The sequence below is a fragment of the Xenopus laevis genome, chromosome 9_10S (assembly GCF_017654675.1).
Source record: "Xenopus laevis strain J_2021 chromosome 9_10S, Xenopus_laevis_v10.1, whole genome shotgun sequence".
Lineage (NCBI taxonomy): Eukaryota > Metazoa > Chordata > Amphibia > Anura > Pipidae > Xenopus > Xenopus laevis.
The window spans coordinates 31,995,450-32,067,538 of record NC_054388.1 but is presented as its reverse complement, the minus strand read 5'-3'; the positions used below and the strand labels follow the sequence as shown (position 1 = coordinate 32,067,538).

The 72,089-nt window shown below is 40.6% G+C and overlaps 3 protein-coding genes across 5 annotated transcripts in view; 1 reads left to right on the top strand and 2 right to left on the bottom strand.

Annotated features, from left to right (window-relative positions):
* pcif1.S (phosphorylated CTD interacting factor 1 S homeolog) overlaps nucleotides 1-6,802 on the bottom strand; it is a gene marked incomplete at its 5' end in the record, with an annotated part of 19,209 nt that extends 12,407 nt beyond the window's left edge. Inside the window, 4 exon segments of the mRNA NM_001095735.1 lie at nucleotides 395-519; nucleotides 593-716; nucleotides 2,364-2,422; nucleotides 6,698-6,802. Of these exon segments, the coding sequence (NP_001089204.1) occupies nucleotides 395-519; nucleotides 593-701 (234 nt within the window).
* Nucleotides 6,803-24,955: 18,153 nt separating this feature from the next.
* pltp.S (phospholipid transfer protein S homeolog) lies at nucleotides 24,956-39,970 on the top strand. The gene is given in 16 exon segments (NM_001094298.1): nucleotides 24,956-25,017; nucleotides 30,001-30,121; nucleotides 31,309-31,408; nucleotides 31,495-31,623; nucleotides 31,819-31,974; nucleotides 32,519-32,582; nucleotides 34,613-34,676; nucleotides 34,791-34,882; nucleotides 34,957-35,133; nucleotides 36,874-36,933; nucleotides 38,176-38,340; nucleotides 38,472-38,539; nucleotides 38,797-38,839; nucleotides 38,918-38,981; nucleotides 39,056-39,132; nucleotides 39,220-39,970. Coding segments are annotated over 15 exon segments (1,494 nt in total). The 5' UTR covers nucleotides 24,956-25,017; nucleotides 30,001-30,009; the 3' UTR covers nucleotides 39,343-39,970.
* An 18,545-nt stretch (nucleotides 39,971-58,515) lies between these two features.
* zswim1.S (zinc finger SWIM-type containing 1 S homeolog) lies at nucleotides 58,516-65,119 on the bottom strand. 3 transcript variants are annotated; one of them, XM_041577725.1, is made up of 2 exons: nucleotides 65,028-65,119; nucleotides 58,516-63,799 (listed from the first exon to the last, which is right to left on the bottom strand). In XM_041577725.1, the coding sequence occupies exon 2, from the start codon at nucleotides 63,797-63,799 to the stop codon at nucleotides 62,252-62,254; it is 1,548 nt and encodes a 515-aa protein (XP_041433659.1). In that variant the 5' UTR covers nucleotides 65,028-65,119; the 3' UTR covers nucleotides 58,516-62,251.
* Nucleotides 65,120-72,089: the final 6,970 nt, after the last annotated feature.

Here is a 72,089-nt window from a genome sequence, read left to right as displayed (position 1 = left end):
GATATAAACTAAGTGATCTAAACTTAGTGTACCGCTAAGAAATGTTGCAATTTACATACATGCTGTGTTGCTTCCGAGATATTTGCACTTCCTATGTTCAGTTATCCTAGGGTTTCTCATTTAAGATAAAATCCTACACAAGCTTTCAGACCCCCTTCTACACCTTGTAAATGCAAACATCGCAACAGGTAAATATTTCACAAAGGAACAGCATAGCTTTAAACAGTGCTGCATATTTGTCTGGCAGACAATCAGATCAATGTTACAGACTGACACTAGCTAAGCAAATTTTTAACAGGTAAATATTATGGGAATGACCGATTTGTTAACAATTGCAATACAAAAAGGACTTTGAAACATTGATTTTAAACTGTGTCACTGGTATCATACTCACAATGACATCATGCTGGCCAAGGACAGGCATCTCCCACAGAGACTGATTAGTGAATCGGTTGAAGTAATAAGGACGGCTCTCTCTTTTACTCCAGCATTTCTCCCATCCAGCTTGCACAAGCTCATCTGAGGAAGTGAAGTAAGACATGAGTACCCTACATTACAGCTTTATCCACTTCTCTGCGAGGCATGGTGTTACCTGGGAGATCACTGGGAGCACGGGGTGGGCAAGGTGAATGAGATGTGCTTGGTGATAAGCTTATCAAGGCGGCATCCTCTTGGGGACTTCCATGATTGTCACGAGCCATCTCAGCTGACACGCTCTGGGCAAAAGAAATGAAAGATTAAATGTTGATAATATATTAAGTATGGAGTGGTGATTCCAGTGAGATGATGAATATGTGTGTGTGTATATATATATATATATATATATATATATATATATATATATAGTTAATGCCAGTGTCCCTTATCATCATGACTATAACAGGAGGCATTCTAAACATCATAAGTGCACCTTCACGCTTCCTTTATCATAATTAAGCAGACCTGAAGTAATCCCTATTCTTTGTAGATAACACAATGTCTAATTCTGGGCAGTGTCATTCTGTGGCTACTAAAGCAAATAAAGTTCTGTCTTGCATAAAAAGGGCATTAACTCAAGGGATGAAAACATAATTATGCCTGTTTATAGGTCCCTGGTAAGGCCTCATATGGAGTATGCAGTGCAGTTTTGGACTCCAGTCCTTAAGAGGGATATAAATGAGCTGGAGAGAGTGCAACTAAATTGGTTAGAGGGATGGAAGACTTAAATTATGAGGGTAGACTGTCAAGGTTGGAGTTGTTTTCTCTGGAAAAAAGGCGCTTGCGAGGGCACATGATTAGACTTTACAAGTACATTAGAGGACATTATAGACAAATAGCAGGGGACCTTTTTACCCATAAAGTGGATCACCGTACCAGAGGCCACACCTTCAGACTAGAAGAAAAGAACTTTCATTTGAAGCAACGTAGGGGGTTCTTCACAGTCAGGACAGTGAGGTTGTGGAATGCACTGCCGGGTGATGTTGTGATGGCTGATTCAGTTAATGACTATAATAGTGGCTTGGATGATTTTTTGGACAGACATACAAAGGCTTTTGTGATACTAAGCTCTTTAGTTAGTATGGGTATATAGAATTTAATTAAAAGTAGGGAGGGGTGTATGTATGGATGCTGGGTTTTCATTTGGAGGGGTTGAACTTGATGGACTTTGTCTTTTTTCAACCCAATTTAACTATGTAACTATTCTCAAATATAACGAATACAGTGGCTAAAGCCCTGCTGGCTCCCAAACAGCCTGCTTTATTCCACTTCTGTGCAAATTTGATTTAATTTTTTTTATATTTGTTCTAAAACGGCTTTCCATTGTGGTTTATATATGCTTGGTTTGCAACCAAGCAATACAGTAAACGCCTGATTTTTCATTCTCTTTCCTTTCACTAAAGAAAAATCCTCTGTGGGCCCATGAAAAATGTGTGTTAGTTCAGAAAAAGCTAAATAAAGAGCTTTTCTACAAATTTTTCTATGTGCCCAGTCTTTGCCTGTTATTTTCCAATTCCCTGGTTGACCAAAAAACTTACCAATAATATAGAGAAAAATGTTTTAGCAACATCTCCTCCTCCTGTAGTAACTGCTAATAACGTTTTACCTACTGAAGTTCACATCACCTCATCTGCTAGAATCTTAAGGTGGCCATACCTGATACAATTAAGATCTTTATGAGGCCCATTGGTCATTTTCAAGATCTTTTGTCCATTTTACTAAAATTAAGAGCTGAATCATCAGATAAGCAGGTAAAAACAAAAATAATTCTTTAGCTCTATCTGATGATTCAGCATTAACGTTATGATGTTCGGGAACACAATCAGGTGCACGGTCTAAATATTCAGTCCTGCTATATATACACACACATGATTATAAGTACTCACACAATGAAGATTTTAAATCGTAAGCTCTTCTCCAAGGTGGATTCTTGTCATTTTAATAGCTGTTTGAAGAAAAACAAACATATATTAAGACATTCATAGCAGTTTGAAAGCTATTGCTTGGTAAAACTGAACAAACCTTCTGCCATTCTTCGGAATTCAGACACTGAATAATACTATTGCTACTATTTCTGTTTGATCTTCATAACAAATAATTCCAACAAACGCTCACAAACACCAAACAATTAAAGGGGTTTCTATAAATTTAAAGAGGCAGTTCATCTTTAAATTAAATTGTATGATTGTGATGGTGATATTTTAAATGATTATTGTTCAGCAACTCTCCAGCTTGAAAATGTCAGGCAATTTACTGGGGGAGACCATCCTCTCCTTTAAAATACCACAAGGACTCTGAATTCAAGAGAAGACAGGATTCAATACACAAATGGGGAACACAGGTTACAATAGTATGTCCCATGAGTCTTTCAATCTTACATTATTTCTGGCTTATTTTTATAGTCACTCATGTTACCCCCAGTCCAATATGTCTTTGTTGAGTGTTTTTTGTTTATATCAGTTTATATCTCCTTTGATGCACATTGGATCACTATGGTCCAAACATTTCATCACATGTTGGTGGGTGATATATGACATGCTGGTGGCTTACATGTTCTTTGAACTGGTAGTCTTTTTGGAGATCAGTGACTCAGCATACATTTAGGTGTAAACAACAACTTTCAGCTACAAAAACAAGTATGGCTAAATGAGACCTATAATTTATGTAAGACTAGACTAGGCCCAAACCCTAAACTTATACTCTCAGAATTTTATGGTTGCTGGGGTCAGTTTAACTAGCAACAAAGAAGTGGCTTGTATAAGAGACAAACATGAATACTTGTGGCCTGAACAAGCAAGAGAAGTGATAAACAAGTAACAATAACAATAGACCTGTAACCTCACACAGTAATAGGTTTTTGACAACTGAGCTCAGTGACCATGGTCTGAAAACTGGAAAAGTGCAGGAAGGAATAAAATTATTCAAAATCAATAAAAGACTGGTTCAAATTGTGACTTTGCTACAGTGGTTCAAATACGGGTTATAGGCTACTGTGTAGCCATGGGGCAACCAGTGAAGTTTATACAGGGCAAGATGGCACACGTTTACATAGCAAATAACAGATAAGCTCTATTCACTACAATGTTTGTACTACTTAATCGGGGTGATAAAAAGGGATTAAATGTCATTCATGACTCTCTACAGAAATATAACGTGAAAGCCCTTCTCATAACATAGGACAATTGTTGCCAACAAATCTATAGTAAGTGAGACAAATAAGTGATTGAATGAGGGAAGCTTATGGTGTAAAGGGGTTTAAAGGGTTAGCTCAACTTCATGTTAACTTCTAATTCGTCATAGAAACAACTATTAACAACTTTCCAATTGTCTTTGTATATATTATATATATCTAGCTTGCAAATGGAGAGCCACTGAACTATTGCTTGCAAGGCTAGTATTTTACTAGCCAATGTCCGGTTACTAGCGTAAATCCAAGCCTAGCAACCGAAAAAGCTGCTGAACATAAACATAAAGACTACACAATATTAAAGGACATCAACCCCAAAAATATGTTTTGCCTAATAAAAGAAAACACAATTCTAGGCAACTTTGCAATATACATTCATTACAAATTTTCTGTGGTTTTTAAGTTATTTGTATTGCTACTGAAAGCAGCGTTTGTCCCTTTCTATTCTCTGCCCTGACGGCTCAGACTGTTGAAACAATGTAACACAACACAAAGTTTAATATTCCTGTCTCTGGTTTTTCAGTCTGGCAACTCAGTGATCCAGGAGCCTCTGAACTGTTACAATTTGCTGCATTTAGTTGATAAATTTAGTTGATACATATCTTAGCAGTATCGGTGGACTATTAGCAACTACTGTATCAATTGTAACAGCTGCCTTTAATGAAACTCAGGGATTCTGCTCAAAAGGGACAAAAAATAACATATATCAACTAAATGTATAAATTTAAAGAGTTGGCACCCATCTCTAGAAGGTGAAACGTAACTTTAGACTTCAATATTAGAAAAACGTTCACAAATAGAAAGTGACTGCAAAAAGTCTTTATTTCTGGTGAACGTTCTAAAAAATGGAGTATAGTTTTCCTTTAAAGTGGACCTGTCACCCATAAAAAGCTGTATAATAAAAGTCCTTTTCAAATGAAACATGAATTCCAAATTCTTTTTTTATTAAAGCATTCATAGCTGTTGTAAACGCATTTAAAATTCACAGCTGTCAATCAAATATTGCCTGCCCCTCCTCTATGTCTTACACAAAGAGGCGGGGCAGGTAATTACTTTCACTTTTCATTCAGCACTTTCTAGATGTCACTGCTCTCCCCACATTCCCCCTCTCTCTTTGCCATTTAATTGTGCAGCCAGGGCATGGGGATGGACATCGGGTCCCCCGTTCTGGTGCACAAACAAGATTTTGAGATATGCAAGGCTTGCCTTAATAACAGTGTCCACAAAATGGCTCCTGCCTGCTTGTTATAATTATGAATTCCCAGACCAAAAGAAATAAGATTCAAATAATTTATACAGTGTAATCAAAGTTTATTTTGCTTGACTAACGTGATAAAATAGGATATGGAAACAATTGTTCAGGTGACAGGTCCCCTTTAAAAGGGTGGTTCACCTTTAAGTTAACTTTTAGCTACAGAATGGGCAATTCTAAGCAACTTTTCAGTTGGTCTTCTTTATTTTGATTTTTTTATAGTTTTTAAATTATTTGCCTTTTTTCTTCTGACTCTATCCAGCTTTCAAATGGGGGGGTATCACTGACCCCGTCTAAAAACCAAATACTCTCTAAAGGTGGCCATACACGGGCAGATAAAGCTGCCGATATTTGTCGTTTAGACCAATTTGACAGCCCATTGCGCCAACGGGTCTTTCCGATTGATATCTGGACACGATATTGATCGGGAAGGTATGATTTTTTTTCCCGACCGACGCGTCGGAGCCCATTGCGCTCGTCGTAATCTGACCATAGGGCCAACGTTCAGATTACCCCCGATATAGCCCTGGCGTTAGTGGCCTATCGGGGAAAAGATCTGCTCGTTTGGCGATGTCGCCAAATGAGCGGATCTTATAGTGTATGGCCACCTTAAGGCTGAATGTATTGTCATTGCTACTTTATATTACACATCTTTCTATTGAGGCCCTTTCCTATTCATAATCCAGTCTTTTCTGCAGATCAATGCATGGTTGCTAGGCTAATTTGGACCCTAGCAACCAGATGGCTGAAAATGTAAACTGGAGAGCTGCTAACTAAAAAAAAAACAAGAAAAAAAAACCAATGCAAATAATACAAAAATTAAAACCAATTGCAAATTGTCTCAGAATATCAGTACATCATACTAAAAGTTAACTCAAAGGTGAACATCCCCTTTAAGACCAACTGGAAATGATGTGAGCAGATCAGTGTCTACATAGCACTAAAGGGTAAAGTAAAGGTGAATAAAGGCAAATATACAAATGAAGAAGGCGTTCTGTTCACGATAACTGTTGCAGCAAACAACTGCAGGAAATGAAAGTGAAAGTAAGATCTGGTAGATGAGGCTAGGATTTCCCCTAGAATATGGATACATTTATTCTAAACTACCTTAGTATATGGCAATGCTTCATAGATAAAGAACCCAGGGCGTACACAATGGCAAAAACATAACAAATAGAAAGGGAATAATCAGGATAAACGCACTACAATTCTGTCTGTAGGTTTTACTTGTTTACTAACATTGGAGATAAATATCTGGAGAGGATTCTGGAGATGTTCTAACTTATAGGGGGCTGTTTACATCTGATTGTTGATTGGTCGCTGATTGGTTGCCATGGGCAACATCTCCAGATATTAATCTGCAATGTTAGTAAACAGAGAGGCAAATGGGCACTAACATTATACATGACACTTGCGCCCCACTGATATTCCCCCCACAGAAATACAGGAATACGAATTATACCATTGGCTTAGTGAGAACTGCTGTATACAGTAAATATGTGGCTAATTACAAGTATTGGGACTGAAGTGTTGTGTGTTTTGACAGTTGTGAGGGGAAGCCTACGAGACATACAGCTCTACAGGGGCCTGGGCAAAAAAAAGGCGCCAATTGGAGGGAGGGAGCGCCTGACTGAAAAGCTGCTGTCTCCATGGTGATGTCACGGTGACAGAAATCATATAAAGGTGGTCTATTAGATAACGTACGCGTATAAACACACCTATATATATATACATATGCATCAGTATAGAAGTATACATATTGTGTATCCAATTCCACGTACCGCCCAACGCTCCCGCCACCGCGATAGCCGATTAAATATCCCGCAACGGTGTTTACATGTCCAGCTCGTCGGCTCCCGCAGGCCATCTAATTCAGACGTCACCAGTCTCATCTCGCGAACTGTGACGTCACGACAACCAAGTATATAAGCGCGGTGACGCGGCACGCAGCCGCCTTTGTGGGCGTGACGGAATTGGAATCGTTTTGTGTGGAACAGAAACTGCTATTATTAGCAGAGCGCGGGAATCAGCGCACGACTAACTGTTCTCCGTTTACTCACAGCCTTGTTAGGCAATGAAAAGGGATAAATAAACGTATTTCAGCCGTTCCCAATTTTTAACCCTAACTGCAGTAATTCATTGCTTGTTGCAATTGACTAGTTTGGGGATAAAAAAAGCAGGCACTGCCAGTCTGCTATTGGAGTCTGTCCCCATTATATTGGTATATGAAATTGAGGAGAAAATCCCGCAACTACCAGAGTCTCTGCTTCTGTCATTCACTAAAAATGAATGTTTTTTTTATTTATCTTTCCAATTTGTACCAGGCAACTAAAAAAAACAAAAATAGTGTCCTGGTTTTCGATAAGTACTGCCCAAAGAGTCTTCCAATTTGATAAAAAAAAAAAGTAAAGAGTTGTGTAAATTGGTGCTGGTGACCAGGGCTGCCATTACAAATCACGGGACCCTGTACAACAACGTTTTTGGGGCCCCATGGACCCCGCCTACTCCACACTACAGTTAAAAGACCACACAGACATCATTGCTAAAAAAGGCAACTCCCCCCCCCCCACACACACACAAGTAAAGCTGGCCATAGATGCAAAGAAACGATCGGACGAATCATCGTACGATCGGACTTCCCCATCTCCCGACCTGTAACTAACCATTCAAATCAAAGTCTTACCAGTCAGATCCAATAAAGTAGTTAGCCGGATGAAAAATGTCGGGACTCTCCACACACAGTCTGAAAATCGTATGAATCCTCGATTCATACGATCGGATCTTTGAGTCTACGTCCATCTTAAAGCTGGCCATAGTTTCAAAGATCCGATCGTTCGAATCCTTGAACGATCGGACATCTCCCGACCTGCCACTAACCATTCAGATCAAATAAAGTAGTAAAAGAACAGATCAGCAGATGTACTGCCCCTGACAGCAATCTTACGACCAAAGCTAGTGCTAGTCTCCCTCTGAAAATCGTAAGATCGGCAATACATGCAGAGATATTATCGGCAGCTGACACAAATCTTTTAACCTGTCCGATCGACCAAACGACCGATCTCCGCCGGACGAAAAATGTCGGGACTCTCCACACACGGTCCGAAAATCGTACGAATCCTCGATTCGTGTGATCGGATCTTTGTGTCTATGGCCAGCTTTATAAAAAGCTATTGATAGTCAGGGCCCCCTTATACGTTAAAAAAAAACTGTGCTGCCAGGGCCCCCATAAAAGTTTTTTTAAAAAAATTGGTGGTCAGGGCCCCCCTACAAGTTAAGAAATATAATTGGTTACCAGGGCCCCCCTATAAGTTAAAAAAAAAACATTGTCTCCATGGCCCCCCTTACAAGTAAAAAAAAAATTGGGGCCCCAGGTAGAGTTGCCAATTTTTCTTGAAAAAAATACCGGCCTTCCTATATATTTATTTTCTATCTCTATTAATAACACTGGAATCAACCATCAACCATACCTGCCAGATGGCAACCCTAGCCCCCCCCAAAAAAAACACTGGTGCCAGGGCCCCCTTACAAGTTAAAAAACATTGGGGCCCAGAAAATATTTTTTAAAAACATTGGTGGCAGGGGCCTATAGAGTATTAAAATAATACATTGGTGGCCGGGGATTAAAAAAAAAAAAAAAAAACACACACACATTGTCGTGCAGTAGAATTAAACTTGTGGCTTCAGAACTTCAACTTCGCCTCCTTTCGTGACTTCAGGTCTTTTCCCACTTCAGGACTTCAATTTCGGCTTTTTATGTGGGTCTTTTTGGCGCTTCTGGACTTCGCTGTTCGGCACGTGGACTTTTCAGGAGAGGCGAGGCGGCACAGCTTTGGCATTGTCAAGGAGGGCCCAGGTATTTCTACAGTGCAGCACAGCTTAATTCGAATTTAAAACCAGCAACTTGAACTTGACCCTGGAGACAGTTCAATTCGATACTTCGACACCTAAAACCTGCCAAATTAATTTACAAGTCAATGGCAAAGGTCAGTCGAACAATTTGAAGATATTAAAGGGATACTGTCATGGGAAAACATGTTTTATTTCAAAACGCATCACTTAGCTGTGCTGCTCCAGCTGAATTCTGCACTGAAATCCGTTTCCCAATAGAGCAAACAGATATTTTTATATATAAAGGAACTGTAACTCTAAAAATTTTTAAAGGGGTGGTTCGCCTTTAAGGTAACTTTTATTATGTTATAGAAAAGCCAATTCTAAGCAACTTTTCAATTGGTTTTCATATTTTTTATAGTTTTATAGGTATTTGCCTTTTTCTTCTGACTCTTTGCAGCTTTCAAATGGGCGTCGCTGACTCCCTTCTAAATAACAAATGCTCTGTAAGGCTACAAATGTATTGTTAGTGTTACTTTTTATTACTAATCCTTCTATTCAGGCCTCTCTTATTCAGGTCAATTAATGGTTGTTAGGGTAATTTGGACCCTAGTTACCAGATTGGTTAAGATGCAAATTGAAGAGCTGCTGAATAAAAAGCTAAATAATTTGAAAACCACAAATAATAAAACATGAAAACAAATTGCAAATTGTCACAGAATAACATCTCTCAAAGATGAACAACCCCTTTAAGTGAAAATCCATTCTACCATCCTCCAGTAATAGTTTTATCCTGGACCAAGTTAATTATAATTGTTAATATTTTATTAAAAATACCATGCTTAAAAATTGCTTTCAGTCTTCTCAAAAAAGGCAACAGAGCGACATTCACTCTGCAAAATCCAACTTGTGGTAATCAGTTTCTCCTCCTAGCTTGCAGGCGCGTTTCAGGCATCAACGCCGCCTGAGGCGGCGTTCGCAATGCCGCCCCCAGGCTTACCATAAGATCTCCGACGGGATATCCGGTGAGGGGCGCATTGCTAGCGCAGAGTGCGAAATATCGCTCTCAGCACTAGAAAAGCCGAATTTCCGGTTTAATAACCGGAAATTCGGCTCTTAAAGTTACCAGGAGCGGCTTTTTGCTCACCTTGCCTCATGGCAGAAACGCCCCTGCTAGCTTGACTCCTGCAAAATCAGAAGTCAACGGTCAGCCGCTGTACAGAGGATTTTTCATGCTGCTGTGTGTAATGCGTCAGATTGATTTATGTCTGGCCCAGGAGCAGTATGCAGCACGCTGGTGAGCCATAAATCTAAGGACCGCAGAAGATCCCAAGCCAGCATGCTCTTCACTGCTTTCAGCTATCACAGAAAAAAACACTCTCTCCCAAAACCTAAACTAAAGACAGAGAACTATTACAGGGCAGTTATAACATTGTCTGTACAGTGGCAACAATTGACTTCCGGTTTTCCAGTGTCAAGGATTAGGTAGGGGGCGCTGTGGAGGCAGATTAGGGAAGGGTGAGTCCTCGAGGCAGGAGTTGTATGTGCCTGAGGGGACAAGGTAAGGAACAGGGGGACGAGGGCGTAGAGTCACAACAGGATGGAGAGCATACTGAACAGGAACAAGGACGGAGTGGGCATAGGTCAGATCAGGAGACAGGAGCAGACTAGAAGGATAGGATAGGATGGTGCGGGCATAGATCAGATTAGATGGGGGATAGGGGAGCAGAAGGAGAGGACTGAATAGCAGGAGAGGAATGGATAGCAGGAAAGGGAAACAATAGGATCAGGCTAGACAGACGAGATTCAGACAGGAGAAGGAAAGAAACGTGCAAGGTAAGGTCAAGGCAAGGTCAGGTTTGGAGCAAAAAGCGGAGCAAGATTCAGAATAGCAAAGAAAGTGAGGCAGGGCATGGTCAAGGCAAGATAAAATCATGGTCAAGGCAGGACTGGAACTGGAGACAAGGCAGGGATTAAAGCAAGATTGGAGCAGAACCGGGAGGGGAAGGAAAGGCAGATCAAGGTCAGAACAAGGCAAGGAAAGGAGGCTAGAGCAGGAACCTTTAGCTAGGGACAATGTTGCACTGCTAGTATAGGAAACAATGCTCCGGCAAGAAGTGTTTGGATGGCTGGCCTTAAATAGGGCTGATTAGCTGACTGCAAACCAGTCAGGCTGCTGCTGGGCTAGAGCTGCAAAGGCCAGGTAACATAGTGAGCACCTGGCCCAGTGGTTAAAGCACTGCGCCAAAAAACCCAAAGGGCCCCGGCTCAAATCCCAGCAGAGCCTTACATGTAGGATTCGGGCTAGGAGGAGAAATGGGGTACCGCAAGTTGGATTTTGTTGAATGTTGCCCTGAAGCAGAGCTTTAACATGGTATTTTTTATAAAATATTAACAATTATAAACTTTGTCCAAGATAGAAATATAATTGGAAGATTATAGAATGGATTTTCACTTAAACAGTTTTAGTGTTACAGGTACTTTAATTTTGAAATCTGACATGGGGCTAGACATATTGTCAGTTTCCCAGCTGCCCACAGTCATGTGATTGGTGCTCTAATAAACATCAGTCACTCTTTACTGCTGCACTGCAAGTTGTAGTGATCACCCCTCCCTCCCCCCCTCCCAGCAGCCTAACAACAGAACAAAGGGAAGACAACAAGATAACAGCTCCCTAACACAAGTTAACAGCACCCCTGGTTGATCGAAGAACAGCACTCAATAGTAAAAAGCCAAGTCCCTCTGCGACACGTTCAGTTACATTGAGTAGGTGAAATCCCTTTAAAGGGGTTGATCATCTTTAAAACTTATAGTATGCTATAGAGCCGGAGTGCCCATACTTTTCTAATGTGGGGTCTTCTTTTAGTGATGTTGTCCCATTATGATTTACATCCATAAACACACTAGTATTCTGTTCCATGGAAAATATTACTTAAATATTTATTTATGAGAAAATATATATTGCTATATTTAATAAACAACTATTCCTTATGTAATCTTAACGTAATAATTATCTGAATGAAAAGCATGAAACAGGAGAGTGATTTAGACAAGCTGTTTGTTGACAGTGTCTTGAGATCTACTGATCACCAGCTAACGGTCTACTGGTAGATCCCAATCTATCTATTGGGCACCCCTACTATAGAGAGTGATATTCTGAAACAATTTGCAATTGGTTTTTCACTTTATTTGTGTTTTTTTTTTAGTTACTTAGCTTTTCATTTAGCAGCTCTCCAGTTCCAATTTCAGCAATCTGGTTGCTAGGGTCCTAATTATCCTAGCAACCATGTATTGCTTTGAATAAGAGACTGGAATATCAATAGGAGAGGGCCTGAATACAAAGATGAGTGATAAAAATGAGTAATAAAAATAAATCTGTGGCCTTATAGAGCATTGGTTTTAGATGGGGTCAGTGACCCCCATTTGAAAGCTGGAGAGAGTCAGAAGAAGAAAGCAAATAAGCAAAAAACTATAGAATATAAATGATGAAGACCAAATGAAAAGTTGCTTAGAATTGGCCATTCTATAACATACTAAAAGTTAACTTAAAGGTGAACTACCCCTTTAATAGCCTTCCTGACATTCAAGTTTTTTTTCAGAGGAAAACTCAATTCAATTTCGTTTTGATTCTAATTTTCGGGCCTCGTTCCTATTCGATCAAATGTTAGAGGTTCAAGTTGTTTCATAAATAACCTCCCATTCGAGTTGTGAGTACATTCAATTTTATTACAGTTCAAAAAAATTCACATACTGTAACTTCAAAATTTGACCTTTGATAAATAACCCCCTAAGTTTTTAAATGGAAAAAAATCATTTTTAGAGTTAAAAAAACCCCAATTTTTTTCGAGATTTATTATGCATTGAAGCTGCTAAAAATTCGAATCTCTAGCTAAAACCTGTTGAAGTCATATACAAATCAATGGCAGATGGTCCCTTTAAAAATACTATGGGTATTTACCCTGCCCCCATACTTCCATCCCTCCTCCACAGAAAACAATAAAGGACCCAGCCCCTCCTTACTCACTTGTCTTTTTTGCTTAGTCCTCATTCAGGTTAGCAGGTGACATTTTGGGCGGCTGTTTTGATAATAATCCAACTCTTTAGAAAGCTGGCATTTTGAGGGCTATTCATTCAGTGAAACTGTCGCATGAAGTCCCCTCAGCAGGAAACATATTCCTTGAAAGAGGCTTCCCCAGGTTAGTGATCAAAAAGGTCACTGTGGCTTGTAGGACCATGCAGATACAGGGAACCCATGTGGAAGTTTAGTGGCGTCTTTGGGTGACTTATTTTTGTACCCTGAGGACACCAGTGTTTGTGCAAACAAGGGCGAGATTTTTTTACAATCTAGGGACAAAACAATGGCTAATTTAGGAGAAGACAAATGATATTGACCAAAGTTTATCTTTTTTTAGGATGTTCTGTTGCCTAGTGGGTCCCAATGCTTTATGTACAAGGGCCTGATTTTGTCTAATTTTTGTTTAATTCAGGGATAGCTCAAGAGCTAATTTGGCAGAAGACTGGGTGAAATTGAATTTAAATAATCTTTGACTCTTCTTTTACTCTGGTTCTATCTCCAAAGTGTTCAGGTTCCCTGTCAGTTCCGCAGCAGAAAGTTTCAGGGCCCCAAAACTGCGTCAGCGAAGATTGGTGCTGGCAGGGGTTTCCCCCATTTCATAGAGGAGTTAGACAACAACAGCTTTTATTCCCATCATTACCCATAAACAGGCAGTTATTTTGAGTTCTGGCCCAGTGTGTGTTATGCAAAAACTAGGGCCATATTTTAATAATATGAGGACACAAGAAGGGAGAATTTAGTGGACTATTATGGGTGAATAGTGACTAAAAGTTATCATGAGTTTTTTAAGGTTTTGTTTTTTTTCTTTGGCATCAGAGGGTCCAACTAGGGCCAGAGTTTCACTTTTTAAGGACAATTAAAGGGCTAAATCTGGCAAAGATGATGGGTGCACTTGACCAAAGGTAATCATGTTTAGTCTCTCAAGGCTTTTTTTTTATACCCTGTCCATAGGGTTGCCACCTTACTGAGCGGCAGACAGATATGGTAGCGCTCCTATATTTGTGCCAGTCGGTCTACATGTCTGGGTCCCCCAATCATGCCCACTGTGACAAGGCATGTGTCTCGCTTGCAGATTGGATTGCAAGTGCGATAGATTTTTGTTCCATAGACTTTGAAATGATCACTGTTGCCCTGAGCCTTGCCCTGAGACATGGCTCTGGTGGCTTCTAGCTGTGGCGAGGTATTCTTCTTCAAGTTATACCCTTGTATCAATAGGAATTGTAGGGGTTTTTAGTATTTTAGTTTTAAACCCCCTTTGAGGGCCATCAATTTATCAGTCCCCTATTAGTGCATAACAAGGTTAAAAACATAGAAACAGTATTCTATTAGTAATTCAATCAGTGCAAGATTATCTAGGACAACAATTAAGTCTTTATGATAAATCTCCCCCTGATTATCCATCAACCGTGGCTTCCAGAACTATCAAGGAGAGTGAATAGGCCTTCTCCCTAAATTTCACCCTAATTGGTTTCCCTTGGCAGGGCCAGTCTCATGTTTTGACAATCATTGTATTAGAGAGACTTCCATAGAAACCTGTGTTTATCAGAAAAATTCAGTTCAGCTTGGCACAATAGTGACTTATTTACCACAATAGTAGAGAGAAATCTGTGTAATAAAGACTTCACAGGAGCTAACCATTCATAAGAGACGGTGGCACATTTCCAAAGTCAGAGAAACTCAGAATTACTCTATTTGAGATTAGAAAACCTTAAGTGCCTCTTCTCCAGAGTAAACATTCCAGACTTGGCCTGCCATCAGGGGTGCTTCGCCAATGAGGCAAGTTGAGCTTGTCGCCTCAGGTGGCAGCACCCCACTAGGTACCAGGGGCAGCAAAAATGCTGTTCCTGGTACTTTAAGAGCGAGTTTCAGGGGGAGGGGGGGCAGCAGAAACTGCTGCTGCCTCAGGTGGCGGAGGGGCCAGGATCGCCCCTGCCTGCCATGGACAGTCAGGTGCACAGTATGCTTAGTATATGTCATGTAGAGATCCTAAAATGAAAAAGTGCATACAAATTATTATGGCTGACAATTTTGCTCATTATCTTTAAGTGCTACTAATCTTAGAATCAGTGGATAAAGGGACCAAAGCATCACCAGGGATGCACCGAATCCAGGATTCGGTTCCGGATTCTGCCTTTTTCAGCAGGATTCAGCCGTATATTAGCGGTAAGGCTGTGCAATATGAAGACAGACTGGGGTGCTCCCTCTTTTTACTACCCATAATTTATAATGGCAGCATTGGTTTATTAACACATATAGAATCATGGTTTGTAAAATTAACTATAGAGGAAAGTATCAATATTACTGATAACATTGCACTTATAGGGGTTTACTGATGTGTGATGTGGTCAAGCAGATATAACAGCACACACGCACACAGTTTTAAAGAAAAGAGGAACAGTCATTGTTCGTTTGTAACCTATATCTCTTGGGGGGTATGGAAGGCCTCTACTTGGCATTAATTCTGATACTGAGTGTTTAGCCCCAGCTTAGTCCTGCTATGCGCTCTGAATTCAGATGGTGGCTGCACACAGAGAGCTTTCATGTGAAGTCTACAATAAGACTTTGTGTGGGCAAGTAGTGTGGACTATCGCCAGCCATTAACTCCTGCTTGCCTGCCTGGGCTCTCATGGAAGCAAACAGTCCATTGACCTTTAAAAGGTCATATTGTGATTCTAGTGGTCTTTGATTTGCCATAAGGTATTAATGAAGGATTTTCTTGCCAACCATTTTGAAGGAGGGGACTATAGAATATTACAATTTTTTTATTACAATGTTCTACAGTCATCTGGTTGAAAGCTCATTTAGTTTCCAGAATTGTGTTTGCCACAGTTGCCAATGATGCATCAAATTTGATGTACCAGTATTGCATGTTTTTGTGAAACAGGTGAATGGCATCACGTCTAATAAACAAGTTTGGCCGGAAAAGTCATATTTTAATCTTAAAGGATATGTTAATCCAGAAAATTATTTTTTTTTGCCTAATAAAAGAAAACATAATTCTAAGCAACCTTGCAATATACATTCATTACACATTTTCTATGGTTTTAAGTTATTTGTATTTGTTTTGCTTATCGAAAGCAGTGTCTCTTCCTATACTCCCTGCTGACTCTGGCATTTGAAACAATGTAACCTAAACCAATGGATTAACAGACTTGTCTTGCTGGAGGAGACTGACTTTTACAACAATGTTTAAAAAACAAAAAACAAAGAGTTAAAGGATCAGTAACATCAATTTTTTTTATTAATTTATTAGTGTAGAACAAAATAAAAACACAAAGACATATTAAACTTTTAAATCGATAAGTCTTTACTAAGAAATACTTACCGAAACTCCACTTGCGCTCCTGTTCAGAAATGGTGACACAGCGACTATCCATCATGCGGCCCTCGATTTCTCCTCCCTGGCTATCTTCTATAAGGAAAGCAGGGAGGTGAAATCGAGCACTGCACGATGGATCGCCGGACCGCCGGACCGCCTTTTCTGAAGAGGAGCGCAAAAGGAGTTTCGGTAAGTTATTTTTTAATAAAGACTTAGCGATTTAAAAGTTTAATATGTCTTTGTGGGTTTTTTTCATTCTACACTAACGAATTTTTTAATAAAAACAATTGATGTTACTGGTCCTTTAAGCAAATGCTATAAATAGCAATTACATTTACAAATAACTTTTAAAGCACTAAGGGGCAGATTTATCAAGGGTCGAATTTCGAAGTGAAAAAAACAAAGTCGAAGTCAAAGGATTTAATCATACGATTGTACGATTTTACAAAAAAGTCTTCTCAAAAAGTCTTCTCAAAAGTCTTCTCAAAACGTAGCCAAATACTGGCTATAGGTTCTAGGAGGTCCCCATAGGCTAACATAGCAATTTGGCAGGTTAAGGTCAATTCTAATCGAAGTCGAATTTGGCCTATTCGATGGTCGAATACCCAAAAATTACTTTGAAATTCGAAGTTTTTAAATTCTAAAATTCACTTCGACCTTAAATCTGCCCCTGCCTGTTTTCAGTAGATTCATATTGGAAAGTTGCTTATAATTGGGAAAATATAAGGGAAAAGGACAGGAATTCCAGTTCAGAGTTTCATATATGCAACAATACAAAGAAGAATATGCCACTGAGAATAAATGCACATAAGGAATTCTGATTGTCTGTGATTGCTGAGTTTTTGTTTGTAAACACTCTGGGTCTGTAGCTGGGCTGCTGTATCTCGCTAACAACCTTGGCTGTTCCACACAGCCTCTTTCAGCCACCCATCCAATATTTATATGGCTGCTCCATGCATATGGAATTTAATTCTGTCCCATACCTGGTGTATGCGTAAAGTTACTTACATCAAGAAGAAGCTGTTCTGTTCAACTGACCATTCAGACTAAAGTAGTCAGGGATCCTGTCTGAAACCCAGTGTTTACATCACCGCAGGAACAATGACCATACTGATTGATGAAGGTTCTTTAGGAAGACCAAGAAAATCATTTGACTGTGGTTTTAGAAGTATCATTTATGGGGGAAAAATCCATAAACTTATGAAAATAGTGATATTTTGAGATTTCAGGTCTGGACTGGGAGTCAAAATAGGCCCTGGCATTTTAAGTACAGGGAGGCCCAATCAGCTCCCCACCAGCACACTAAATAGTGACTTTCTATGGCAGCCCCTCTGGCATTTGCAAGAACCCACATATTGCCAGTCCGGGCCTGGTCAATTTCAACATTCCTTAGAGACCCACATTTCCCAAGATGGGACATCATTTCTTAGCCAAAGTCTAAACCATTACTTGTCGCATAAATAACTCCATTCCTAATATATCATGCGTTTTATGAGATTTGGGGAAACCTGACCAACTGCCCCATGGGAAAGGGCCCACCAAAGCAGCATTTGTAAGCAGAGAGACAAGAGGCAGTCGGTACAGAATTCCAAAATAGAGAGCTCCTGAACAAAAAGCTACACAATTAAACAATTGCACATAATAACATCTGCAGATCAGTTGCAGATTGACTCAGAATCCCACTCACCTTATCATACTAAAAGTTTGAAGGTGAACAACCCCTTAAGGGGTTAAAGCATTTTTCACATAACTGCACAACCCAAGGGCGACTTTATGTTAGGAATCCAATGCTACTGTCTGTCCTCCTCTTGAAAACATGAGCAGCCGCAAGGAAAAATAAATCAGAGGAAAAGCGAATGCAACATAAAAGCTGCTCCTGGGCAAAAATCCAGAGAATTCCAGCATTGCTGCAATTGCCAAAGGGAGTTGCACCTAATTTGGTCGCAGGCGGATATACAAATGACACAGTTGTGCTTGCACTTTTGTGCAAATTGGGTGCATATGCTGCAAAATATTTTCTAAGTACGGTAAATGTCATTTCCAGCATTTTATAATGATGTGAGCTGTATTAAAAGGGGCATAGAGTCAAGGGAGGAGGGGGTCATTCTTCCACTGTATAGAGCACTGATAAGGCCCCATCTAGAATATGACGTACAGTTTTGGTCTCCATCTCTCAAACAGGACATTATTGTATTAGAGAGGGTACAGAGAAGGGCAACTAAGCTGGTAAAAGGTATGGAAAAACTTACCTATGAACAGTGTCGGACTGGCCCACAGGGATACCAGGAAAACTCCCGGTGGGCCCAGGTGTCAGTGGGCCTCTTGCTTCTAACCATTTATGGTAAAAAAGAGGATTAATAATGGAAGAATAAAGTATAGTAGATATAGTAAAGTAAAGTATAGTAGATTAATATAGTAAGTAGATATAAAAGACTAGGAGAATAAGAGGTTGACTGAGGAGAGGAGGAATAATAGTTTGGAAAGTGGGCTCACCGTCTAAGTTTTTCTGGTGGGCCCCTGGCATCACAGTCCGACACTGGCTATGAAAAACTGGACTTGCTGAGTAATCAATGAAGACGTTTCACTACTCATCCGAGCAGCTTCTTCAGCTGCTCGGATGAGTAGTGAAACACCTTCATTGATTACTCAGCATGTCCAGTTGTTTTTGGATTTACCTATACTAGATATACCATGACCTGGATGAATGAAAATCTTTATAGTCTTAGCTATGAAGAAAGACTGGCCAAATTGGGGATGTTCACGCTGGAGAAGAGGCATTTAAGTTGTGTTATGATAACTATGTATAAATATATAAGGGGATCATATAATAATCTTTCTAAAGTTTTATTTACCAGTAGGTCTTTCCAGCTGACACAAGGTCACCCATTCCGATTAGAAGAAAAGAGGTTCTGCCTAAATATTCGGAAGGGGTTTTTTTTACAGTGAGAGCTGTGAAGATGTGGAATTCTCTCCCTGAATCATTTGTACAGGCCGATACATTAGATAGCTTTTTAGCAAGTGAGGGAATACAGGGTTTTGAACGATAGCTCATAGTACAAGTTGATACAGGCACTAGTCCGATTGCCATTTTGGAGTCAGGAAGGAATTTTTTCTCCCTTTGAGGCAAATTTGAGAGGCTTCAGATGGGGTTTTTTGCCTTCATCTGGATCAACTGGCAGTTAGGCAGGTTAAAAAAAAAAGTTAAGGGGTTGAACTTGATGGATGTGTGTCTTTTTTCAACCTAACTTACTATGTATGTATGTTACTATATATGTGTGTGACAAATTCTTTTGGAGCATCAGGGTGGGTTATTCATTTGCTTCATATGCTTGATAGATGTATTCAGGAGACATTGGTCCATGAGCTTGCGCCTATCCACTCAGCACTGTTATTAAGCATTGTTGAAGTATAAGGTCATTGGAAATATTTGTCCTTAGTAAGGTATAGGGCATAGAGAACATCCCTGCTCTGTATAGTTTCCATAGTTTCTTGCGTTGTTATCCCTGTCGTACTGCTCATCTTAATGGTTATATTCACCCACAATAGTTTTAAGGCTGTTTTTAATAGGTTTGAGGTTACCTTAAGGCAGTTATTTCTTAGGGGCAGATTTATCAAAGGTCGAAGTGAATTTCGAAGTAATTTTTGGGTACTTTGACTAAGGAATAGTCCAACTTCAATTAGAATTTGAAAAAACTTCTAAATTCGAAGATCGAATTTTTTTAAGTACTGTCTCTTTAAAACTTTGACTTCGACCATTCGCCACCTAAAAGCTGCCGATGTGCTGTTTTAGCCTATGGGGGACCTCCTAGAACCTGTATGGAGGCAATTGGGGGAGTTTGGGAGATCGAAGTTCGAAGTTAAAAAAAAGTTTGAATCGTAGTAGTAGATCGAAGTAGCACTACTTCGAATTGTACAATACGAAGTAGGCAGAATTCGGCCCACTTCGACCCCAAAAAACTTAGACCTCCATTCGGTTGGTCTTTGTGAATTCGAAGTTCGAAGTTTTTTTAACTTTGACCTAAATATGCCCTTTAAAGTCTGTTTTTTTCTGGTCTGAGTTTTAAAGGGGAAAACCATTTTTTCGAAGAAAAAAAAAACTAAAATTTTTCTTGATTTAGTAAACCCCCGAGGCTGCTAAAAATCCAGATAAAAAATACTCCATCTCAAACCTGCCGAGGTCATGTAGAAGTCAGTGGCAGATGTACTGTTTACAATTGACAGATATCATTATCTGTGCTGGGTTTCGTATGAAAATCGGAAAAAATCGTGGTTTTCAGGCAATAATCCGAAAATTGTACGATTTGGAGTTTTTCACAATTTGATCGTGTCTTTTCCCACACCCACAGATTTTTTTTTAGTTAAAAGAAAATAATGAGAAATTTTCAGATTTTAGTAAATAATCCCCTGTAAGCACAGTACTTGCTATTTACTGAAAGCAGTTTTCATTATTAAAAAAGCTTACTTGGGGTGGCTTACCCACTTTAAAGGAGATGTTCTGCAAATAAAGATAAGAACAAGCTATATTTGACTATTAAATGGTGTTGTCCTGTATGGCTAGCTCATAATGGTAATTATTATGATCAGCAAAAATTATGTTGCTTAATATTAGTATAATCTTTCTGTTTATGTTGTCTTCTGTGCTGTGTTTCTGTATACTATACAGTAGCGTTGTGAACTGAAACAACATACTTTATTAATCAATGACAGGTTGAAAAGTGACCGCATTTAACCTGCATTTAAGTGGCAAGGTTTCCTATATTTATAGGAGAGTGTATCATTCCCCAGGGCACACTTGCACCCTGGAAACGGGTAAATGACCTCTGTAGGCTTATATTCTAAGGGGAACATAACCCCTAAATTAATGAACACTAAGAATGAACACATTTCCAAGTGTGTCCATCTGACATCATTTATCTGCCTTAAGCAAAATATTTCCCATTCGAGCAACAGCTGCAGGTGGAGGACTGCCTATCCACTTTTGAGATTCTCTCAGAGAGAGGTAGCTTTAGTCGTCATCATCATTATTGTATTGACAATGACCATTGTTTTAAACGAAGGCTGGTTTGCCCTAGTCCCACCACTAATACAGATGGGTCAGCGTTCCGTCTCATTCTCTAAATATATCTTGCACTGTTACTTTAAACTTCTGAACAGGAATTCTAGTGTGAGGCTTATCCTCTCTCCAAAATGCAGCAGCTGGGCTTATCCCCCTGCCTCACATCTGCTCAACCATGTTACAAATCCCTTTGCTGGCTTCCAACAAAGCCTGCCGCAGCACATCCACTGCACAATGCCTCTACCTTCTATACATTGTCCCTGTCTCACCTGCCCCATAACCCCCTACTTTCCCTCACTGTAACACTAACTGTTAACTCCTGAGAGGCTTCATTACAAAAGAAGTGGATATTTAATGACAAAATATATCTTTTATATAAATTGCTTGAATAAGTAACTGGTATTATATATAGCTAAGACTCCGATTTTCTACTTTTATTCCCCAAGGCCTAAGAGGCTCCATATAGTCATTGGCCATGCTGTAATTAATAACCATCAATGGTACAAATTTGCTCAGAGTTAGTAAATGAGCCAGTCTTCCAAAACTGAGAAGCTGATCTATTGATGCCTTTCTGTGGGGGGGTAGATTGGCATCTACAGTCACATTTCATATCTATTCATAATGGCAACTGACCTAACTGCACAATATCTGACTGCTGTTATTAGGCCCCTCTAGGCACTGGACCTAAATACTTCCCTGCCCAGGGGGGCCCAGTTATCACACCAGTCACCCTGGGAGTTGAGCCATGCCAGTTAGCTGAATGTAAAAAAAAATACACACACAAGGTAATGCCCCATATCAACTACAGCTTTGCCCCATTATTCTAAAACAACAATCCACTATCTACCCCAAACCCACCCACTACCCTGAAAGCCCAGAACACTCAACAGCTGCCCTTATATACAGGTGTAACAATTTAAGATAAGCAAACATACAAATTCAACAATTTAATATAAACATTTCTCTTTCGCAAAACCAGCGGATCTCTCCCTGATATGCCCATATTAAGGTGGGCGATATCAGCTGATCCAATCGTGGGCCCTAGGGTGGTCGGATCGCGGGACCGCATCAAAGAACAGATATGGCAGTGATCAGACTGGATTTTAAACCCTGCTGATTGACATATGGCTGACTTTTGACCAGATCGGGGAAGCCCGTCGGAGGGCCCCACGCACAGGCCGATAAGCTGCCTATTCATTTTCTCTGCAGCTTTTATAGGCCCACCTTAACCACTCCACATCCTGAAGGCTGTCCTAACCCAGGCTCCTTAGGGTGCCAGCCCCAGAGTTTGGGAGCCTCTGTTAAATTATGTTCTTTAAAAAAAATGTTTGTAATTTCATTAAATTGGCGTAGTCAAGTCATTTTTACTCGCCACACATTTTTTGTCCCTCTTTTGTTTTCTTCGAATATCAGGAGGTATGCATAATTCAAATGTAAAAACAATCTTTGCACTTTATGGCATTACAGGTATGGGACCTTTAATCCAGAATGCTTGAGACCTGGGGTTTTCCAGATAAGGGATGCGTAATTTGGATCTACAGACTATTAATCTACTATAAAATCATATAAACATTAAATAAACCCATTAAAGATTAATTATATTTTAGTTTGGAGGTAATGGGTTTTTTTTACAGAGAAAATCGTTTTTTAACATATGAAATATTTGATTAAAATGGGGTCTATGGGAGATGGCCTTTCCATAGTTTGGAGCTTTCTGGATAACAGGTTTCTAGATAATGCATAACATACCTGTACTTGAAAAAAGCCATACAAGTAAGTTTACTGTAACTTTACTGGCTTTAGACTAAAGGTGGCCATAAACATAGAGATCCGCTTGTTTGGCGATTTGCCAAACAAGCAGATCTGTCCCCGATATACCCACATTGAGGTGGGCGATATCGGGCTGATCCGATTGTGGGCCCTAGGGCCCAAAGATCAGATCATATTCCTGCCAATACGGGCGGTTAGATTGCTGGAACGCATCTACGAACAGGGATTTTTAACCCTACTAGATTGAAATCTGGATGACTTTTGGCCAGATATCGATCAGGGAAGCCCTTAGGATGGCCACATGCATGGGCCAAAGGGCTGCCGACTCTGTCTGTCGGCAGCTTTTATTGGCCCGTGTATGGCCAGCTTTAGCGATCCTCAAGGTTGTCCTTAGCCCCTTAGGGTGCCAGCCCCAGAGTTTGGGAGTCTCTGGTAAATTATGTTCTTTAAAAAAAATATTTGTAATTTGTTACAAATTCTTCACAGTTTCAATGGTAAGGTTTTTAAATGAAGGCGTGACCTGGCAGCTCTACAGCAGTGGCTAAACCATAGGCTGCTAATGATCATGAGATCTGAACCTAGAGAGCACATGCCTGGCTCTGCCTGTACTATCCATCATTATGTCTCATAGTGATTAATCAGTGTAAATCTCTATTCACTCCATTTCTTGTCTTGTGCCCAGATCTGTACAGACCGATTGTGCTTTTTGTGTTTGTTAGTGGAATTAGTGTGTGTGTTGCCTTGAGTGATATGCCAGACATTAGTGTAGGCCAGTGCTGTCCAACTTCTGTGGTACTGAGGGCCGGAATTTTTCTGGCCTTCATGGTGGAGGGCCGATAATGGAAGCCAGTGTTGACCACTGCCTGTTTTTAAACCACACCCACTTTAAACCACACCCATGTTACCACAAGACCGTGTCTACATTAATGTTGGTAGCATCAGTGACTTGATGGGGGGCCACATGGGTCATAACTGTTGCTTTTGAATCTGAGCTGAATGCTAAGGATTAATTTCAAACTCACTGAACAGTTAAGTATATCCCATGTGGCCCCCCTTCAAGTGGGTCACTAACTCAGAGTTAGAGAGCTGAAAAGCAGGAAGTAGTATTCTGTTCTATTTTGTTAGACATCCAGTGACTCCAGCCTTTATACATTATGTTTATGCCTAACTAAATATATTAGAAAAAAAAATTTATTTTGCAGAACCTATTTACCCAGTTTTTATTTTTACATTGAACTGTTCTTTTAAGACCTACCCTTACACACCTTAAGAGCCTCTAATAATAATTTTCAAATGCTAACAAACCCCCAAAACAAATACCAGGTGTATGTTTCACAGGCAGAGCGGGGCACACACAGGGAGCATAGTGAAGACAGAACAGAGCAGGAGACAGTTTCCACTGATCAGGACCACTCTTAGATGTACTACATACGGTGCCCCATTAGCATTTTGTATAAGGTGTGAACAGGTGAACAATGTGGGCAGTTTCAGCCTGGGTCTCATGTGAACAATAGAGGTGTCACAAGTGTGAACAATGCAGGGGGGATTACTAACTGGCAGTTAGGCAGGTTAAAAAACTTAAAAGGTTGAATTTGATGGACGTGTGTCTTTTTTCAACCTAATTTACTATGTACATGTGTGAACAATACAGGGGATTACAGTCTGAATTTGAATAAACAATGCAGGGGCTGTTACTCTTATACATATAAATTTTATACATGGTAAACAGACACGGCAGGCATACTTTCATGTGGGGGCCACAAAAGTGGGGTTGTGGGCTGCCAGTTGGACAGCCCTGGTGTAGGCTGTATGTACAGTTGTGTACTCTTCAGTACTAATTGCTGTGTGCAGCCCAGGAGCAGTTCCTCAGCCAGTTGTGTGGTCTCTGGGCAGGAGGAGGGGCTGCACACGGTGGTGTGAGTGTATGTGCTCTGTATATAAAGCTCTGCTGCTGCTGATCTCTAATGCTTGGCTTTGTGCTGCTGTGACAGCTGCGTGAGATTTAAGCTGCACCAAGACACAGGTCTTCTCTGCAACATCTGAAGTGGAGCAGGTATTTCTATTATTATTTTTTATGAGTGCATGAGGAGCAGGGAGTGGGTGGCAAGAAGAGAATGATTAGGAGAATGTGGGCATGAATGGGAAGGGGGGTCTTTGTATCTAGAATGGGGAAAGTTAATTTGCCCATAGGGAATGGCTGAGTGGATGTCACATTGACAGATCTCTGTGCAGTGTCTGTGTTGTCTCTCACGCTCACCCAAATCCATCGTTACCACCTATGATTGGTGCCTGTCGACCCACTGATAATGACTTTACTCTAGGTGGACTAGAGGGAGAGTGACTGCATGTAGCATGTTAAAGGGAATCTGTCATGATTTTTATGATGCAGTTTTTATTTCTAAATTACACGGTTTACACTGCAAATAATTCACTCTACAATATAAAATGTAATTCCTGAACCAGCATGTGTATTTTTTTCTAGTTTTAATATTGGGGTGTAGGAAGCCATCTCAGGTCATTTTGCCTGGTCATGTGCTTTCAGAAAGAGCCAGCACTTTAGGATGGAACTGCTTTCTGGCAGGCTGTTGTTTCTCCTACTCAATTTAGCTGAATGTGTCGCAGTGGGACCTGGATTTTACTATTGAGTGTTGTTCTTAGATCTACCAGGCATCTGTTAACTTGTGTTAGGGAGCTGCTATCTGGTTACCTTCCCATTGTTCTGTTGTTAGGCTGTGGTGGGGGGGAAGGGGAGGGGGTGATATCACTCCAACTTGCAGTACAGCAGTAAAGAGTGACTGACAATTATCACAGTCACATGAATGGGGCAGCTGGGAAACTGACAATATGTCTAGCCCCATGTCAGATTTCAAAATTAAAAATAAAAAAAAATCTGTTTGCTCCTTTGAGAAATGGATTTCAGTGCAGAATCCTACTGGAGCAGCACTTTTAACTGATTCTGATGCATTTAAATAAAAAACAGTTTGCCCACAACAGTATCTCTTTAATGATAACTACTAAAAGCTCCAATCCCAGAATGATTTGCCCCAACTGAAAGGACTAATCCCTATCTTTCACATCAAAGTGATTATCCTCAATCCAAGAGATTAATCACATACATGAAAGCCAGAGAGGTTATACGACAATAAACATAAGTGCAAACATACAGCCTAACCATGAACTGTACAGCCTCACATGTGCCCCACCATGAACTGTACAGCCTCACCTGTGCCCCATCATGAATCATACAGCCTCACCATAATCTGCCTGATAATTTGGAACTCCAGGAGATACATTTTCTGACTTTTTATAGTTCATCACTTGCACAAGACGCCATTTAACTCTGCACTCTGATTAAATTAAACCAGAGGGTTTGCTCAGTCAGATATACATCTGCTATATAGTAATACCAATCTATGAAATCTTTACTCTCTCTTCCTCTCCCAATTATTATCAATATCTCTCAGATTTAAAAAATTCATTACTTCAGACAAGTAGAGCCTCCATTTGTTTATTCCATTTCAACTATGTTTTCTTTATATAACCAGTATGAGCTAAGGGGGGCTCTGACTAAATGTCTCCCACCTACATCCACCAAACATATAACCACAGATAAACCTGTAGCACAGAATTTATAATAACATATATGTATATGGGCACCTTTTACATGTATACCAGTTATTATCTTTTCTAAGATTCTTAAGGTTTGTTGCTGTTACTTTAAAATATGAGATTGTATTTCTATTTTCTATGTATATTGGGAGATTCGTAATACTAACACGTCTTATGGCATGGCATAATTATGTGCAGACCTTTATAAATACTACTTTCATGCAGACTTCAGAGCCTCAGGGCAGAATTTGCACCAAGGTCCTATTCTTTCCATGCCATCAGCTTGTTGTCGTGAGTGCCCCAGTGCTTTAGTAGATTTTGGCTGCAGTGATAGCATTGTATGATGTTGCACCCCCTGCTCGCTTGGTACCTATGCCACTACCTTAACTTCTTCCCTAGTTAGTAGACAATTCTGTGAAGTAATAAGGGCAAAATTGTATCTTAATGTTTTGTATCTCATATACAAACTTGGGGTCTTTGTAGTTCAGACAGTAAGACGAAGGTTGCAGTTCCATAGCCAGTGCCGGATTAACTGTATACTGCATACATATCCTCATTAAAAAGGCAAATATTTGAACTGTAATAATTAGAGGTATGATAGTGATAATAATCTATGTGACTCAGCATTATCCCAATAAGAAAAATGAATTCACGTGTTGATTGGCAGCTTTTCCTAGGTACATCCAACCTGATCAGCAAAAAGTTGTGAGTTCTCTCCAAAAGTAAAGACCAAAATTATGATAAAAATCAAATCATTTATTAGGACATACAGATGACCGCTTAACGTGTTTCGTGCCTACTGGGGCACTTACTCATAGGCTCGTACAAGCTGATCATCTAAGATGAGATTGTACAAGTGGGGGGAAACTATTCTTGAAAATGTTTTTTTTTTTTTTCATGTCTCCAAAACATTAGAAGAAACATAAATGCTCTGTAGAAATGTAGCCAGGAAAACAGTAATTAGAGGGTACTCGGGAACAGTAATTTCCACCCCAAAGCTGCCTGTTTTAAGCTTGGTTTAGCTTGTTATGGGTCACATTACATCAATGGCTTGGTTTAATTAGCTCAGTTTACGTTTGTCATCAGAATCCGCACAGGAAAGATTGCTCGGCCGACAAGAACAGAACACGGAGCTAGCAGCTAGCTTCATAAAAAAATAGCTTTTTTTGTTGTTTTCTGTAGAGCAATTTAACCTGTAATAACCCCCCCTACACAATGAAACCCACTTCTAAATAGTAACAAGAAGCAGCTGCCATAACACAAGCCCTAAGCATATTTATTAAAAGGTTATTAAACATTCAGTTGCTTTACATTTACCTATGGATTTTTCCAATGGGGATATTAATTTAATTGTATATTGATTTTCCTTTTTCTTTATCTACCAAATGGGTAACTGGCACAGCCTTTAGTTTTAGTCTTGCCTATATGGCAGCCTGTCATATCTCACCTAACTGCACTACTAATGTTATAATCCCCTAACAAAAAACAAAAGGGCATATGGCCTGTATTGTAAGACTAAAAGATGCTATAAGGTCTGCTTATAGGGATTTTCATTTAAGATTTTTTCGTTTATTTTGAAATAAAGACAAATAGATGACTGCCATTAAAATACCTTTTAACTGGAATCTGTAACTGCAATGGTCTCAGGCTTGTTGAGTTTCTCAGCTGTGTTCTTGCCTAAAAGCACAGATGTGCCCATATAACATACAACAGGATTACCCACAGAGGATTGCCGGTTTTTAAGCTCCCCAATCGCATATATACATTGGATGCTTTTAGGAAGCCATGTATTTGAGCCTCAAGGGCCCTAAGCACATTTCTAGACACTTTTAAGAAGTTTTGTATCCGATGTTCAGCTGCAGTCTGATAAAAATTCCATAAGGACAAGTTAAATGTAGTGTCTGTCTCAATGGAATATTTAAGATATTTGTGCTGTTTTTATCAGCCCAAGGACTATTTTAAGTTAGGTTGGGTGGCTTTATTTGGGGAGCTGGATTGATGCATAGAGTCTCAGTCACAGTTATGCACAAAGCTTCTTAAGATAGCCATACACATTTAGATTTATTTGGGCAGTTTGGAAAATTTTGACCATACCGTCCAGTCATCTGGGCATGAATTGGGACTATTCTAACAGGTAATTTTGTGATCCTAGATCACGGGTCCCAAACCTTTTTTTCTTTTACTCATGAGCCACATTTACATATAAAAAAAGTTGGGAAGCAACACATGAAAAATGTTTCTGGGTGGTTCAAAATAAAGGCTGGACTGGTAGAAGGTTCTATTTGGCAGTACACCTGTTTTTATGCAACGAAAACTTTCCTCTAAGCCTAGAATCCAAAAATAAGCACCTGCTTTGAGACCACTGAAAGCGCCATCCAAGGGGGTTGAAGAGTAACTTTTTGATCGCAAGCCACTGGTTTGGAAACACTGTCCTAGATTAAGGAGACAGAGAATTTTCTTTGGTCTCCATTACAGTATCCATTTTTTTTTGCTCTGAACTGTATGGTTCAGGCCAATAATGGCCAACTTTAAGCCTATAGCATAGTTTAACTTCAGGGGGGTTCTTTAAGAGAATAACAGTAAGCAAAATACATTATCCTATGTGACCTTGCTTACAATGAGTATTTTAGACCAGTCTAATAGCCAGCTCTGCGTATAACATATTTTGGCTATGTCCAAAGTGCAGGTCTGGAATTAGATTCAAAATAATACACAGCGGCCCAAACTGGGGTTGTCACCCATTTGGTTGATTAAGGGGCTGTTTGGTTCAAAGTATTCAACCTGGTTTTCAACATTCTGAAAACCGGGCTAAAATCCTGCTACTGCATCTAGGTAATTTATTAATCCAGTCCCCAGATCACAGCTAACCCACCCTTTGAGTTGTCATATGTCATATGTGTGCGCACCGACTTTAATTTAGACAATTGATTAAACAAGACCCCTCAATTTGCAGTTAATGTTTTACTGTTATGGCCTTTTCAATTGTCTATGTTAATCAAGCATCCCAGCAAGATGTAAACCACAAACCTCAGAGTTTAATTCCATTAAGAGAGGCATATGAATTAGCTTACGGCTTTAAAAACATCAAAACAAGCCTATCAATGCATAGATCAGGAATAGTCAACCTTAAGATGCTGCAGAACTATTATTGCTGTAATAGCTAGTGCTGGAGTACTGCTGGTGCTTGCAGATTGAAAACACTTAAAAAGCTTAGACAGAATGGCCAGTAAAGCAGCATATATATTCTTTTAATGTCCCTTTATATACCCATAGTGTTAACAGGCAACATGCACTGATTTAGGGATGAGCAAATGTTTTTACGAAAAAATGGCCATTGACTAATGCATTTTACAAAGGTTTGCGAAGAGAAACAGATTCAGTCATCACTGAACCCTGTGTATAAAGTCTAACCTTTTCTCCCCTCTAGTGAAGAACAATGGCACCATCAAACGTCTTCCTTTTCCTTTCCCTTCTCACCATGGCACTGGCATCAAGCCTACAGAATCCTGGCTGCAGAATCAGGATCACCTCCAAGGGGCTGCAATTTGGTAAGCAGAAGGAAAGCTAGACATATAAGTGAGTGATAACCGATGATTGTGTAGGGTACACTTTGTTAAATTACATATTAACTAGTGTCATAACTAGATATTACTAGGCCCCACAACAAATTATTTTTCAGGCCCCCAAAATGTTTACAGGTTGACATGTTTTATGAATATTTACTGCAATTGAATATGAATTAGGGCCTCATGGGGCCCCTCTGGCTCCTGGGCCCCCTGCAGCTACAGGGACTGCTTCCTCTGTAGTTACACCCCTGATATTAACTTAATATTTAGACTAGAGTCCTGCACGGGTCCATTTTTTGGAAACCGTACCCGACCCGTACCCTGCAATCCGCAACCTGGACCCGCAACCAGCATTCTTACCCGACTGGACCCGCTACCCAACCCGCAAGTACTTTATCCGCAACCCAGACCCGCTGACCATCAGAATCAGGAAGTGGTAGGCGTGATCAGAAAAAATTTGTAAAAATCGCTATTGAGAAGACCCGTGGCCCAACCTGCAAACCCGCAGAACCGCCGACCCACGTCTATACCAGCACCCAGAGGGTGCTGCAGGGTACCGCAGGTTTTTGCGAGTAACCCGCTGCAGGACTCTAATTTAGACCCTCATGAAATACAATTTACAGTTGCTGCCAAACATAAAGGATCTATAAAGGTATATTAAGCTTTCTGACCGTTTAATATTGCGTGGGTTGGGCTGATCCATTGTCTCCCAGTGGGTTCCAGGCAGGTCTGCTCAGTGGTCATTGCTGTAAGACAAAAAATGTGAGTCTTCACCAAAAATCAACAAAAGATTAATTAGAAATGCAAAGGCATTTATTAGGACATAGAAGATGTGTGCTAATAAATGCCTTTGCATTTATAATTAATTTTTTGTTGATTTTTGGGAAGACGCACATTCTTTGTCTTGCTTCATATATATGCACCTGTAGACTGGGGTGAACTGTGCGTTTTTTTCTCCCTTATTATTGTTTACTTTTGTTACTGGACTATAACATACTTGGGTAGTGCCTATACTTGAATTGGCACCATTCTCCTAATTTTGCACTTGTCATTGCTGCTTGGCTCTGCCTGTCCCACAGCTCTCTGGTGTTCATCAGGAGAAGGTTGGGCTGGGTTCAGGTTGTTGTTCAGAGAATGATCATGTATGAATGACTTTGTGTTGTACCCAGTAAAACAGGAGGGATTGAAGTTTGTGGAAGAAGAACTTGAGAATATCACCATTCCAGACTTAAGTGGCAAAGAGGGAAGTTTCAGCTACAGCATCAACAAGTGAGTAGAATATTTTGTGTATTATATCTGGGCCAATAAATGGCATTCCTCACCAAAGAGGGCACTTTTTCCATTGTCTGTTTCAGTGTGCGTGTGACACATCTGCATATGGCTCTCTCAGAGTTGTGGTTTCAGCCACACAAACAGCTGGTGTTGGATATTAACAATGCATCTATCAGTCTGACCTTCCAGCGCAAGCTTCTCTATTGGCTCTTGTAAGTATTCTCACACTTTGTCATCAACTCCTGGCAGGTCTACACTGAGATTCATAGAATTATGGGAATTCCTTTTTAAAAAGCAGTTCTTTAAGTTTTTCCCACCCAATACTTTTCCAGAGGAATGATTTGCTCCATAGACAATAGACAGAAAGGATGACATATATTTAATTGTTCTTTGTCTCTGAACTACAGTTACGATATTGGGATGATTAACGCCTCTGCTGAAGGTGTGCAAATCAAGACGAAACTGGATCTTGCCAGGGATGGGCTGGGGCGACTGAAGATTGCCAATATGACTTGTGATGCCTCTATCGAAAGAATGCATGCTGGCTTCAGTGGAACCCTCAAGTGAGTATGATGGGACATTCCATTCCTAGAGATATTATTCCAACTTAAATAATACCAATTCTTTCTATTCATTTTTTTCTCTTTTCTTCCTTTGTTTCAAGCCATTTCCCCATGACCACTAATCTCTAGTCTTTCATCATCATATTCCCTACAAACACCTTCCCTGTTTTATTAATTCTGCTATCTAAGAAAGCTATGGCCACAAATACACAAATAAACATTACAAATGTGTTCTTGCCCAATGATTTCTTCTTCATGCACCATCATGTGTCTTCTGACCTAATACCTCACACACTTATTGAAGCCCATGATTGCCATGTGGTGGACACCATACAGTCCACACCTTCAGATATGCTTTCCCAAGCACATTTATTCTACATTATTCTCACTTGTATTTTAGAACTCAAACACTTAGAACTGATTTCTGTACACTCTCTTCTTCATCCCTTTGCAATACAACTCAATAATATGGTTTTTATGTTCCTTCAACTCCTCATTCATTGTTCCATTCCCACTCCTGAATTATTCCATGCTCTCATTATAGGAGGGTTTATGAATTTCTTGGTACTTTCGTAACTACAGGAATGAGATTCCTCGTTAACAAGCAGGTAGGTGGGCATAAAAATTGTCCTTAAATAGTTTTACACCCAAAATTTTCCCTGATAATCTAATGGCGATACATTGGAACACTCTCCTTTGCAGCTTTTGTTATTACAGTCATGACTTTTGTGGTTTTATGGACACTAACCTGTATGGTCATTTCTCTTATTCTTTCTAATGATAGATTTATATTATGCATCCTTGGTAATTTCCTCTTCTCCCAGCACTGCAGGCATCATATGTATTCAACTCTGCTGACATCTGTTTACTAGAATTCTAACAGACCATTACATGTTAGTTGTGTTCAGATCAGTCCTTCCCTGTAATTACCTCCTTCAGAAACCCATCATTTCTAGCACTGCTCTATCTTTAACTTTTTTTTTTATTTTGGCTCCCCCTTTGCTGATAGTAGCAATTTAGTACTTTGTAGCTAAATTGTCCTAACGCTTTGGAGGATGATTACAAACTACCACTTGGAATACCTATGTACAAAGCAGCATATACAGGTATGGAATCCATTATCCGGATATTCATTATCCAGAAAGCTCAGAAAAACAGGAAGGCCATCTCCCATAGACTCAATTTTAATCAAATAATTCTATTCTTTGAAAATGATTACTTTATTCTCTGTAATGATAAAACAGTGCCTTGTACTTGATCCAAACTAAGTTATAACAAATCCTTACTGGAGTAAAAACAATCCTGTTGGGTTTATTTAAGATTTAAATGATTTTTAGCAGATTTAAGGCATAGAGAGCCAAATTACAGAAAGGCCTTTATCCGGAAAACCCCAGGTCCCGAGCATTCTGGATAACAGATCCCATAACTGTACCTCTTATGAAACACTATAGATTTCAGCAACTTAAACATTTGCTACATAGGCTTTGGGTCAATCATATCCGGATTCCTCTGTCTTTGAGTGTCTTTGTACTAATCATTTAGAACTCCAATCTGATAAAACCAAGCAAATGTTCAAATAAGAGCAAAGATGGAATGAATCTTGAAGACAAACGGGAAAAAAAACATTATGTCGGGTCAAGATAATGCTTATTAAGTACAGGTCCTTGAGTTACATACACCCGTCTTACATTCAGCTCATACTTATATTGTACTGTAATTTGCTTGGCCTTTAATAGCATTTAGCTTTAATAAATTACATGCCCCAATCTCATCTGTAGTATTTTGTCTACTGCAGAGTACAGAAATGTAAAAATAAATACTATGTTAAAACAAACATCTGTCTTGTTGCATTTAATAAGTAAATGTATATGTTTCAACTTACATACAAATTCAACTTAAGAACAAACTTACAGACCCTATCTCTTACGTAACCCGGGGACTGCCTGTATACCATGATGAGTCGCCCCAAAAAATAGTTTTACACTACAGTGTCCAAGAAGATTCTGCGCAATGGCAAGATGGGATTGCCCTATGAATAAACAATTATGGTCAGACGTATTCACACACATAAAGGAGAGCCTGGCCTCCAAACTTATAGCTAGCCCTTCTGTTCTGTAAACCTAATCAGCTCACAAAGAATGACCTAACAGCAAAAAAAAAATGGGAATAGTATGCCACTTCAGGAAATCAAAACTGATAGTGGTGGACAATAGAAATGGAGAAGAAATGGAGAAGAAATGGACAGGGATGTGTGATATCCAAGCTCAACCTCCCTCTCTCCCCTTCCTTCTTTCCAACCCCCTTTCCCTCTGTCCCTATTATATAACATTTATAGGCAACGTTAGAAAAATATCCACAGGGCATATACACGAAATAAGGCAAGCATGCAATGTTCAAGGAATGAGAGATTTTTATCCTCTGAATGTTAACAAATGTCGATGAACATTAAGAACATATAAACCACTGTGCCTGCTGTGAGTGTTGAATAAAAATAAAGTTTTAATAAAAGGAGACTGCCAACCCCCACCTTGAACACAGTCAATACTGATTTCTTACTCAAAGTGATGCATGTGTTTTCCCCATTAATACAATTAACGGCGGCCTTCCTGTCTTTTTCTGTGGTCTCTTTATACTACAGATCTGTCCAGCACTCAGGCATGCAGGGCTTGTGTTGTTGAACTCATTGCTACACACGGTGCCAGGTGAGTTTCTTGACTCTGGGTGACACTGTTAGGTGAGGGTGAAAGTGCACATAGCAGGGTCTAACTTTAGATCACCCTTGCAGAATTTTTATATTTTCTAGTTATTTGTTTCAGTGCGCAATCCAGTGGACGATTACATAGGAATTGATTATTCCCTCATAAGTGACCCGGATGTGTCTGAAGACAGTTTGGATATGGACTTTAAGGTAGGAAGAGTAGCTGTAATATTTCACTCTACCTTTCCTCATGCTGGTGGCTGAAACTCTTCCTTTATTTGCAGGGCATGTTCTTCTCGCTTTCTGCAGAAAATGAGACCATTCCCAATATGTCACCAGAATTACACATCAAGGAAAAAGAACGCATGGTGTACATAGCACTGTCAGAGTACTTTTTTGACTCTGGAATGCATGCATACTTCTACTCTAATGTGCTGAGTCTGGAAATTGCAGACGAGCAGGTATGTTTAGAAGAACCAGGTACTGTATGGTAGTAGTTAGAATTATGATAAACCTTCTGCCTCCACCTCTGGACTGTAAGAGCCTTGACAAGAGTCAAAACCCAAATGGTGTCTCCATATGGCTTTGTTTATGTTGTACTTTTGATACTCTTTAATACTTATTGCAGTGGAAAGCTAAATTGTCATGTATATGGCGTCTCACTGTGCAAGCCATTTAAAGGCGAACTAAATAAAAAAATTAATATGGCTAAAAATGCCATCTTTTATTCAAAGAACTTGTTGCACCAGCCTAAAGTTTCAGCTTCTCAATAGCAGCAATGATATAGGATTTCAAACCTGCGACACTCAGTGGGCTCTGAGCAGCTGTTGAGAAGCTAAACTCAGGGGTCGTCAAATTATCAAGCAGAAAATGAGGTTTGTCTGTAATATAAGCTGATGCTACAGGGCTGATTATTAAATTCTGATACTAATTGCACTAGTTTCTGTAATTATATGTATTAATTTCTAATCAGCCTATTGTGACATTTCTATTCTATGTGTATTGTACATTTTGAGTCAGCCCCTAAGCTCAGTAAGTGACAGCAGCACAGAGCATCAGCAGAAAAGAAGATGGGGAGCTACTGGGGCATCTTTGGAGACACAGATCTTTACTGCTAAAGGGCTGTGGACGCATATCTTTTAACAAGATGGAATAAAGTTACAAGTTTTAACCTCTAATGCCTTGGCTGCAGGAGTGCGTGCACATTTATTTTGGATGATTTGCATTGCCTAAGCTACGGGTTCGGGGCACAGCACCCGGGCCATTTGGCCAATTTGGTGAGTGTAAGCTCTGCTGACCTTTAACAATTTTGAAATTGAATTGTTCATCCTTCAAGTGACGGACCTGGGGTTTGGACACCAAGGTCACCCTTTCCACTCGGTGAGAATTACCCAGTGACTGGCTTTCCGTCACTGAATGTTTTATAAGCAAGATTAGAATTGATGCTTTTTGATAATATTTAATTGGTCTTGAGAGGGATTAGAGCCAGTAATTTCTTCTTTTTTCATATGTAAAGGGCTGTGGTTGCCTTGGGCTGGTACAGAAGCACAAAACATAATGTACAGCATTTCTACCCTACGTCTACGTTAGTTCTCCTTTAACACCTTAGGAGTTGTTCCTCATAATGGAGAGTTCTTTTCTATTCCTGTTGGCTGTCCACATCGCTTAGATTGTCAGATCTTGCCCCTGCTGGCACTTTATCTTAAATGTCTTGTTATAATGTTCTTTTTTTGTAACTTGTATATTTATTGGCAAACAAAAGAGTCGTACATAATCATGAGCCTTATAAGATAACATAGGTCAACACGAGCAATGTTGAACAATTACAGGGTTCATGAGGCTCCATCAATTTTAAAAGTTAATTAAAAGAGAAAAGTAAGGGACAAGAGAAGAAATGGGGGGATAAGGTGATGGGAGAAGGACTGGGGAGGGGAGAAAGTGGCGTTGTTATAATATTCTAACACTTGGGGCCAGACACCCTGATAGACAGAGGAGTGATGTATACAGTATCCAAGGATTTGAATGATTCCTAACAGTATTTTGCAAAATCTAAATTCACTGAATCCAAATCCTGATGTGGTTGGAGAACAAGTGGATAATCGTCAGACACAGCAACCCACCCATGTATGGGCCTTCCTGTTAGCAGATAAGTGTATTTAAATTGTAGATCTCATTGGTTACACTGAGATTTGTCTTCTTAGATGCCCAAAGACCTGGAAGTTTTGCTGCGCACTTCATACTTTGGAAGCCTAATGTTGCTGGTAAGAAAGTGTGTAGAAATTCGCTTTTGTCTCTGACTCTACAATTGTCTTATTTTGTCTCGCACTACTGCCTGACTAATTGTCATATGTTCTAATTACTTGTAAATTTGCTATATAAGCAGCGCTACTGCTTCTAGAATAGATAGTAATAATTTCACACATAATACTATATCACTGGTCTTCAGACTTATTTGGTTCAAGTCCACCTTGAGGCCCAGCATTTGCTCATGCTCTTAACAATATTACAGATGTATAAAACAAAACATTCTATTGTAAAAGTTACTCTGCTATAGATCCAATTCCAAGATTTCACCCTTTTGGGACTTTAACCTGGGCCCATCATTCACAGTTTTGAGGATCCATACAGAACCACCCCAACAGTATGTGAATCTGTGTTTAGTATATTCTCCAGTTTATACTCAGCTGTTGCTAATATGTTCCTTAGTCTCTACCAAGCTGTTTCACCAATACATTCCCTAGACTATATCCAAATGTTTCACCAATATATTCCTTAGTCTATATCCAATTGTTTTTACCAATATATTCCCTAATCTATAGCCAACTGTTTCACCAATATATTCCCTAGTCTAAACCCAATCAATTAGACTTACCTCTACTTTTAGGGGGTTATTTACTACAATCCAAATTTTTCTGATTAATTAATAGAAAAAATCCAAGCAAACTATTACCCTTATTAATCATGAAAAATACATGAAAAAATTGGATTGACAAAAAATTAAACTTTTTCGGACTGTTGCATGAAAAATACGATTTTTTTGGATTTGACCCCCGAAAAGTCAAAACTTTTTGTGAAATCATCAGAAAAACCTAAAATGTTTGGATTATCGTATGAAACCCACCGCAGACAATAACATCTTCAAATTGCAAATAATACCTCTGTCATTGACTTCTACAGGACTTCAACATGTTGAAGATGGAGTATTTTCAGATTTTGACTTTTTGTAGCCTTGGGGGTATAATAAATCTTGAAAAATTCAAGGTTTTCTTTTCCACTAACAAATTTTAATTTTATAGTAAAAAAAAAACCGTAAAATTTTTCGCGTTTTTAACATTCGGACTTTAATAAATAACCCCCTTAATGTTTATTGAAAATATTGTGTATGAGCATATTGTGCATTGACTGCCTATAAAATAGTCCACTTCTTTGCTCTGACGAGCTACTGTAAAAATAATACTATTTCCATAAAGCATCTTTCTAACAACGCTTATACCTCATGGTAGGATCCTTCGGTGGCTGAGTCCCCTATGAAGTTAGAGCTACGTGTCTTATCTCCACCACGCTTTACAATCAAACCCTCTGGAACCAGCGTCTCTGTCAATGCAATTCTAAATATCTTCCTCATACCAAAGGACCTGCCTCCTGTGCAGCTGAGCAGCCTGACAATGGTATGCTACTCTCCTTATTGAAAATAGCTATGAAAATACCTGCCAACGTAATTCAGTGATAGAAGCCCAAGAGTTAGATAGATGTCCTGCAACACAGGTAAAAAGATCTGAAAATTTCATTTGTATTTAAGGAATCACGGCTCAATGCCAAAGTCACTCTCAAAAAGAAGACCTTGCAGGTTCACCTGGATCTTAAGAGGTAATGTAGCCCATTCCCCTTCATTACATACTTTCAGTAAAGGTTTCAACATGACCACTTTTATACTGTGTGCCATATACAGTAAATATATCAAGTACATGATTTAGCCTATAACTCAGCTGGTACATTGGGTTACCTCAGGTTGTGGTCTAGTCAGTTACTTCTCTTTGACCTTCCACATGTTTGTATTTACTGAATTCTCCCTTAGTTTCTCATGACTATCGTCTGGTATTAATGAGTTCCTTTATCTCTGGCAGGTTTCGGATATACTCTAACAAGTCAGCACTGGAATCCTTGGCAGTGAGTGTGACTTTACTTCCAGAGTAGGTTATTTTTTGTGAGTCAAGAAGTCATTACTAATCATGCCTTTCTCCACAGCTCATCCCACTGCAGGCCCCTTTAAAAACTCTCTTACAGCTCACTGTCATGCCTGTTCTTAACGGTAAGTGTCCATCCAATAGGCTCTGCCTGAAGAAGATCGATCTCTTCTCTAAAATGTTGTCTTTTTTGTTCCAGATAGAACAAAACGTGGTGTTCAAATCCCGCTACCTGAAGGACTGGATTTCACTAGAGAGACTACCACTCACCATGCTGTAAGTAGCAGCTATGCTGGAGGTAGACCTATTTTTCATTTATGGATTTTTATGAGGTTTGAAATCATATAACAATCTTTTTTTTAGGGTTTTATCCTTATTGGTGGGGATTTGCACTTCTCCAAGGGTCTTCGAGAAGTTATTGACAAATATCGCCCAGCTCCAACTGTCTCAGCATCAACAACGATGGGGACCAATGACTCTATCTGAGACCCTCTTGCTGGGATTCACAAGACCCAATTTCAACCGCTAGGGTGCTCAACCTCCATGAAAAAATGATTTATTTTTTTCCTGTTGGACACCTCAGCAATGGACTGAAGGGTGGTCCTAAAAATGCCTTTAATTGCTTTATCAATCAGAGCAAAATTTAGGTCATTGGGTCGTGCCCCACATGGTGTTGTACACAGTTTATTCAAAAAGCCACAATTACTATCAATTTAGCAATGAAGATCTCTTCTAACTTTCCTAAAAAAACAACATGGAGCTTATATAAGTCTGTATCACAGACTGTAACAATTTACATCTAGGTTTTTAACATGCCAAATATAGATCATCGATGCAACCATTTTATACTAAATCCCTGGCAAAAACAAAAACATTTTAGAAACATTATTTTGTTCCACCCTATATATCTTTTTCCACCCACAGTAGTAAGAAATGATAGCGAGAGATTCAACCTTTAGTATTTTAATGAGTCTACTATCCAGAAAAAATGTCTGCTTAAAACTAAGAGCAGTGTGTAATGAATGTTGTATAATTTTTTTCAAAAGTAAATTTACTTAAATGCTAAAATTGTTTATGAATTTGTGTGGGGAAATAGTATCTCATTTTATACTCATCTGGATGTGTCTGATTATTTTTGGGCAAAACATCTTGCTCTATCTAAGACAGTCTGGGGTCAGAGCAAGTGTCTACTAGGACACATGACAGAAGAAATTACCAATTACCCCAAAATCCCATTTTGTTTTACTGCAATCCTCCCCACAGAGGTCAGTGCACTAACTAATAGTACATTTTCTCAGGAGCCAGGAGTATTTAACTCAATCAAAAAAACCAAACCCTCTATTGGTGTTTTTTTAAAAAAAATCAGCTTTTTTATAAATGCTGCTTTACACATTGCCGGTCTCCCTTCTGCTCGTGTTTGGAACTTAGTCCACTGAGTTCCAAAGGGTTTTTAGACACTGATCAGATACTGTACATGGTGCATTTGGGAGGACAGGGACCTGTAGGCAGCACTCTGTCCAAAAGGGGCTGGTAGGGGAGGGCACGCAGGTATCCCCTCTTCTGCAGGTGCAGAAGGTGTAAGCCATCCCACGGCCTCTAACCTTACAGGACAGGGTTTGCCTGCACCTCCTGTTGCTGCATTTTGCACCTCAAGCCAGATTTTTAGTCTGTTCCAAGAAGGCTGGGCGCAACTTTCCCTGTTGATACCTGCTATCAACTGCTTAGCACTTGTGATGAGCACCATAGAGTTTTAGCACCTGGGAAATGTAAATGACCCCTTATAGCCGGCCATACATGTACAATGTTTTGTATGGTGGCCTCTCCAATATACAAGTACTATGGTTAATGGTCTGTTGGGGGATTGGGCCTGATTTCAAATCGTGTCTGCTGATTCACCTTGTCGGCCAATGCATGGAGCTCCCGCAGCACCTCTTTTTTTGATCCTGTTTTGCAGAAGAGGTCATTTTTGGTTATGCACTCCAGTAAACCCAAGTTTAAAAAAAACTCCAAAATAGAGACTTTTTGTTCAACACTAACCATTGTGAAACAAGCTGACTCATGCCTCCTTCTGAAGGACTCTTTCATCTTCTCTAGTACTCTGTTATACTGAAATTACATGCGGGTGAATGGCCACGAAGAGTCAACACCCCAGCAAATTACCCAATATAAGACAGCTAAGATAACAAAAGATGTTATTTTGTTCGGCTAGAATCCCGACATAGTAATCAACCACTTATAAGAACTGTCATGCTTTAAAATGCAGGTGTAGTGATTAGTATTTATTTTTACTTCTTTTACTGTTCTGTATCTTTGTCTCTTAAGAGTGGGAATGCTCTGTGCATTAGTAAAACAAATTTCCTAAAAAATATTAAAAGGAGAAGGAAAGGTATAAGGTATAAAATGTCAGACACCCCCCCCCCCCCAGTCGGTATACTCACTTCCCTGTATCAATTCCCTGGGGAAAAAATGGCAATACACAAGAACTAACACAATTCTCCCAGGCAGAGTGAGTGATCTTTCATCCAAATAGCGTAAGTTAAACTTAAGGAAGAGGCCATCAAATATAGACAACTCATCTCCAGACCACCACCATTTCTCTGTGAGAAAATCCCTCTTTTTATAGGATTTAGCCTGCTTCCCCAGAACATCTGACACACAAAGGGCATCCCTGCCTCTCTCTAACCTTAATACTGTATATCATCCTTCCAGCTATTTATCAGTGGGAAGCTCTTTGCCCCTGTAATGAATATACTCTGAATATTGAACTTTGACAAAGCAGCCCATAAGTACTCATGATCTACTATATCAAATGTTTTTGTTTGATCCAAGGACAAGAAATCTTCCCGTCTTGCAAAGGTTCTGCATCTTTTCAGAGCCTCCCATGAAGGAAGTATTGCCCCAAAAATGTTTTGCTCTTTCAACATGCAGAAGTAACCTACAGACAATAATGTGCCTGAAAAACATAAGCCTAAATATTGCTAGAATCTATCACAATTGAAAAGGGCAATTCGGCCTCCATTTCTAATTTCCTCTGTATCTTTACCCTTTGACAGCATCCATGATCTCTGTGGTCAAAGGTGAAAGGTCCACATGACTTTTGTGAGGTCCTTGGGTTTGCTTTAAGAAATCTTCCATCCTTTCCACATCTTTCCAACCAATCAAATCAGCAACCCAGGATACCCTCCCTTGTCCTCTACAAAATCCCATGGGAATCATTAAGGCCTGTTTTTTTCAAAAATCCCCTACAGTTCTGTAAATGATCAGGGTAATTCTCTCTCCAGAGTAAGGGATTGCTGTTGACAATACTGATACTACTTCCATTTTTGCCACTTTCCTCCCCCGGTGCCCTGGATGAAATCAATGGTCAATTACTTTTTCAGGGACTGATAAATTGTTTTCTATCTATCCTGCGACTCATTTCCTTCCCCCAAAATTGACTGCATCTAACAAACCTGAATAATTTCTGTGAAAAAATCTCCCAGACCTGTCACCCAACCCCGCTACTTGCTTAATATCACCTGCCAGTAAAAACCTTGTGAAAAGTATATAGATACTGCTTATACAGCATATGAGTCTCCCTATCTTTTCCTACAATAAACAATCCCCCCCACCCCCATTGAAATCTCTATCAGAGCAGAGAAATGTTGGCATAGGCAATCCCCGTACGACGCACACTTCAGCAGGAAAGGCTGATATAAAGCAGTTAATATTTCTGCTGCGCTGAGGCCCTAAGTATGAATATAATGTGCACGTTTTGGTGCTATAATCAATGAAGTGCCTTGATCTGCACTGTTCTGGGTGTCACCACGAAAGCAGATCACTGAAGGGGAATGGAGTTGGAGGATGCACAAAATGACTCAATGTCTTAAATATATTGATAATGGGTTGAGTGCAGCAGACTCTTGTATTTGTGTAAATGGAGTTGCAGACCATATGCCAACAAAGTATGATGAATACACAGAGGCAGCACAACCAGCATGTAGTAGCAGTCTGATTTAATGGAGTATTTGTACCTAAAGAAATACTACCTTGCGTGGTGCCCACCACCATCACTCCTCCTCATCAGTTGGTCCTCCAAAACCCCTGCCTCCCCTCTCACTCAATATCGTCACTTGCATTAGCTCAAAATGAGCTTGTCGTATATTCTGTTTCCTCCCTTGGAACTTTGCCCCCTTACCTCTTGCTCTGTTGGCAGCTGCCCCCCGATTATCCCTTTCCTAGTCCTTTAATATCTTTACTTTATTGATTTTGGTTCAGGCTTGCACTCTCTTTTTTAGTAAATGTTGATTAGAAACTGTTATCATTGGATATCATAAGACTTTTATCACTAGTTGTATGTTATCAAGCTGTTCTGACAAGGGATCCTCATGCAGAAATCCTGCACTGCCCTCTATTGGCTAAATTATCAAGAAAAATGGCAGATTTCATGCTAGCGATCCATAAAGCCACAATTTTTATTGATTATTTTGCACTGCAGCATTATCAATATGTCTCTCCTACACTGAAGTACCTTTGTTTTTACTCAGCAAAAAAAGACAGTATTGACATGTTATGGACAATACTAACTGTATTCATTCTGTCTATTTTCGGATTCATAACCAAAAATGAAAGCTAAAAGCTCAGCAGAACATCGCCATCTAGATGCAATTTTTGGATACCTACTGGTGGCCTTTAGTAAGTCACTTCCATCAGGGGATCTCAGCATGGAAAGTTGGGGTAGTGCTGCAAACCTCAAACATGCACACACGTAGCAGAAAATTAAGAAAATTTTAAATAGTAAACACTGACTATTGCACATATGTCTTGCATGACTATAATTGCATTGGACTTGTGCATCTGGGGGTCTCATACTAAAAGGGGCAGCACCTAGATTTACCGATATACTTTTGCACAACTATGATTGGACTATGATTGTGCATACGTACCCACAAGAGATACCACTACTTATACCCCATCCGATAAATACTGATATGTACTGACAATTACTTTGTGCACTTGTCAAAGTCAGAATAACATTAAACATTGATTTCCACATGAGGTTTGTACTGAATGACTACAATTTGCGTCATTTACAAAGCACCAACACATTATGTGGCAGGCACCTCCCCAGTAATGGAAGTAGGTAAAGCAGCCCACACCCTTAACCCTCCCTCTGCTGGATTGCCTGGTGCACAATGTAGGATAATAAGGCAGCCTCCAATAATTCAGTAGAAGTAGGAAACACTGGCACTCAAGGCAAAGAAATGCAGGGTTACCCCTTGCTGTTTATTAGTGCGAACGTGCAACGTTTCGGGGCAAGCCCCTTTACCAAGCATACACAAAGCCGTTGTGCAGACAATAAAAAAGAGTGACTAAATGAAACAATCTGCATATAAAAATTGGCATAGGAACCCACTCACATAATTATCCAATGTAAAGTCCAATAGAAAAAAGTCCCATGGTATATAGTCCAATTGCCAAAGCAATCCTCAGAAAAAAAATCAAAAAGAAGGCAAAATAAAGGTGGAACACCTAATCCCGGGGTGTGAAAATAATTAGGACATCCAGTGTAATATCCAGGCACTTATCTCAAATGAGTAACAGATTAACACTTGCATCATAACAAACTAACCCTTTTTAAAGGTAAGGTAAATTACCTGTCGCAGGGATATGATATCAAAGAGGTTTTCTTATGGGTAAGTAAAACATAGTATAAGTTCACCAGGTATTCATAAAAAGCAGGACAAATTGTATTCCTCGTTAAGACCCTTAGGGTAAGGGCACACTGGGTGATTCGGGGGAGATTTAGTTGCCTGGCGACTAATCGCATCGACTTTGTGGTGACCAATCTCCCCGAACGCCTTCCCTCACTCTGCTCTGCTCTGGCTAAAATGAAAAATCGCCGGCACTAATCACACACGGCGATTTGTTTTCCGAAGTCAACCGAAGTTGCCTCACAAAGAAACTTTCCAACCAAGGTCAGGATAAAAAAACGTTTGTTACTCCAGTGAGAACAAGGGGAACTAACGGGGAACTATCACGATAATGAATGAATTTAATAATAGCTTCATCAAATACAATCAATTAAATATTGTGTACCGTTTTCTGATATAATCAAATTTATTTTCACTATCCCTCTCTCATCATCTGTTTCTCTTCATTCTCTTTTTATGCAGGAGTTGGGTGTCAGATAATCATTGACAGTTAGATGCAATATATCTTATAGGGGGGCTCCTTTCCTAGCAGATGTATTAGAGCTCACTCAAATAACAAAAACATCATTACAGTACAAACAAAATCTAACAAAATAGGATTTCTGGTGATTTTAATAGAGTGGGCTCGAATACATGTTCTAGAAATGAAAAAACAAAAACAAAACAGATGCCGAGAGAGGAATAGTGAAGATAAAATTGATTATTTCAGAAAGAATGCAGTTTATTTAATTGATTATATTTAGAACATTTCTTATTTTAGTATGATGAATATATTTTAATTTTCGCGATAGTTCCCCTTTAATATGTTATTATCCAGTGGTGTAACTTACATTCAGTGGAAACCGGGGGACAAGGGGGCCCAGACCGCACGGTATGCTCTTCCCAGCCCATCCTCATTTGTAGTAGAGTGATGATTGTGTAAGGTTGGTAGGGACGAGGTTGGCCTTTAGGATGCACGCAAGCACAAACTTGGTATATCACTATTATAATTAACACATGCAGGAGTGGAAGGTAATAAGTGCTCAGTTTGGATGCTTGTGTAGAGATACATCCATAACAACCAGCTAGCAGTTAGTTTTTACTGATTTAATGCTGTCAAGGTAAAGAAAGCATATTTCTTTGGTTGCTGTTACTACATAAGCCCCTTATAATCAGGGTTAATTCCTAAATATAGACAGACAGCCCTTATTGGTGGTTATAAATAAAGTGCATGGTTTTCAAATCAGCATATGTAGATATCTCTGGAACACATCAGCACCATAAATAAAGAAAATACCATTTACTTGCCATCCCCATCTTTGCCACTCATAAAAAAAATCCTTTAATTGAAAAATCAGTTTCAGACATTGATTCAACTGAAACATCAATTTTACATACTCTGATTTAAATTTTTCCCACGTTTGACTTTTTTTGTGGTCCCACCAATGTATAATGAATTTCAGTGACAGAAAGGACTTGCACATTCCCACCCCATCATGTAAAATTATTATTGCAATGCTTAAACCTCGTCATTAACTAGGGATGCACCGAATCCACTTTTTTGGATTCGGCCGAACCCCCGAATCCTTTGTGAAAGATTCAGCCGAATACTGAAATGAATCCAAACCATAATTTGCATATGCAAATCAGTGAGGGGGAGGGGAAGAGAGAGCAAGATACAAAAAATTTTACTTTGTTGTTTTGTGACGAAAAGTCACATGACTTTAAGGATTCGGATTTGGTTCGGCCAGGCACAAGGATTCGGCCGAATCAGAATCCTGCTAAAAATGGCTAAATACCGAACCGAATCCTGGATTTGGGGCATCCCATAAGCCAGATGTGTATGTGATTTTGATAGACCACAGTAAGAGGACATTTATTCACCATACAAAGATACTGTCCATTGTACTCTGCTCCCTAAGAGCACACAGCTCTATACCCAGCAAGTCAAGATGACAAATCCTATTCTCCAACCTTTCAGAATACAAAAGGAAATAAATGAAGACATTTATCAAGAAAGGCTCGTACACAATTTAACATCTGGGTACAGTAATGAATAGAAACTAATATAAATCACACATTTAACAGCAGGGTATGCAACCTGTCCCTCTACTGCAGGGAAACCAAGTAACGGATTCTATTTGCTTTTTGCCTCCCTGTCACTGTTTGGGTAGAACTCCACAAATGATTTTACCTGCTATACCTTCCATTCAGACACGATGAGACTAATCACAGGCGTCACGTTGGATGTGTCGAATCTAATGTAAGTAATACAAATGTCGCACATAGAAGCGGATTGCATCCAACCAGGGGCGCTTCACCAATGAGGCGACCTGAGAATCTCGCCTCAGACGGCAGCACCACACTAGGTACCACTCCTGGTACTTTAAGAGCCGAATTTCCGGTTTTCAAACCGGAAATTAGGCTCTTCTAACGCAGAGAACGCAATTATGCTCTCTGCCCTAGCATCCTGGCCCTCTCTGCCGCCCTCGTGGACCCCCTGGACCGTCTACGGCACAAAAAGGTGAGTGCACTGGGGAGGGGGGCAGCAGCGACTGCAAGCTGCCTCAGGCGGTGGAGGGGCCAGGATCGCCCCTGCATCCAACACCATTGTCGGGTGCGAACACTGCATGTTGCGTCTGCATGCGACAGTCACGTCGGATGAAATCAGCTTCTGCGTGCGAAATTTGTAGTACTTACATTAGATTCTGCGCATCCGTCGTGACGCCTGCGATTAGTCTCATCAAGTCGGAACGGAAGGTATCGCAGGTAGAATTGCAGTGAAGTTCTATCCTTAAATTCATTTTGGTTTAGGGGGCATTGTAAAAAGCAAATGTTGTCTCAACACCACATATTATGAGCTTTAGAAAAACAAACAATAGAAAATTCCCTCTACCAGTCTGAGAATGTATCTCATCATGGTACTGATCCAATGAAAACAGCAGCACTCCAGTATTATTGGCAAAAGTGAAAAACTTTACTCAAAATGCCTTAAGCAACATTTTGGGCTACGCAGGCCTTTTATCAAGCTTGACAAATGCCTAATGCATTTTAAGTAAAGTTTTTCACTTTTGCCAATAATACCGGAGTGCTGCTGTTTTCATTAAATTTATACCCTAGCAGGGGGTACAGCTTGCACCCGGGGCTGCAAGGAGCCTGTCAGCTTTTGAAGCACACTTGAACCAAATTCACCATGGTACTGAGTAGCTTCAGGTAGTGGTCTTTCATGCTCAGATATACGTCCATATTCATTGTACACATCAAAGTTGCAAAAGTAAGAAAAAGTTACCCGAGACTCAACACAATACAAATGTTGTGTTAGGACTATTGTGAAATAAAAATTTGTTTATACATGTCCCTCTAGATCTTTTGCAATTTTATCAGAGAACCTGTTGTGTATCCTATAGGCCTTATAGGCATGCCTACCTTAAAGCACTGTGTTCTAGTTCTTTAAAGACCCTGCCCTGCTAGAAAATTACATAAATTTCCCACTCAAGAAGATACAGTGGCTTCTTTATAACACCTATTACCTGCAGACTTCCCACTGCTGCACACTTGAGAGGAATGTGGAGGGCTAGCCTAACAAGTCCGTGGTTCAGGAAGGTACAGGAAGCTGTTTACGTATAGGGGGTCCAATCGGACTGGCATCTGTACAAGTGAAAGGGATAGCAACTTCTGTACTCGAGAGGGAGAGAAAGAACAAGTCAGGGGCACTCAGTGTCAATTAAAATCACATTTGGTTGTGTTCTTGTAACGCATGAAAACATAATTATTTTTTAGCTACATGTATTGTACAGTGCTGTGGAATATGTTTGCACTTTATGAATACTGTTATAGTAATAACTCCAGTTTGTTAAAGGGGTTGTTCACCTTTGAGTTAACTTTATGTACGATGTAGAGAGGGATATTCGGAGACAATTTACAATTGGTTTTCATTTTTCATTATTTGTGGTTTTTGAGTTATTTAGCTTTTTATTCAGCAGCCCTCCAGTTTGCAGTTTCAGCAATCTGGTTGTAAGGGTCCAAATTACCATAGAGACCATGCATTGATTTGAATGAGAGACTGGAATATGAATAGGAGAGGACCTGAACAGAAAGATGAGTAATAAAATGTAACAATAAATGTGTAGCCTTAAAGAGTATTTTTTTATTTTTTTTATATGGGGCCAGTGATCCCCATTTGAAAGCTGGAAGGAGTGAGAAGAAGATGGCAAATAATTAAAAAACTATACAAATAAAGAAGACCAACTGAGAATTGGCCATTATATAACATACTAAAAGTTGACTTAAAGGTGAACCAGCCCTTTAATTAACCCACAACATCAACTTTGATATGACTACAGCACATTATGTTCTATAGGTCATGTCGGAATGTAATAAATTGGCACAGTGCTAAATTCAGCGTGTGTATGTTTTCCAGCGCAAACAGGCATGGCTGCAGGTCACAGGGACCAAGAGGAATGAAGAAAAGGTTCTTAAAATAACAGAAACACCAATATAAACTTTCATTTTGCTAGCACTGAACAAGGGTTTCATTTAATCCACATGTTACATGTGCTAACCTTGTATCAGTGTTTGAGTAGTGAAGGAGAAATCATCCCTGGATAGTACACAGTTATATGATCAGCTTATCCCTGCAGAGAAGGACATCTGCGTATATCCCTTCAGTTTATGAGACCCTGCTAGAGGTTACATCAACTGATCCATTCCATTTTACCCCATTCCCAGAAGTACACTCTTACCAGAACAGAGCAGTTTCCATCTGGATTATTATAGAACTGGCAGGGTCCCTTTGAGCAGCAATATGTCTATAATCCAAAGCACAACCTGCAGAAAGAGCGAAACTTTGAGTATGTTATAGAACGGTCAATTCTAAGCAACTTTTCAATTGGTCTTTATTATTTATTTTTTTTATAGTTTTTTTAAATCATTTGCCTTTTTCTTCTGACTCTTCCCAGCTCTCAACTGAGGGTCACTGACTGTCAGGGGCCTATCGGCTCCCAGCGGGGAGTAGTCAGGACCAAGGAGGAAGCTGAGGGGTGTAAAGTTCAGGGGGAGAGGGATCGCCCATGCACTACAGCCACAACACAATAGTAGAATAAATGTCATTTTATTCCTTATTCAAACAAACAAACAAACTGTATCTTCAGCAGGTAATAATAACAACTTAAACAAGCTGTATCCTCAGCAGGTAAAATAAGTCAACTTAAATATAGTGAAGTCTTCAGCATAAAGTAACAGTCACTTTCATGCACAGCAGAATTGAAAGAAAACAGTTCATATTCCCATTCAGGGATCAGGCTCACCTAGCCTTGCAAAGCTTTTCATTCCCAGTCAGGAGAGCAGTTTCCAAACACACTTCTCTCGTGCAGACTTCACATGTGTCTACCAACCAACTTCCTGAACTCTCAGGGCTCTCTTAAAGGAACAGTAACGTCAAGAAATAAAAGTGTTTTAAAGTAATGAAAATATAATGCAGTGTTGCCCTGCACTGGTTAAACTGCTGTGTTTGCTTAAGAACCACTAATATTGTTTATATAAATAATCTGCTGTATAGCAATGGGGGCAGCCATTCAAAGAAGAAAAGGTTCAGGTTACACAGCAGATAGAAGATACGCTCTGTCTAATGGTGTTATCTGTTATCCATTAGTTAACCTGTGCCATATGGCCGTTTTTCAATTTCCACCATTGCTCCACAGCAGCTTGTTTATATGAACTATAGTAGCGTTTCTGAAGCAAACAGATCAGATTTACCAGTGCAGGGCAACAGTACATGATATTTTCATTACTTTAAAACATTTACATTTTTTTGGTGTTACTGTTCCTTTAACTCCTGCACTGCTGCAGTAATTAGCCCTGCTGTGCACCCTCCAGGTGCCTAAATAAAGGGGAAATATACCTGCTGTCCAGGACCCACCCCTGGAGTCCTGTACATTTCAGGATCAGGAGAAATCGTAGTCAATATCCAGGCAGGAGGTCAAAAGGCAGTGCAGGGTCAGAATTCCAGGAATCAATAACAGAAGAAATATCAGGCACCCAGGAATGCACAAACAAAATCCTATTATCGGGCATTGAATCCGTGACTTGGAAGGGCTTAAATCTTCAAATTTTGTGCCAAGAGCGTGATGTCATTGCGCCGGCTTGCGTCAAACCAAGTGGGTCATGGGCGCCATCATCTTGGATCCAACGCTGCCGACGACGGCCATTGGGAGCTCCTGACACTGACCCCATCTAAAAAAAAACATATGCTCTGTAAGGCTACTAATTTATTGTTATTGTTGCTTTTTAATACTCATCTTTCTATTCAAGCAACCATGCATTGATTTGAATAAGAGACAGGAATATGAATAGGAGAATTCATATTCCAGTCCTATTCATATTCCTGTCTCTTATTCAAATCAATGCATGGTTGCTAGAGTAATTTGGACCCTAACAACCAGACTGCTGCAACTGCAAACTGGAAAGCTGATGAATGAAAAGCATATAATAACTGAATAACTGAAAATCCCCAAATAGTAAAAAATGAAAACCAGTTTCAAATTGTCTCTCTGCATACTAAAATTTAATGTAAAGGTGAAAACCCCCTTTAACTAGGTTAAAGTAATACTGTACTGTTGTATAGAGACCAACAAATGTGCACAGATATAACCACCAGGGCATAGGGAAGAAATAATGTAGTTGACATAGGTTATGATAGGGAGAATACACCATGACATTGCTAAGGGAAATCATTTTAGCTAGGAGAGAATCAAGAAGGAAGCATGGTGCAATGTGATCTGAGCACAGTGGAAGCAACACACTTGCCAATGGAATGGGAGTGAGCTTCCCACAAGTTCTACCATCCAATTAATGGGGTTCAGGTTAAACATATGAAAGGTTATAGGATATCCATGCTTGGTCTGAGAATTTTTTTGGGGGTGGGGGTAAAAAAGCATGTGCTAATGGTAAACAGAGGACATTTCCTTACTGGCTTCCCATGGTAATAAGCAAAGAAAATCAACAAGTTGTCATTATTCTCATAGCTGCTTAATCCATTCCACACAGCAATCCCCTAAACAAGAGAGTTGCAGGTGTATAATTACTTGAGACTATTTAGCTAAAATTTGTACAAGCACATACACCAATGAGCAGATGGATAATCCACAGCAATAACAACTGCAATGATCTCTGAGAAATTCAAGTCTGGCCCTCACCTTAAGGTTTATATTGGGGTCCTCAGAAAGCCCCACAGCCAGTGATGGTACATACAGTATAGTTATTGTGAGCAACCTAGGGGGGGCAATGGAGAGTGGGTAACACAGCAGAAAGGTCTAAGTTAAAAAAAAATAGTAATCATATTATGGATGCATTAATGGCGGAGCTCACCTTCATGTGGTAGCGTCTCCGGGCCAGTCGCAGCTCTCGTGACTTTAATCTGAAACTTAGCATGCTTCCCAATGCTTTTGCCCGCATCTATCGCCGAGTCGCTACTAGGTAATATCAATGCGGCTTTATTGGAACACACAATGTGGCAGTGATGTACACATAAAACGTATGCGTTTCGTGCCTACATACTCATCACTTCCTCAGAGCCTAGTGTTTATCACGTTTTAACGTATTTAAATAGGTTCACAGATATGTGTCAATCTAAATCTTAAAGATCAAAATCTATGAATCACTACTCATGCATTAAATTAATTAATGCATTAAAGAATATGTCACTAGTGTGAGTTCCCCTTTAGGGTAAGGCCACACTCGGCGTTTTGGGGAAATTTGCGCCGGCTAGAATAAAAAAAAAACCCGGCGCTAATCACACGCAGCGATTCGTTTTCTGAAATCGTCTGTAGTTTCCTCATGAGGCAACTTCGGAAAACGAACTGCGCGTGTGAATAGCGCCGGCATTTTTTCATTTTAGCCGGCGCAGAGTGAGGGAAGGTGTTTGGGGAGATTGGTCGCCGCAAAGACGAGGTGATTAGTCGCCAGGCGACCAAATCTCCCCAAAACGCCCAGTGTGGCCTTACCCTTAGAAGACACTTTCCTTTTTGTTCCGGTTGTGTGTATATAGTTAAATCAGTTTTTTCAGAGACCTTCACCAAGTTTGGCTAAAATGCCTACTCACAAGATTGTAGTAAGATTAACCCATTTAGTAGTAGTCACCAATATTCTCCCCTTCTCCACAGGCCACTATTAGGCTCCAACATAAAGATACAGAAATCTCATAGTGTATTACTGTTTTATTTTTAAAAGGCTAAAAAACTTTATAATATTCCACTCGCATTTATTTCCATGAGTCTTGGTCACATACATGTAAGTCTTTAGCAGGTGTCACCAGTTCTTTCCCAAAGGAGAGGATTTGCCGGCGTTGCCTCGAGGTGTTTCCCCGGAGCTTATTGTGACGTCACTTCCACCTGACGCGTTTCACCCAACCAATCGGCTTCCTCAGAGGCTTGAAGTGTATTTGGCATAGTTTCCTTAAGAAGCTGATCATGTTTGGTTGTCAAGGAAACCGTTCTGCATTCTCCTGCGTTCCACTGGTCTGTTCTGGGTTTTATGTCATTTAGTCAGTTTCTAGGTATAGAGCGTTTCCATGGCAACCCTGCAATCTTATAATAAATATCCTGTATCCATATTATAAGTCTCTTCTTTACCGTTCATGTTGGTTATACCTTTCATCTTGATATGGCAAATTTTGTATGTATAGCTAATACCTTTCTACAACGACAGTTAAATATACAAAATTCACGTATGTCCAAAAAAACTATTTAAAAATGCAGAAACTCCTATTATTCATTTTACTGAATTATACTCAGCCAGTATGAGCACCAGACTTTGTATTGGAGGCAGTCAACAAAAAAGGAGATGGGGCTGGAGTTGAAGAGAAGGATAAGAACCTTGTCCTGTAGTTGTAATTGTGTTTTCAACCAGTTTCTCAGCTATTTATCCCAGTCATTAGTTCATTTCTTCACCCTCAGTTATTCTATTTTTAACAATTTTTATATGTTTGTTTCTCCCTTTTCTGCTCACGCGCCCCTTTCCTTTTGTGACACCCTTTCTACCTCTTCCTTTCAATGGATCATTTGAATTGTAGGGTTTAATTGCCCGCTTCTATTATTATCTGTACACTGAACTGGCCTCCCATATAACCATAACTACAGTCATATGAAAAATTTTGGGAACCCCTCTCAGCCTGATTAATAATTTACTCTACTTTCAACAAAAAAGATAACTGTGGTGTGTCTTTCATTTCCCAGGAACATCTGAGTACTGGGGTGTTTTCTGAACAAAGATTTTTAGTGAAGCAGTATTCAGTTGTATGAAATTAAATCAAATGTGAAAAGCTGTGCAAAAATTTGGGTACCCTTGCAATTTTGCTAATTTGAATGCATGTAACAGACTCAGTACTGAATGCTGGCTACACCAAATTGGTTGGATTAGCTTGTTAAGCCTTGAACTTCATAGGCAGGTGTGTCCAATCATGAGAAAAGGTATTTAAGGTGGCCAATTGCAAGTTCTGCTTCTAGGGACAAAATGCGTACGTTTTATCTGTACTCCCACTGCCACAACAACGTCACATTGTGTGTTCCAATAAAGCCGCATTGATATTACCTAGTAGACTCTCCTCTGAAAAGTGACAGCATGGGATCCTCAAAGCAACTCACAAAAGATCTGAAAACAAAGATTGTTCAGTATCATGGTTTAGGGGAAGGCTACAAAAAGCTATCTCAGAGGTTTAAACTTTCTGTTTCAATTGTAAGGAATGTAATGAGGAAATGGAAGGCCACAGGCAAAGTTGCTGTAAAACTAAATACATAAAGAAAAATACAGGAGCAGCATATGTGGAGGATTGTGAGAATAGTTACAGACAACCCAAAGATCACCTCCAAAGACCTGCAAGAATATCTTGCTGCAGATGGTGTATCTGTACATCGTTCTACAATTCAGCGCAATTTGCAAAAAGAACATTTGCAAATGTTTTTTTTATTCATGGGGTGGCCTCGCACCACTGTTTTTTAAAGTTCTTATGGGGGGCCTGGTTACCAATTTTTTTTTAACATATGGGGGTGCGGCTCTTGCCACCAATGTTTTTTTTCTAGTTGTGAGTGGGGGTACGGGGTTGTGGTACGGGGCCCCACGAATTCTGATGGCAGCCCCACCCCTCGCACCCCAGTGCTATTGTAGATATTTCAGCAGCACAGACAGAAAAAAAATGGCAAGACTCCAGCAAAAGGGGGGTTTCTGTGTGATAGCTTGAGAATTATAGGGTACATCCCTAAATTTGCTGTGGGGGAAGTGCATCCCCTGAGAGTTATGAGATATGGCACTTAATGAGATAAATAAATATTTTAATTCTGATTATACCAAATTGGCTTGTTCTTTAGTACCTACTGTCTTTATATATCAAATTTAAAAAAATTCTCACTAAGGAAAAACTGTTCACATTATGCACATTTCCCCCCTTAATTACATTGTCACTGTTAATGTTTATTAAATTAATCCATTAGGGTCATAACTGATCCTGTGTATATTAGGAGCCACGGGCACCTTAAACATGTAAAGGGTGAGTAACCCACTTCTATAGCCAAAGACCATTCTCTGAATAAATCTCAGGGGCCACAAATTATTCACTCGGGCGACTAATCTCCCCAAAAAAACTTCCCGCGGGCTAGAATGTAAATTGCCGGGGGGTGGCACTCAGAGCGCTTCTAATCACCCCTGAATCTTAGCGTGTCACCACCCTAAGGGGCAGATTTATCAAGGGTCGAATTTTGAAATTCGACTATCGAATTGGATTACTTTGACTTCGAATGTCAAAGTCTTTTTTTATTGAATTTGACAGTTTTCGGTCGAAGTCAAATCGTTCGATCGATCGATCAAACGAACGATTTTGATTCGACTTCTAAAAACGTAGCCAAATGTTGCCTATAGGTTCTAGAAGGTCCCCATAGGCTAACATAGCAATTCAGCAGGTTTAAGATGGCAATTTTTTAAAGAGACAGTACTTCGATTATCGAATGGTCGAAATATTTTCACTTCAAATCTAAGTCGAACTAGAATTTAGGCCTATTCCATGGTCGAAGTATCCAAAAAATAGTTCAAAATTCGAAGTTTTTAACTTCGAAAATTCACTTTGACTCAGTAAATCTGCCCCTAAATGTTGGCATGGCACCACCCCCCTATTATTCCACTGAAATGTCCTGCAAAGGGTCATTTGGAAATGGCCACCAGTACAAATCTAAGAGGATTATTTACAGTATAGTCCAACCAAATCCACACCAATTTTTCCCCTTATGTATCAATCCATTGTACCAAAAAAATTACTGTGCGGAAAAAAACTTGATAAAATCTTAAAAGAAAGAAAACCAAGGCGCAGATCAGGATATCTTTGGGACTTCCCATTGACTTTTACAAGAACTTGGCAGATCTGGGTTGGAGTACTTTTTTATTCGGACTTTTAACACCCTCGGGGTTTAATAAATACCCGAAAGATTCAAGTTGTTTTCCCACTTAAAATTCATATTTTATAGTAAAAAAACAAAACAAAAACATTTTTCGAGTTTTTGGCATCGGACTTTGATAAATAACCCCCTGACATCTTGTTCTCTCCATAACATTTAGAAGCCTCTTACAAAATTATATGAAAAGGTTCTATGTTAGTTTGCCTTACTTTTAAGTTCAACCTCATGTGTGGTCATTCTATCATAAATAGGCACTTGCCCAAAGTGCTTTTGGTTTCAGCTCTGGATTTGCCATTTGATGTTAGCACATTTGTTATGTGCCAATGCAACATAGGGGTTCAATGCAAAGAAAAGGGGATGCAATCCTCCATGTTCATTGCACTTTGCACCCTGCACTACACAGTGGAAGAAAATTATGCATGCATGCAATCAGCAGCAGTGTATTCATGGGCTGCATTGTACCCAACAATGCTGCATATCTGAGTTTTTCCTTTAGCGGGAGGTACAAAGCGCAGCCAGATCCCAGCTCTGAATGAGCACTTAGGCTAATGGCACATTGGGCTGTGCATACATACACTATTCTCTGCAGGTGTTCAAAAGTCAATGCACGCCCATCCCCAACTTTGTGTATCAGTACTGACAGACAGGGTCGGACTGGTGGGTGTATGGCCCACCGGGGCTGCCGCCCCAGGGGCCCCCGCCGCTCCCCCCTCATGCCTCTTTGGAGGTGCGCTGCCACCCGCTAGTGATGTATGGGTCAGGCTTTTCCTGACCCGCACGTGCCAGACTTCCGGGTCCCTTTTATAGACCTGCCGAGACGTCACAAAAGGAGCGGGCAAAAGGTGCACGTCTATAAGAGCACAACCCGGAAGTCGGCATTTGGAAGGTTGCGGGCGGGGAGAGCAGTCAGAGGAGCTCAACCCACACCCTCCCGCGACCCGGAAATTAGTGTAAACCAGGGGGTATCGGACCGGCCTGCACATCACTACCACCTGCAGACCCGGATTTACAATCAGGAAGCCCCTAGGCTGTCTCTGCACATCTCCCCCTCTCCGTCCGCATCTCATCCCCTTCCCCATCAAGGTCTCTCTCCCCTCCCCGTCTCCCTCTCCTTCTGCTTACTCATCAGCTTCTGCTTCCCCCTCCGCATCCCCTTCTGCATCTCTGTCCCCTTCCCCCTCAGCGTCTCTCTCCCCTCCCTGTCCGCCTCCCCTTCTGCTTACCCATCAGCTTCTGCTTCCCCCTCCGCGTCTCTCTCCCCTCCACGTCCCCTTCTGCTTCCCCCTCCGCGTCTCTCTCCCCTCCACGTCCCCTTCTGCTTCCCCCTCCGCATCTCTGTCCCCATCCCCTTCAGTGTCTCTCTCCCCTCCCCGTCCGCCTTCTCTTCTGCTTCCCTCTTCGTGTCTCTTTCCCCTTCCCCCTTATAGTCTCTCTCCCCTCCCCATCCGGCTCCTCTTCTGCTTCCCTCTTCGCATCTCTCTCCCCTCCCCGTCCAGCTCCTCTTCTGCTTCCCTCTTCGCACCTCCCTCCCCTTACCCCCCAGCTTCTCTCCCCGTCCGGCTCCTCTTCTGCTTCCCCCTCCGCATCTCTCTCCCCTCCCTGTCCTGCTCCATCTTTCTTTGATAAAAGGTGCTAATACAAATTTTACACAATGGGAGCGTGCCCCTTCTTTTATGTTTATTTGTAGACTTTGCCTGCTTGACACCAGCAGATTGAGGAGGCAGCACCCCATATGGAACATTTGCTGGAGTTTTCGGGTTAATTTGCACTTAACCCTTGGAGCATCGAACATTTGATTTTGACTTTTGGAGTTATTGTTATTTATGTGCATTATTTGGTTTCACACACAACTAACTAGTGAGCGCCCCTTTCCCTCGTCTACATTTTTTATTCTTATTTGCTATTATATAAAACAGTTTCATTTTGACGGTTAATTGTCATAGAAGTGATCTGTGGAATGGTAATTTATTTACTTTCTACTCCTCCTCAAATAGTAACTCGGCAGAACTAGAAATTGCCAAGTTGAGAAAACTGGTTTCATTTCCTTGTTTAGGGTAAGAAGTAAAAAAAAATCTGAGATATTTCCTAAACAAAAAGCAAAATGCACGTAGCACAATAATGGTTTTTACTACTCCTTTATGAAAATTATATTCACTTATTCTTGTGAGATGCAATTTTTTTACCAAATCTGATATATGACTGTTATACTGACTAACCAATGTGCACTGTGCTGTACTTTTTTTAAGTACTGAAAACTGTAAATAAAAAAATATTGATATGAGTGCCTGTCATTAGAATCCAACAATACACCAGTAACACCTTTTCAAAACTGTATGGGAAAGTAGTTAATAGGTAACGCCCCCTTACAGAGTGCACGCTAGCAAATAAGATTGTATCTATCCCATCACTACCTGTTCCACAGCTTTGAGAAGAGGACATGACTAAAGCTTTCTAGATCCTCATCCTCACGGATTAAAATCCAATATTTGGGGGATAAAAGTACAGAATGGGGAATCTTTATATGAACATTAACTGCTAAAAAAATTGGAGCAGCCTGTACAAGAGCCTGGAGTTTATAACAGATATTCTCCAAAATAATAAACATCTGTCAAATAACAGATGCAGTTTTCCTGCACTTTACATAGTTTTTTATGTGGCACTACCAATATAATACATAATGCATATCCCTGATTTTACCTTGGGGGGGGGTCCTAATGTAACTTTTCTATACTGTTAAACCAGTGTTTCTAAATCTTTTTCCCAAGAGACCCAGAGAGGCATATATAATACAGGTATGGAATCCATTTTCCGGGAACACATTATCCAGAAAGTTCAGAATAACAGAAAAGCCTGTCTCCCATAGCCTATGACTAAGTGCCCCTAAGGTTGTGATGTGTTTGCTCCAATAAAACTTTTTTTACTAGATCAATTTATGGAGTGTGGTCTGGTATGTGCCAGCCCTTTATTATTATCTATTTGCATTGATTGCCTCTCCGAGCTGAAGGTCTGGGGCTTGAGCACCTGGACCCACCTTCCTTTTGGGTAAGTTAACCCCACTCATCACTGTACTCAACAATGAACGTCTTCTTTTTTAGTTTATCGTCTCCCATAGACTCCATTTTATCCAAATCCAAAATTTTGAAAATGCTTTCCTTTTTCTGTGCAATAACAAAATACAACCTTATATTTGATCCAAACTAAGATCTAATTAATCCTTACTGGTAGCAAAACCAGCCTATTGGGTTTATTTAATGTTTACTTGATTTTCTAGTAGACATAAGGGTACGAAGATCCAAATTAGGGAAATTATCTGGAATGCCCCAGGTCCCAAGCATTATGGAGAATAGGTCCCATACATGTATTAGGCAAATCTTCTACTAGCCAACGTTTGCATCAATTGGGCAGGCAAATTTTCATGGTGACATCACATATTTACTACATATAGCATCACAAATGTCCCTGTGTATATACTCTTTTGACATATGTAGGATGTTACCATGGAGAATTGGGCATTGATGATGAAAAGCAAAAGTGGCTGCTCTATCTTTTAAATGGTAGCTTGCCAGTCTGCCCCTGAAACTATGCATTGGTGCTTTTAATACATTTTCTGCCACAATCTCACCTGGTTTAATAAGCTTCTGCCAATCACATGACACTATGTAGCCCAGTATGTCAGGAGTCAACACTTGGTGCTGGTTCTCAAAGGGGGACCCAACCAAATACAATGGCTATAGGGCCCAGCTAACAGCGGATTTGGGTAAATCATTAAGTAAGGGCATATTTACCTGAGATGCTTGGTATGAGCTGGAGGAATGATAACAAAAGGCAGCTTGAATCCCACCCTCAAATATATTGCAGTCAAGAAGGAAACATTCTTTCATTGGACACTTAGAGGGTTATTTATAAAAATCCAAAATGTTCTCAGTTTCTGAAAACCACTCCGACCAAATCCGCACAGACTTTCCCCCCTTTTTATCTATTTAATTTGCACAAAATTTTCTTGTGCGAGAAAAGACTTCATCAAATTGTAAAAAAAATCGATATCCTAAATTTTTTCAGATTTGTTTGAAAAAAATTTACTTTTTCAAATTTGATGCCTGAAAGCTGCAACTTTTTCGGATTATCGCCTTCCAACCACGAAATCTCCGGATTATTGAACTGAACCCAGCACAGATCAGGATATCTTCCAATTGTAAACAGGTCATCTGTCATTGACTTCTACAACTCGGCAGGTCTAAAATGGAGTCCTTTTTTATTTGGACTTTTAACACTAACGGGGTTTAATCAATCTTGAAGAATCTGAGGTTTTGTTTTTTTTTCTGCAAAAAAATATTTTTCCCCTTTAAAAGTCTGACAAGAAAAATAAATAAATAATAAATCGGACTTTAATGAATAACCCCTAACTGTTGTCGGTGTCTGAAAGAAGCTTTTTTTTTTTTTAAAGAAACTAATTACCCAAAATAATACAATTCACTAATACATATTCAGCTAATACATATAGGAGATTTATTATAATTGTCAAATATGATTTTAGGGTTTATTTATAAAGTGCAAAATTATGTCCAGCCAAATTCCTGTAGAATTGCTCCTTGCACTTCGATAGGGTGCAAAATAAAGACGCACAGATACAAAGGAGCCCTGATATTAACACTTGCTTTGAGGAGATTCCAGGGGTCCCTTCGAATACCACTAACTTGCACCTAATGAATCTTGTGTTATTTGACTTCTGGTACCTTGGGTTTAGGGGCAAAACATAGACCTGCCATAAGTAAGGGTTGGCTTCTATTTATTTTCCTTGACACAGTGAAGTTTGAAGACATCGTACTCACAATTAGTTCATATGGCAATATCTGTAGCAAGGAAAAGCGGTCATGATGCAAATGAACATAATGTCCACGTATGTCGAGGGTATAATTCGTGTTAAGGTACAGATGGAGCAAACTTTATCTTGACACTTGGCTCAGATTGTTTTTAATGTTCCAGCATGTTGCATCCTTTAAACAGATCATAGGACACCTTTTGCTACTGAAATGAATTGTGTGCACATGCCAAGCTTACTGCGTAAGCAGTAACAAAACAGACTGCTTCTGTAATCTGGCACAAGTCAATTGCTGCTTATTAAAATGTACAGGTCCAGATTCAATTTGATGAATGATCATCAACGAACTGAAATGATCTCACGGTCTAAAATTCATTAAAAGGAATCTTAACCCCCAAAATGAATTGATGTAAACCTAATCAAAGTGATCCTCGTAAGCTCTTTTTACATTATTTACATTCATTTTCTATTGTAAGCGGTTTCTGAGATATTAATTTTATACTGCTTTCAGCTTTTTGAAGGCCCAGTGTATCAGTGACCCTAAAGCTGTCCATACACAGCAGAATTAAGCTGCCAATTTGGCAGCTTCAGACCTAGTTGGCAGCTTACCTGCCCGTGTATGGACCCTCTCCCAATTACTCCCCGACAGATATTTGTCAGAGTATTTGGCAGATATCTATTGGGCAGAATTAAAAATCCCTTGGCACTCATTATGGTCCATATATTGATCCCAGGGCCAATTGATCAGATCATCCTGATATAACCCAACACATAGGTAGCCATATTGGGCAAGCCTCAACAAACAAGAGGATTTTTACTTGTATGACCACTTTCTGTATTTAGTTAACCGTAGCTTTGCTTATTATCAGTAAAGGCAATAGCCTGGTATAAAAAGTCTAGAAAATGCAAATATCTTAGAAACTGCTGAAAATAAATCATGTAAATTTGCAAAACAAATGTAAATTAGGAAAGTGAGTTTAAATAAATTTATTTTTTTGGGTTTTAGATTCCATTTTTTTATTACTAAATTCATCATTCCTCCAGGAGATTTAAACCCAAAAATATGACTTGATGTAAACTAACTGCTTCCCTAAGCACTTTAATAGTTTTACACTTGTTTTCTAACTTTAGTAATTTCTGAGATATTTGAGTTTTAAACCTGCTACTAGCTAGCTTTTGACTGGACTGGGTGTCAACAACCCGAGGCATAAAGGACTACTGAAAGTGTGCAGTAAGTTCGGGTCACTGATACTCTGTTCCTTCAAAAACTATGAAGCCAAGCCTGCCTAGCAGTATAGTACTGATAATATCCCAGAAAGCACTCACTGAATAGCCACCTACTTTCAGATTACAACATTTACTTATTGATGGGAGACAGCTGTGTGTAACTGAATCACTGATTTAAGTGACTTAAATTTTGGTTCATTTACAGTGAATGGTATGCTAGGGTATATGTTGACATGTCTATTCTACAGTTTCACCTGCTCATAAGGACCAATCCAGGAGTCCGCTAACTCTCTCAGCATATTATACCGGTGTTGAAAATCCTCATTACTGCACTCTGCTAATAACTGGGCCATCTGATTCATAAGGATCTCCACTTGCGTGTGTTTATCAGCAATGCCCTTGCTGTCCCCCTTGATGATTTCAAGGGTAGGGATGGGCACTGGGAGAATGGTTTCAAAGCTATTAGTTTGTTTATGCCAAGAGCTATCAAACATTTCAGGCTTTATCACCTCCTTATTGGCATTGAGCACAGCCATAATATGGCGACAAGGGAGTTTGAGGCACTTGTTAAAGTAGCAGGAACATTGTTTTGGGCTCTCCCAGGTTACTTCCTGGGGACTCTCAAGCAGCTGGATTACCACATTGTCACTCTTGTTGAGCAAAACCTGTGCAGATTTCTGAGCAATGCAGAACTCCTTCATACAGAGATCAGAAGCTGCAGCAATGCAAATGTGATCCAGAGACTGACAAATTAATGCTCCAGCCTCTGTCTGCCTCTCAGGTTCCAAATGAACATCTGACTCCTCCTTGGGTTTCACGCTGGAGTCGGACTCTGTCCCAGATTTTAAACAAAAATCCAATGACATAGGCCCATAGCTCTCCTTCTTTGGGCATTTCCCTACACAAAGTAGGGATGTATCGTCTAGACTGCAGGTGAGATTTTCAGCCTGCGATTTATTTGCTCTCTCTTGTATGAATTGTATCAACTCAGTGATGATGGTTTCTAATCCAACAGATTTATCGAAGATATGGGTGAATTCTTTACTCGCCACTTCCATTGTCTGAAAATACACAGAGCACTGAGGAACAGTTCTCCAGCGGTGCAGTGCCCATATTTTATCGTCTAGGAGTAGGTTTGGATTCAGGGTGGCCTCTTGTTCTGGTTTAAGTATCTGTAGCAGGGTCATATGCATTTTCTTCAGATTTGCAGCTGTGGCTGAACACATGGTCTTCTTTAGTGCCTCATTTAACAACTTCTCTGTCTTCTCGGGCAATGACAGGCGGTAAATCTCTTCCTGTATGTGTTTGCTGACATGGTAAGCTGAAAGAACAACCTCGGCTGATGGGAAAATTTTAGAAATGACAGAACTGTATTTAAATGAAGGGTCCACCAGAAAGGTACTGATATCAGCCCAACGAGAATTGAAATTCTTCAACAGAGTAAACATGTCAGTCAAACTTTTTGGAGTCTCATACTTAGGGATAGCTACGTGCACGAGCTTCAAAACATCATACTCCATCTTCATACATGGTCCATCTGCAGTAAACAGATATAAAGTTTTCCCTTTGGCATTTTTAATGCGGATCATCAGCAGCGCTTTTGGACTCTCATTAAACACTCTGGTCATAAAGCTTGACTGGAAGTTGATTGATTCTATGTTTTTATCTGCGTCTAGCTGAAAGATCAACTGTGAACCAGGATCATCAGTCATAACGTTCTGCAGCGATTGGAACACATTTTTTTTTTCAGGACTAACATTTTCCAAGGACTGGAGCTGGATTTTCAACATCTGTTTAATAGGGAACACAAGAATACATGTTTTCAGTGGTTTTATATAGTAAATAAACTTTCAGAGCAATGTAAGACAGGCAGAGACATGCTAGCGAGTTACTATACACAAAATCATGCTAGATGGAAAAAAAATAATATAAATACAGGTATAGCCACCTGTGTCCCCAGCCTGTCCCTAACTTGCAGAAGCCTAAATGCCTACAACCTTTTGCGCATCACTGATAAATGCAGGCAGCTCCTTAATACATTTCATTGGGGTGGCAACAGGTCTCTCTTCTCTGAAATGGAGTGCAGAGACCTGCAGCTATTCAAGCAACAAGGAAGTACAAAAAATAGCCACTCATGCCCATTTTTTGCAATTTGCACACTGCTTTCACTAAAGTAAATAACCCTGTTGTTTACAATGAGTGTTGGTAGCATTAAAGGGAACATATACTACCACCCTATTATAATCATGAACTCATTCAGTTGAGCTTATGTAGAAAAAGTGCATAATCACTATGCAAACTTCCAGAAATAATTATATTTTCCATTTATTAAACTGACATACCCAATCTACAAATTGAAAGGAAACCACGTTAGTCTGCTGGTACTGCAGGGTCCAGTGGCCGACCCCCTTTGTTTCCAACCCCTCTCTCACCTTATTCCATTGTGAAGTAATGAATTCTGGGACTTCAAGCCACTCTGCTATACAGAGAATCTTTGCAGCACCCACTATGGAAAGCAGAGGGACTTCAAGTCCCAGAATCCATCACTGGACTAGAACAAAATAAGGTTGAATGACACCAGCCCTGGACTGGCAATCTGTGGGTTTTGGCAAATGCCAGAGGGGCTGCTGTAAGATGCCATAGAAAGTCACTATTTAGTGGGCTGCTTCGGAATGTAATTGGAATTCCAGGGCCTATTTTGACTCCTAGTCCACTGCACTGAATTATAAATAGGGGGGATATTGTCTCTGTTCTGGCTACCATGAAGGTAACCCTGCAGCACCTTATATGTAATAGGTGGCTAGTGTGAAATTAGATGAGATTGGTAGTTCAGGGAGGCTGGGCCCCAATCTATCCATCTCTCAGTATGTCTGGAAGCAGCAGTAAAACAACCGCAAGCTGTAAGCAAATTTACTAGCAATGGTAATGAATGCATACGCTTAGCAACCCAATCTGCACCTCGGTGGCTTCCATCTGAAATGAGTCCTATAGCCCTGGACAAACAGGAGCGAGCAGTACCAATGGAACCTGCTGGATTCCTCTCCGAGTCTAAACAATCCGCACTTCCTGGAACAATGGGTAAGTAGAGAGGAACAACGTATCACGCGGCTCTTTTCCACCAATGACAACGTTTCAGTCGTTGTCCAATAAGAATAGTAGTTGGGAGGGGTTCCACGCTGCCGTGGCAACCTTATTTTCCCTAGCAACCGAGCTCCTTTTGGCGCACGAGAGTTAGCCGCATACAAAAAAGGGAAATCATTATAAAATGAACGCCGTGTAATCACTTCTACCGCGTGAAGAATAGCTGGAATCTGATCTATAGGTGTTAAAAAAGAGCAGTAATTAAATGGTGTGGGATTTATCTAGTTCAGCAAAGAAAACATCTAGGGATGCTCCGAATCCAGGATTTGGTTCTGGATGCCAGAATACGACCTTTTTCAGCAAGATTCGGATTAGGGGCCATATGAGGCCCTAATTCATATACAATTTCAATAAAAATTGGTAAAACAGGTCAACCCCTTTACATTTTGGGGCCTGAAAAATAATTTGCTGTGGGCCATAATATCTATTTATGCCACTGCCTGCAGGCCCCTTGTATAGAGTAGAGATGTCGCGAACTGTTCGCCGGCGAACTTGTTCGCGCGAACATCGGGTGTTCGCGCTCGCCGGAAGTTCGCGAACGTCGCGCGACGTTCGCCATTTTGGGTTCGCCATTGTTGGCGCTTTTTTTGCCCTCTCACCCCAGACCAGCAGGTACATGGCAGCCAATCAGGAAGCTCTCCCCTGGACCACTCCCCTTCCCTATAAAAACCGAAGCCCTGCAGCGTTTTTTCACTCTGCCTGTGTGTGCTGAAGAGATAGTGTAGGGAGAGAGCTGCTGCCTGTTAGTGATTTCAGGGACAGTTGAAAGTTTGCTGGCTAGTAATCGTTTTGATACTGCTCTGTTATTGGAGGGACAGAAGTCTGCAGGGGTTTGAGGGACATTTTAGCTTAGGTAGCTTTGCTGGCTAGTAATCTACCTTCTACTGCAGTGCTCTGTATGTAGCTGCAGTGGGCAGCTGTCCTGCTTCTGATCTCATCTGCTGACTGCTGCAATAACAGTAGTCCTTGTAAGGACTGCTTTTATTTATTTTTTTGTTGTTTTACTACTACTACTACTACTACTATAAGAGCCCAGTGCTATTAGTCTAGCAGTGTTGGGGAGTGGGACTGGTGTGCTAATCTGCTGCTCCTAGTAGTTCAGCAGCACCAACTTTAATTTTTTTTTTTTAATATTCATTTTTTTTTTATTTTACTTTTTTTTATTTTACTACCGCTGTAGTAGTGTATAAGTTGACCTTTTAGGCATTATTTGCCCTGTAGGCATTATTTGCACACTGTTTTCTTCAACCCGCCATCTAGCTGTGTGACCTTGTTCACATTCTGTCTAAATATCCATAATATTACCGTCTCCAGAAAAAACACCGGAGTGACTTTTTTCAAGCAGCATTCATATATTTTACGTAATCCGTATCCACCGCTGTAGTAGTGTATACGTTGACCTTGTAGGCATTATTTGCACAGTGTTTTCTTCAACCCGCCATCTAGCTGTGTGACCTTGTTCACATTCTGTCTAAATATCCATAATATTACCGTCTCCAGAAAAAACACCGGAGTGACTTTTTTCAAGCAGCCATAATATATTTTACGTAATCCGTATCCACCGCTGTAGTAGTGTATACGTTGACCTTGTAGGCATTATTTGCACAGTGTTTTCTTCAACCCGCCATCTAGCTGTGTGACCTTGTTCACATTCTGTCTAAATATCCATAATATTACCGTCTCCAGAAAAAACACCGGAGTGACTTTTTTCAAGCAGCCATAATATATTTTACGTAATCCGTATCCACCGCTGTAGTAGTGTATACGTTGACCTTGTAGGCATTATTTGCACAGTGTTTTCTTCAACCCGCCATCTAGCTGTGTGACCTTGTTCACATTCTGTCTAAATATCCATAATATTACCGTCTCCAGAAAAAACACCGGAGTGACTTTTTTCAAGCAGCCATAATATATTTTACGTAATCCGTATCCACCGCTGTAGTAGTGTATACGTTGACCTTGTAGGCATTATTTGCACAGTGTTTTCTTCAACCCGCCATCTAGCTGTGTGACCTTGTTCACATTCTGTCTAAATATCCATAATATTACCGTCTCCAGAAAAAACACCGGAGTGACTTTTTTCAAGCAGCCATAATATATTTTACGTAATCCGTATCCACCGCTGTAGTAGTGTATACGTTGACCTTGTAGGCATTATTTGCACAGTGTTTTCTTCAACCCGCCATCTAGCTGTGTGACCTTGTTCACATTCTGTCTAAATATCCATAATATTACCGTCTCCAGAAAAAACACCGGAGTGACTTTTTCAAGCAGCCATAATATATTTTACGTAATCCGTATCCACCGCTGTAGTAGTGTATACGTTGACCTTGTAGGCATTATTTGCACAGTGTTTTCTTCAACCCGCCATCTAGCTGTGTGACCTTGTTCACATTCTGTCTAAATATCCATAATATTACCGTCTCCAGAAAAAACACCGGAGTGACTTTTTTCAAGCAGCCATAATATATTTTACGTAATCCGTATCCACCGCTGTAGTAGTGTATACGTTGACCTTGTAGGCATTATTTGCACAGTGTTTTCTTCAACCCGCCATCTAGCTGTGTGACCTTGTTCACATTCTGTCTAAATATCCATAATATTACCGTCTCCAGAAAAAACACCGGAGTGACTTTTTTCAAGCAGCCATAATATATTTTACGTAATCCGTATCCACCGCTGTAGTAGTGTATACGTTGACCTTGTAGGCATTATTTGCACAGTGTTTTCTTCAACCCGCCATCTAGCTGTGTGACCTTGTTCACATTCTGTCTAAATATCCATAATATTACCGTCTCCAGAAAAAACACCGGAGTGACTTTTTTCAAGCAGCCATAATATATTTTACGTAATCCGTATCCACCGCTGTAGTAGTGTATACGTTGACCTTGTAGGCATTATTTGCACAGTGTTTTCTTCAACCCGCCATCTAGCTGTGTGACCTTGTTCACATTCTGTCTAAATATCCATAATATTACCGTCTCCAGAAAAAACACCGGAGTGACTTTTTTCAAGCAGCCATAATATATTTTACGTAATCCGTATCCACCGCTGTAGTAGTGTATACGTTGACCTTGTAGGCATTATTTGCACACTGTTTTCTTCAACCCGCCATCTAGCTGTGTGACCTTGTTCACATTCTGTCTAAATATCCATAATATTACCGTCTCCAGAAAAAACACCGGAGTGACTTTTTTCAAGCAGCCATAATATATTTTACGTAATCCGTATCCACCGCTGTAGTAGTGTATACGTTGACCTTGTAGGCATTATTTGCACACTGTTTTCTTCAACCCGCCATCTAGCTGTGTGTATTATCGTTTCCAGAAAAACCAACTGAGTTTTTGTTGTTGTTGTTGTTTTTTAAAAATAATGCCAGGCAAAGGCAGGCCGCCACGCAGAGGCCGTGCTAGGGGCCGTGCTGCTATGCAATCCTGTGGCCCTAGCAAATTGCCCAGTTTTAAAAAGCCAATGACCCTGAACTCCCAAAATGCTGAAGAGGTAGTTGACTGGCTTACACAGCACACCCCATCCTCTACCGTTTCTAACTTTACCACAACATCCTCCTCATCCTCCACTGCTATGGCCACCCCACGTAACACTTCCTCCACCACCGGTGCCCCTTCTTCACTGGGGTCAGAGGAGTTATTTTCCCATGAGTTTCTTGAACTGAGTAATGCGCAACCATTATTGCCAGAAGAAGATGAAGGAGATGAGGACCTTACACCAGATTTAATTTTGGCAGAGAACACGACAGAGATGGACATAATGAGTGATGAGGAGGAGGTCCCCGCTGCTGCTTCCTTCTGTGATGTGTCAGAAGAAATTGATGCATCTGAGGAGAATGATGATGAGGAGATTGATGTTTTGTGGGTGCCTAGTAGAAGAGAGCAAGAGGAGGGTAGTTCAGATGGAGAGACGGAGAGTCAGAGAGGCAGTAGGAGAATAAGACTTAGAAGAAGCAGGGAGGACAGCCCGCAGGGATCAGTAGGGCAACAACATGTATCGGCACCTGTGTTCAGCCGGCCAACGCACCCGCCATTGCCGCCAATGCCGCCAACTTCTACTGTTACCGCCAGATCGCACACTTCCAAAAAGTCAGCAGTGTGGGATTTTTTTAATGTGTGTGCCTCTGACAAAAGCATTGTAATTTGCAATGAGTGCAGTCAGAAACTGAGCCTTGGTAAGCCCAACAGCCACATAGGTACAACTTCTATGCGAAGGCACATGAGCGGCAAGCACAAAGCACTTTGGGAGCAACACCTCAAAGGCAACAGGCAAACTAAAAGCCACACTCCTTCTGGTCCAGCATCTTACTGCTCTACCTCTGCTCTCCTTGACCCGTCTGAACCACCCTCCACTCCGCCTTCCACCTTGACCACCTGTTCCCATTCCCAGTCATCTGCCACCAGCCAAGTTTCTGTGAAGGCCATGTTTGAGCGTAAGAAGCCAATGTCTGACTGTCACCCCCTTGCCCGGCGTCTGACAGCTGGCTTGTCTGCACTCTTAGCCCGCCAGCTTTTACCATACCAGCTGGTGGACTCTGAGGCCTTCCGCAAATTTGTAGCAATTGGGACACCGCAGTGGAAGGTACCCAGCCGCAATTTTTTTTCTAAAAAGGGAATACCACACCTGTACCAACATGTGCAGAGCCAAGTTACCGCATCTCTGTCACTTAGTGTTGGGCCAAAGGTCCATATGACTACTGACGCATGGTCCTCCAAGCATGGTCAGGGCAGGTATGTCACCTACACTGCCCACTGGGTGAACTTGGTAATGGCTGGGAAGCAGGGAATGGGTAGCTCAACAACAACAGTGGAGTTGGTGTCACCGCCACGGATTGCACGCGGTTCTGCCACCACCTCTACTCCTCCATCGCTCTCTACCTCGTCTTCTTCTTCTTCTTACTCTGCTGCTGGGTCCTCCTTCTCCTCCTCCACACCTGTGCACCCCCAGCTCCCCCTAGGCTATTCGACGTGCCAGGTACGCCGTTGTCACGCTGTCTTGGGGATGACGTGCCTGGAAAGCAAAAACCATACCGGATCTGTACTCCTGTCATCTCTGCAGTCACAGGCCGATCGGTGGCTGACCCCACACCAACTGCAGATCGGAAAAGTGGTGTGTGACAATGGAAGCAATCTGTTGGCAGCGTTGAGACTAGGCAATTTAACACATGTGCCCTGCATGGCACATGTGTTAAATTTAATAGTCCAACGTTTTGTCTCCAAGTACCCAGGATTCCAGGACGTTCTCACCCAGTCCAGAAAGGTGTCGGCCCATTTCAGACGTTCCTACACAGCCATGGCACGCCTTGCTGACATTCAGCAGCGCTACAACATGCCAGTCAGGCGTTTGATTTCTGACAGCCAGACTCGCTGGAATTCAACGCTCCTTATGTTGGAACGTCTGCTGCAACAACAAAGGGCCGTCAACGAGTACCTTTTTGAACTGGGTGGTAGGACTGGATCTGCACAGCTGGGGATTTTTTTCCCCCGTTACTGGGTGCTTATGCGCGATGCCTGCAGGCTCATGCGACCTTTTGAAGAGGTGACAAATATGGTCAGTCGCACCGAAGGCACCATCAGCGACCTAATACCCTTCGCTTTATTCCTGGAGCGTGCCGTGCGACGAGTGACAGATGAGGCTGTAGACCAGCGTGACGAGGAGCTGGAAGCGCACGATTTCTGGTCGGAATCACCAGAACGAACCCAGGCACCTGCTGCAACGCAGGGAGAGGTGCCAGAAGTGGAGTCAGAGGAGGAAGGTGGCTTTGTGGAGGAGGAGGAGGAGGACCAACAGGAGCAGGCTTCCCAGGGGGCTAGTGGTGACCTTTTGGGGACCCCTGGTCTTGTACGTGGCTGGGGGGAGGAGACCGTGGATGATGCAGTCCTTGATAATGAGGAAGCGGAGATGGATAGCTCTGCATCCAACCTTGTGAGAATGGGGTCTTTCATGCTGTCATGCCTGTTGAAGGACCCCCGTATCAAGAGGCTTAAGGAGAAGGACCTGTACTGGGTCGCAACGCTACTAGACCCTCGGTACAAGCATAAAGTGTCAGAAATGTTACCAACATACCACAAGTCCGAAAAGATGCGGCATTTACAAACCAGCCTGCAAAACATGTTGTACAATGCTTTTAAGGGTGATGTCACTTCAGGAACTCATCAACATTCCAGGGGCAGAGGTGCCAGTAATCCTGCCACGAGCACACCTGCAAGGACAAAGCCCTTTGGCCAGTCTGTAACGTCAGACATGCAAATGTTTTTCTGTCCAAGGCAGCGCCACAACCCTTCTGGATCCACCCTCAAAGAACGCCTCGACCGGCAGGTAGCGGACTACCTGGCATTAACTGCAGATATCGACACTCTGAGGAGCGATGAACCCCTGGACTACTGGGTGCGCAGGCTTGATCTGTGGCCAGAGCTGTCACAATTTGCCATGAACCTCTTGTCTTGCCCAGCCTCAAGTGTGCTCTCAGAAAGGACCTTCAGTGCAGCAGGAGGGATTGTAACTGAGAAGAGAACTCGCCTAGGTCACAAAAGTGTCGATTACCTGACCTTTATTAAAATGAATGAGGGGTGGATCTCGGAGGGTTACTGCACGCCGGAAGACTTGTTCTGACTTCTATGCAGCTGTCCTTCTCTTCAAGCCTCATGACTCCACACACAGCTGTCCTTTAGCGTCCTCCTCCTCCCTCCGCCACCGTTACAAACTAGGGTGCAAACCCTACTGGTTTAATTTTTCTGGCCTCTGTGCTTCAGTGGCTGCAACCAAAAAAACTGGGCAAACAATGTCTACAAGGTCAACGTATGGCAAAAAATGACTATTTTCAGCATTTATATGGCATATTTTTTCTGGCAACTGTGCTTCAGTGGCTGCGTCCAAAAAATGCATATTTTCTGCATTTATATGGCATAATTTTTCTGGCCTCTGTGCTTC

What these genes read in the sequence shown, in the direction of transcription:
- zswim1.S (XM_018237400.2), bottom strand. Translation starts at nt 64,982, where the DNA reads ATGGAAGCCACCGAGGTGCAGATTGGGTTGCTAAGC. An exon ending in TGCAGATTGGGTTGCTAAGC is followed by an intron (nt 63,800 to 64,946) that starts GTATGCATTCAT and finishes CCTATTAAACAG; the next exon opens with ATGTTGAAAATCCAGCTCCA.